Raw genomic sequence first — 72,089 nt, 5'->3', positions numbered from 1 at the left:
TTAGATATTTATATAGTTTACAAAGTGGTGCCCTTGATAAGTCTAGTACCCACCTGACACTACACATAATTTTTACAATACTATTGACTATATTTTCCATAATGTTCTTTACATCCCCATGATTGTTTTATAATTACCAATTTATACTTCTTAATTCCTTCTACTTTCTCACCCTGTCCCCCCAACCCCCTTCACATCTGGTAACCATCAGTTTGTGTATCTATGGGACTATTTCTGTTTTGCATGTTCATTTATTTTGTTCTTTAGAATCCACATATAAGTGAGATCATATAGAATTTGACTTATTTCATTTCGTATAATACCCTCCAGGTCCATCCATGTTGTCGCAAATGGTAGGATTTCACTCTTTTTTATGGTAGAGTAATATTCTGTTGTGTATATGTACCACTTCTTTATCCAATCCTCTATTGATGAGCATTTCAGTTGCTTCCATATCTGGGTTATTATAAATAGTGCTGCAGTGAACATAAGGGTGCATGCATATACCTTTTTGAATTATTGTTTGGGATTTCTTTGGATAAATACCCAGAAGTGGAATTGCTGGGTTGTTCTAGTTTTAATTTTTTGAGGAACCTCCATTGTAGCTGCACCAAGTTGCAATTTCGCCAACAGTGCATAAGGGTTCCCTTTTCTCCACATCGTCACCAATATTTGTTGTTTGTTGATTTATTGATGATGGCCATTCTGACAGAAATACGGTGATGTCTCATTGCGGTTTTTATTTGCATTTCTCTGATGATTAGTGACATTGAACATCTTTTCATATGTCTATTGGCCATCTGTACAACCTCTTTGGAAAAATGTCTATTCAGTTCCTCTGCCCATTTGTTAATTGGATTTATTTTGGTGTTGAGTTATATGAGTTTTTATGAATTTTGAATATTAACCCTTTATCAGATGTATCATTGGCAAATATCTTCTCCCATTCAGTAGGTTGTCTTTTCGTTTTGTTGATGGTTTCCTTTGCTGTGAAAAAAAACTTTTTAGTTTGATGGAGTCCCATTTGTTTATTTTTTTCTATTGTTTCCCTTGACTGAGGAGATTTATCAGTAAAAATATTACTAGGGGTAATGTCTGAGAGTTTACTGCTTATGTTTTATTCTAGAAGTTTTATGGTTTTGGATCTTACATTTAAGTCTTTGTTCCTTTTTTTGAGTTTATTTTTGTTTATGGCATAAGAAGGTAGTCCAGTTTCATTGTTTTGCATGTTATCTGTTCAGTTTTCCCAACACAATTTATTGAATAGACTGTGTTTACCCCAATGTATATTCTTGCTTCCTTTGTCATAGATTAAATGACCATATAGATGTCGGTTTATTTCTGGGCCCTCTACTCTGTTCCATTGATCTATATGTCTGTTTTTATGCCAATACCATGCTGGTTTGATTGCTATGGCCTTGTAGTATAATTTGATATCGGGTAGTATGATAGCTCCAGCTTTGTTCTTTCTCAGGGTTGCCATAGTTATTTGGGGTCTTTTGTGGTTCCATGTAAATTTTAGGATTATGTGTTCTAATTCTGTGGAAAAAAATGCCATTGATATTTTGATAGCAATTGCATTGAATCTGTAGTTTGCTTTGGGTAGTATGGACATTTTAACAACATTAATTCTTCTTATCCATGAGCATGGTATATGCTTCCATTTATTTGTGTCTTCTTCCAGTTTCTCTCTTCAGTGTCTTATAATTTTCTGGGTAAAGGACTTTTACTTCCTTGGTTAAATTTATTCCTAGGTATGAGTTGTCTTTTTATATTGAGTTGTAGGAGTTCTTTATCTGTGATAACAAACTCCTTATTAGATACATGATTTGCAAAATGTATGTAGCATTTTATTTGGCATGTTTTGGTAACCATCTACATGATCACAGTCTCTTATCAGACAAATTTTCTGTATTCAAGTTAAATCAAAGTATGCTTTGTAATCAAATCCTTCAAATTAAATGCATTGGATACATATTCAGTATTACATTTTCCCTCATTAATGTTTCAGTTAGGTCTGTACATACTGTGCACACCAATACATGAAGGTGTTACATGGTGGTGGTTATATGAGGTGGACAGGGGGAGCTCTGGAACTAGACAGCCTGGTTTCTAACACTGACTCCACTACTTACGAGTTGTGTTACTTAGGATCTTACTTCACATCAGTAAGGCCTAATTTCCCTCATCTGTAAAATGAGGCTAATGGTAATATCTACTACATAGTGATGTAACAGTAATTAAACTAGCTTAGTGCAGTAATGACTAGGGTAGTAATTTCAGAGAAAAATAGTAATAGCTACTACATTTACTGTTATTATTAGGTCGGTGCAAAAGTAATTGCGGTTTTTGCAATTATTTTCAACCTTTTAAACATCAATTACTTTTGCACCAATCTAATATTATGTTTACTCTGTTCCAAGTAATCTAAAGATTTTTATTCATAGTGTTTAGTTTAATCTTCAGAACAATTATATAAAGTTGATGTGATCGGATATTTTCCTTCTCTTAAAATGCAGACAAAATTTTTAAATATTATTGTTATATAACCGTTAAAAAAAAACTCATTCAATAACTATTGCCTACCTAAATATAATTACTGGATTAGAGTATTTGTAAGATATATTTAAATTTTATTTCTCAAAATCCTGGTTTGTTTACTTAGTCTTATAGCTTCATTATTTAAACATAGGATGACTTAAAGTACTACTTCATTTGTTTAATAAAGCATATTGACAATGTTTGCTTTGGCTTCCTATTAAATTCTTTAGCAAACATTCACATTTTTTATTTGAATAGATTTTCAGTCTTTCCTCTAACACGTTTTAGTGATTTATAGTCATTCATCACATTAATGAAATAAATGTTAAGTGATTAGCTAAAATGTTTATTTTAAAAAGTGTCCAGAGGAAAATGTTTCAGGAAACAGAAATTTTGGAACAGCACATATTCAAAGAGTAAAAAGGGGAAAGCTTTGTGATATGTAGTATTAAATTCCACTGTCCTGAAAATAGTCATCAAGGTTTTTATATTTGCTTAATTTATAATTTATAGATAGCAGTGGAGTGTCAATTATAAAAAGATATTTTGAAGGGCTGCTGGAAGTTTGTATAGGCAGTTTTTGTTATTACCAGTACATTAATTTATGTACAGACTATTTTGCCTTTAGATAAATAATGTATATGGTCTGATTCAAGTATTTGTTTGAGCATAAAACACTAAGATGAATGTCATCACAGTAGTGGTATGCTATTTCATTTACTTCTAAGAACAGTGCACAGAGGTTGGTTTTATTATTACTCCTATTTATACAATACAGGAAATAGAAATTCAAAGAAGTTGCATGTCTTGACAAAATTTCTTCAGCTTCAAAGATTTAAGAAAAATCTATTCTGTTGCTTCTCCACCAGGAGGTGATAAAATCTTAATTAGTGAGTAGAGTGGGCCCCCTGGTGTGTGTGTGTGTGTGTGTGTGTGTGTGTGTGTGTGTGTGTGTGTGTGTTTCCAGCAATTCTTCCTTTAGGAAACTGTCTCTCTTTCATCCCCAAATAATCCAATTGTTTTCTCTCTCTGATATTATATAACAACACTGGTTCTCCAAGCATGGTCCTGGAGCAGCAAGAATAGAATTACCTGGGAACTTGTTAAAATGAAATATCCTAAACCTACTGAAGCTTGAGAATCACCCCTCTATAGAAATCACTCTCTAAATGATCACTGTCGTTCTTAATTCCAAATCCATTGAGCTTAGTCATTGTGAAACTTCCCTCCTTGGTGGCATTTAGTAGAATTCACCACTCTGTCAATCTTGAAACAGTCTTATATTGTTTTCTGGAACACATTTTTATCTGATCACCCCCAACTGAGACATCCTCACTAGCTCTTCACTTTATTTCTAAATAAGATTTCCTAACGTTCCTGAATTCTCTTTTTGTCTTTGTTCATGTTTTTGATTGTTCATCAACTCCTACAGCCTCAAGGATCACAAAAATACTACTGACTTCCAAATCCCTCTCTCTTCCCTAGGCCTTTCTATTAGCTGAATTAGTCATTAACTCACCATATTTGTTACTGTGCAGCAGGCACCATTGAGCATTACTTGTTGGGAATACTACTAGAAAAAGGATAAATATGGTCCCTGCCCTCAGGGGCAGGTAACTGAAAATTATAAATGCCTGCAGAATGTGAAACCTTGATGCTCTGTAGGCATTATCTTCTCATGCCCTTATTTGCTAAAGTCATGTTTCTCCCTAACATTGATATTCCTTTTGAGTCTGATATCTGCTAAAAGTATCATTACCCACATTGAAACTATCTGACTTTCCTTCATCCCACATATATAACCAATACTGCTAAGACTTTCTGCTTCTTTCAAAACATATCTTACAAGCATCTCCCTCCCTCCTGGCTGATGTCTTGGTTCCTGTTCTCATTTATAACGGAGCTGATTGTAGTATATACTATTCTGCAGTAAATTCCTACTTTTTTTTCTATTCTTTTTCTCATTCAATATATATTTCAGTGTTGTCTGATTTATTTCCCTAAGATTAGAGATCTTGTCATATCTTTGTTCTGCTTAGAAACACACAAGTAAACAAACAACACACTTCAATCGCTCCCAATTGCCAACAGAGACCAAATTCTTAAAGGAAACATTTAAGGTACTTCTAAATGTGGATTCAATTTCCCTTTCTAGCCACATGTCCCGAATTCCTTGAGCTACTTCCCCAATATGTCATGCACTCTCATTCCACTATGGCCCTCCTGGGTTAAGTCCCTATGTGGAGTGACTCTATCAACCTTTCTCTGGAGGCATCCCACATCAGGGCATAGTTCTGATGGCATCTTTTCTGTGAAGACTTTCCCACCTCTCCTAACCACTCTGCCCCCAAAACAGACAAAATAATAGCTTCCTCTTTTACACTCCAAGAATATTTTGTTGATGTCAACAACTATGGTATTTAAACAACTTGAGAGTAAGGATTATATTGGTTCATCTGTGTACATCTGGCATCTAGCTCAGTGCTTGGCACATTAGTAGGTGTTTAATAAATAGAGGTGGAATTGATCTAACCAGTTTTAATATGCTTGGTTTCTTTGTTGTAGCCATCTGGAAGCAGAACAATTTAAAGGGAAATTGTTCTACCTTCTAGACAGGCACACTAAAAGTAGGAAGACAGGAGCTGACAGGGAAAACAATCTTATAATCAGTACTCGTAAGCAGTAGTTGTGGTCTCCTGGATGACAGCACATGTAATTTTAGCTCTTTGTGGTGATGCTTGTTAATCATAAAAAGGTTAAATCATTTTTTAGATTCTCTGTTTAAGGATTAGGAAAATAAGCTATGTTTTGTTAAATATTTTAATAAAAATATCAGGATTTTTAAATTGTACTTATATTGCTTAGGATAGGGTTCAGCAGATAAACGAGCCACCCAAATAACATTGGCTTTAAAAATATGGAATTTTATTTCTTTCCCACACACCCGTTCTGGTATTGCATCCTGGTGTTGCACATTGAGTCCACCGTGAAAGGGACCAAGGCTGCATCTGTCCTATTATGGTGCTTTTCAGGACCTCCATTCCCAAGGCAGCAAAACGTGTCAGTGTTGGAGCCCCAGCAATTATGTCCACATTCCAGTTCTTTCCCTTTCCGGCTTCCCAGAAGTTGTCACACCACCTCTGCTTACATTTTATTGTCCAGAACTTAAGAAATGATCACACTTAGTTGCAAGGAGGTTGGAAAAATGTAGTTTCGATTCCAGGGGTTATAAGTCCAGCTAAAGATTGTGGGTTCTAATACTAAGACAGAAGGAGAAATGAAAGCTGCAAGACAACCAGTGTCTTCTTAACCAGTATTTTAAGCTTCTTTTTTCTGACGCAATATGCAGTTTCACAGTCTCACTCTCCAACAATGACCCACAAAGGCGGCAGCACCATATTTGAAAGATTCGTGTCGCTCTCACATCAGCATTTATAAAGTGTCAAAATAGAAAACAGCTTTGAGAACATCTACTCCAGTGATAGTCCGTAAGCTGCTTATTAGTCCATACAGAGATAAGATCAAAAATTGAGAATAAACACTTAAAAACTTACAGTAATTTGATTTTTCTGTGACATGTAAGCCCATGATCAATATACTCATCCCATTGAACTGAGTGTAGTAGACCAGCTTAGCTGTTATCTAATACACTTGGTAAGTTACATGTGGCACAGTACCAGCATCATGTGTGAGTCCAAAATAGATTGGAAATTTTTAAAAATAGTATTTTGCAGAGTGTTTGAGAAGTTACCAGTCTACATCAATTTAAGGGACGCACTGGGGCCAAAACTTGGGGTTCCTGACTTCTGGTCTAGCACTGACTGCCTTGGTCCTTCACTACTCTCAGATGCTGGCACTAATGCCATCAATCCACATCTCTGACCACCTGAGGGGGGCTCCAGAACCATTCCTAACCAGAGCTCTAAACCCACTGTGGGTACTTCTGAAATCTGATTGGCCTCTCTGTGCATGGACTCCAATGTTCATGAGACGGGTCCTGTATGCCTGGGTTCTGTGGCCCATTTCACCCCCAGCATTTGCTGCCACTCCTATCTTATCCTCAACACCATTCTGGATCCTGATCCAACATGCATAAACTGTAGAAAACTCTCACTCGGCTTTGAAAACCTCCATCACCTAAATGGCACCAAAGCAATGTTCCCCCTTCCTCCACACACAGACACACACAGACATACACATACACACGGGAAAAGAAGTTTAGACCCACCCACTCTCATTTGAATCAATAGTCACCCTTTACTGGTCTGACCAAGTTCTTGGAAGCTCAATTCAGTTATTGTTGAATTTTTGTCAAAAGTTTTGTTTTAGTAGTTGTTCATACCAGTAATTTTCCGTCAATTTCCTATGTGATTCACATTTCAGAGGCTGAAGTAATTATGCGGGATTCAAAAGTTAAGATGTGAATGGATGAGCTTTCCTTTAAACACACTTTACAGACTTTTCTATTTCGGCAAGTGTCTGCCCTGCCCCTCCCTCTACTTCTGCTGGTGAAAGGCTCTTCACAAACTCTTCTTCACGTGGTAAAAGATAGATGCCTGATGGTTTGCTGCAATTGGTGATTTGGCAAGTGATTTTCCAAAGAGAACTAATGTGGAGACATCACCAAATGCCACATCCTACTGTAGTTAAATTATGTTTCCAATCACATAGTCAATGATTTTAGCAGCCAGAAGCAGATGATTTTTTGGGGAAAAAAAAAAAAAAAACGAAAAAAACAGTCTCCACCAAAATTACCGTTTTTACATATAGTGTCAAACTGCATACAAAAAAACAATTACTTTCGTAACATCTCCACCCAAAAGTGTTTCCTGTTGGATTCTTTCCTTGTGCTGCAATGAAGAATTACAGCAGTGTGTGTGTGTGTAGATGCCCAGGTGGGAAACAGATAAAAGCAGAGAGCAGAGAGGAGACACTGCAAAATTAAGGCCTCTCTGCCTTTACCTCATGTAGCACTTGCCCATTTTAAAGCACTTGCAAATATACTTTCTCATCTGATCCACATATGAAATTAGTGTATTTGCCAGGATCCACATTACTCTATTTTTCAGTTGAGGAAATGGAGGCTCATAAAAGTTAAAGAACATCCCCCAAAGTCACAAAATCACGAAGACAGTAAGTACACCAGAAACAAACTCTCAGTTCTGACTCCTTCATTTGTCCCTGACTCCTACTTGGATGTTTGTTTATTTTTTGTATTTCTGCCTAAAAGACTATTGGCCAAATAATTTTACCTAAGTTTCCTTTAGATATTATCACTGGTTTGCCTCTGACCATGCTTTCCCTGCCCTATTAATACAATTAATTTTGAATTTTTCACACAGTTTGTTCAGCTATAAGCTATTAAAAGTGAAGGCCAGGTCTTCTCCATGATGAGTATAGTTTACAACATATGTTTCCTAGCACTCAATGGATCCACATTTAGTTTCTCTCTGGCTAGAGCCTTACTTGGGTGCTTTGAATGTGGCCAGTGAACATTAACCAATCATGCAGTTTCTAAGACTCTGGAAGGACTTCTAAGACCTATTCACACACAAGTTCAGGAATGAGAAAAATATGTCAGACTACTTTAAACAATATACGAAACTGTTCTAAGGACAGACAACAGAAAGGTTTTCCTAGTCTCTTTGAAGACTAAAAATACAGATCCATGAGCAATGTCCATCATCTCTCCTAGAAACTTAAGATTTTGAGTTTTCTTCTCTTAACTATACTTCTCATCTGGAAAATCTGACTGTACTGGTGTTGAAACAACTATCCTAAATGGTATTACAATATACTGTTCAGTGAGAAGGTAAAATGCAAGCGAGTGTTGGGGAAGGAACTTAACAAGAAGACTGCAACCACTTTAGAAGTGTAAAACCTCTTCCACAGGGGAGTTGGGACACTAAAACTTCCATCAAAGCACATGAAAATGACATCAGTGGTCTGTTATCCCCTCATAAACGTACCAGACCTGGGCAAAGATATTCAAGCAATGTCAGCCTCTGTCAAACCCATAACAAAGGTTGACATCTGTTAAATCATTAAAGATACAAATAAAGTGCTAACAAAGATGGAGAAGGAAGGGAGAGTGCTGAGAGCATGTATTAAGACTAAAAGTAAAAGGCCAGAAAAGACATGATTAATTCCTGGATTTTGGAATATCACTATAGCTTGTTGGCTAAAGCTTCCCAAGTTTCAAGTCACTGGAAATGACTCTGGTAATAAAAACACTATGGAAATCCGTAATAGATGGATTTTGAGATTTTAACACCGGTATAGCTGTTTCCACAATAAGTGGATATCCTTTGGCTCTTCACTTCCTCATCTCTTCCAAACACCTTGTTTCAATTCCACGGAATGTAATTCTCCGTGACCTCGAAGAAAACTTTGTCCTTGACCCAGCTCCATAAGAGCAAAAACCAAATATCAGCCTATAGTACTCATCTTAGTTTTTATACCTGATTAAACAGTGGGTTCTGTTTTTTTTCTTTCCTTTGAGTCTGGGGTATGCTAGCTTTGGACGTTCCCTTGTACAAAAACGAGAGGCGTTTCCTTTCAAAACTTGTGACAGAGGGCTAGGTTATTATCAAATATTTTTATTTCCGTTTTCCTAGGACAAAAAGAAATATTACATTTTCCAGATTCCTCTGCAAGTATGTGGGGCTTTTTTGGGATTGATTTCTGGTCAATAGAATGTGAACAGAAATCACAAGTGTCACATCCAGGCTGAGGTACTTAAGAACCAATGTGCTCTCCCCATACATTCTCTCTTCCCTTTCCACAGCAAACTTGGAAGCAGGGTCTCCAACATGCAAGACCCAAGCATGTGTGCAGGCCCAGCAGCGGGAAGTTTAAGTGACCATGGAGATAGTATCAGTAACCAAAGCAACATGCCAGTCAAGTAATTTGGTGGCAGCCAGCAATAGTAGCAGAAGCTCTAGAAGCACCAGTCTTGCAGGGAGGAAGTACAGGGATGATACATCAGCTGGTCCAGGCTGAGGTTCTGGGTGGGCCATAGTGAAGAGCTGCTTGGAGGAGCTCCAGTTTAAGGTGAGCATAGAGGACTGAGGGAGGGCAGGGCTGCAGCCCAATGACTCAACTGGTAGAGGAAGCAAAGAGATGCCTTTTTGTGAGATTCCTGTATCCTTCTTTCACCATAATGGTTCTAGAAAATAGCCTACGGATTCTGCCTGCAGCCTTATTCTGAAAGCCATTAAAGCTGGGAGACGAATTCAGATGCATACATTTTAAAAAAATATAGCTGTCTTCTTATTCCTTCTTTTCACCTCCATTTTCCTTGAAAAGCTTCAGGCAGTTTGCAAACATATCCAAGAAAACCATGCCATGGGAATTAGCAGGCCTCTCTGAACTCCTTTCCCAGGATCAGGTCGACCCCATTGCTGGCTGCACACCACATTGCTCAATACCCAGTATTGCCCCTCCTTAGGTGGGGAAAATTCCACCACAAAAGCCATCATAAAGCCTGCTTCCCTTCTGCTGTATTCTGTGAATTGCTAAGCAAGGAAAGGAGCTGGATATTTGTTCTGGCCTGTACCCCAAAAATCACAAGCCAAGCATGCATGGGTGCATCCTGGCTGGCATGGAGACAAGACAGCAGGACTTGACAGAGAAGGAGGCTGAGGTGCATCCATCCCCTAAAAGCTCAGCGGCCTCTGCCACACAATGGCAGAGTGTTAGCCTGTCCTCTTTTTACACCAAATTAATAGATATTATGAATAGAGGGTCAGATTTCATTCACTCAAAACTATTTATTGAGCACAATGGTGCCGAACCCTAAGCTCGGTCTTTTGGTCACACTGATATAGACATTATTCCTGCATTCATGGGGCCTGTGATCTAATACAGACGATAAAAAATAATTTCCAATAGTATGACTGTAACGTAGGATGTGTTACTTGCCTAAAAGAGGGAGAAACAGAATGCTATGAGGGCCAATTTGGAAGAGGATGAGATTACCCTCAACTGGAAAGTGGATTTAGGATAAGATCATAAAATGTTGGCACCATTGGGATCATCTCATCTAAATACTTCAGGTAGAAGGTAATGATGCTAGGTGATTACACAGGGTCACGGAGCCAGCGGCAGAGCCAGCAAAGCCTTGTGCCCCTGTCTTCTGATTCCAAGTCTTTGCCCATACTGCTATGTCACGCTGCTTCTTGGCAGTCATGGGACTGCCTCAAACTGAAACAAATTATCTGCTATTCTAAATTCTGTCAATCAATGTATACATCATGAAGTTTATGACTTTGGAAAGCTTACAATCTGGTAGAACAGCTCAAACATGCACGTATACATTTCCGTACTTTTCCAAGATACAAATAACCTTGGAAAATATAACATAGAGACATAGATACACTTGACTGATATTTAATTCATTATTAACCCACATGATCGGTCAGGAAGAAAAGGGTGAGAGTTTAGTGGGAACTGAGCAGGTGAAAGAGAGAAGAAGGAAGAGGGACAAAAAGAGAAGACTCCTAGGAGGCCAATTGTCTAGATAGTATTAGGTGGTAGAGCCAAGATAGACAACTTGTCTCTATAAAACCTAGAACAATTGCTGTGTTCTTAGCAAGTACTCAGTTTAAAAGCTCTAGACAACGAGAGGCAGGGCGAGAGAAGTGTCACTTTGTATTTAGCTCCTGCCCCAAATCTTCAAAATGTATGAGAAAGTTCTGTAGTGACCTCCAAAACCATAGCACTCCTGAACCCTTCCAAAATAATACTCAGATACACACACACACACACACACACACACACACACACACATGGAATTCATTCACGCCTTGACTCATTTCAATATCAAGTGATCCAGATAGCTGCCACCGTCATTGGTGGCTAGCGGTGGAGCTGCTGTACAGAAACCACCTAGAGACCTGCAGTTTCAGGCACTGACCCATTGTTTCACAGCAAAGCTCATCTTACCAACATCCTCTTCTGTCTCCAGAAATTTAACCACTTCAGGCAAGTAAGAAGGGTAAGTGAGCTCAGAGACATTGCTCATCTAACTATACTGGCAAATCTTCAAGTCCAAACGTTGGCATTTTCATTTGCTCTGAGGCCCAAAAGTACGAGTGCCCTTGAATCCTGTGTAGCTATGGGACAGGAGAAAGAAAACTGACAGTTATGTTCTGTTAAAAACAATATAAACAGCAGTAGTCTAACATGTAGAAAAAGTTTCTTAGTGCCAGGGTCTGGAATATCCTCTCTATAAGCCTATGGGATAGATTGTCTCCATTTTATAAGGAAAATTGGGTCTCAGAGAGAGAGATTAAGTGCCTTGCCAACAGTTACAGCATAACCCTAAGTGCAGAAGCCAGCGATGAATTCAGGTTTCTCTGATTCCAAAGTTCTTTCCAGACATGAAACTGCCTCTGTAAGAGAAGCAGCTTTAGTCTAACTGTAACAAAGTAAATCTATCCCAAGGAGAATATTTGAGTGTATTGGGGTTTGGGGGGAAACCGGGCTGTTGGTCTCCCAAATAGAGCAGCATGTAAAACTTACTGTTTCTGCTATTGCCTATATCATCATCATCATCAGTACCACCATCATCATCATCACCATCGTCTTCATCACTTTATGGAATATATTGCTTACTATAAGGAACTAATATGATTTCTCCTTGTGCTTGATGAGGGTCATGTTTTGCTTTTTACTCTTGCTGCTAGGAAGCTCAGAGACAAATTTAAAGTTATTTAATAACTACCTAGTACTCTACATGCATATCAGAGTTCTTTTTTTCTGCCCATCTTGGCTGTGGATAGGGATTTCTTTTTTACCTCATTCTAATCTTTTATTCACTATTTTCATATTTATTTATTATATGTATGCTCATGAAACTCCTCAAAACTTTAGTGGAATAAGGTATGCATGATATTAATTTAAAAATAACTTACCTAGGTAGAGCTTTCATCTGTAGCATCACACAGATTTTTTTTAGCCCTTTGAATTCTATTGCTAAGAAATCTGAAGAAAAATCAAGACACCATCTGGCTGTCTTTGGAAAGACAGAGGTAATTCAGGTCTTTGATCTGCTGCACATGGACTAGGAGAGGGAGAGAGGACCAAATCTCCCTGACACAGACAATCATTTGCTTTATTAAATGAGTGTCTTGTATTACACACAGGGAGTAGTGCATTATGTGGATGCACAAGAAAAAAATTATGATGAAAAGTAGATACTGAGCATACTGAATACTTCAGGTTTTGAAATATTAACATCACAGCTGTTTCTAATAATTTTTCTCTAACTGCAAGCTTATTTCCACAACATGTACTAATGTAAATGTAACTGCCCCAAAATGTTTTTCATTTTTTAAAATAAAGTCTTCTTAGAAATAACTATGCAACGGAGAGCCCATAACCATCTTAGATCACTACCACATATACAGGTTATTTTGCATTCATTTTTTTTTTTTTTTTTTTTTTTGGTTTAGTCTGATTCAAGATGGGAGCAGACTGAAACAGTTAACACACTTATAAATTTGTGAAATGTGCCTTTCTAAACAACAACGAAACCAACAGAAAACAAAGGCAACCTCACTAATGAGAGAAGTCAAGAAAGTTTTTAGGTGAAGTGTCCTGAGATTTTAAATGGAGCAAATGGGGTGAAGCTCATTCCTTACCTACTATCTAGGGCGATGATAATCTTCAGCGGTCATGGGAACTTGACTGGGAAGTATCCGCAAATTAGCCAAAGGCTTGGGGAAATTTAAGTCTTTTTCATTTGAGAGTTAGTTGATTTGTATTAAAACTCTGGGGTTAACCTGCACTTGGGCACAAAGAAAACGCATATCACTATTCCTTTCAGGTTTCTCCTTTTAATTACCTTTTATTTTCAATTGTCTCTCTATCCATGTGGATGCTTCTTCTTCCAGATGGTTTTATAGTTTTATAAGGGATTGGAAGACTTGTCCCTTTAGAGACTCTTTCTGCGGACTCTTCTCTGGGGGTGGTTCTCCTGTGCGACTCAGACTTATCTCCAGCGCGTCCGCATATCTGGACAACCTACAGGGGCATCCCTTTCAGCCTGGGTTCCGTGGGCGCTTAGCTCCTGCTCTCGCCCTGGGTTGTGGAGTCTCCCAGAGTTGCTGCCTGATGCGAAATGGAGGGATAGGCGCAGAACCGAGCACAGAGCCGCGGGCCGCAGCGGAGCCTGCCCGAGGTACCTGGAGAGGCTGCTTCGCCTTAGGCCGGACTGGGGCAGTGCCACCAACGATCCCCCAAAACGTCATGTGTACTCGGCCGGCGTCCCTGCGGTTCCCACCCGTCCGAAGCATGGCGGGCTCCGCGGATCCTAACCGTCCATGAGCACCCTTGACCGAGGCCTTAATTATTCCCAACTTCCACCCCCAAATCTGGACGGTCTCTGCTAACTGTCCTCTTCCCCCCCAACCGGAATATATTATGCCACTACCACCCAGCGGGCGAGCTCGGCAAGGATTATTATCCCCGATGTAATGCTGAGGAGGTTAAGGCCGGGACGTGGTCAGGGTCACAAAACAAACCCATGCGGAATGGTGTCCTGAGCTAGCTCCGTCCTCCTCCCTCCGTCCCTGAATCCTTTAGAGCGGAGTGGGCCGCGGGCCAGGACGCAGGCCGGAGTGGATTCGGGTTTACGCACAAGCAGGAGGAAACGGTGGACTCCGCTGCTGCGGAGGTGAGCTAGGGCCCAGGACCGCCGAGCCAGCGCTGGAGGGGGCGTGCGCCGAGGAGCCTAGGAGCCACAAAGAGGCCCAAGCTCCTGGGACGCGGCCGCGGGACCTCAGCTGCGGTCGCCCAACTCCCCCCGGCTGCCAGCAGTAAAACGGCGCCTGCGCTCCTGTCCCCCCTGGGAACTAGAGCTCCCCGCCTGGGGCCTTAGGTTTTCATTCACTTTGCTCTTTAACCTATTTTAAAAAGAAATTCTTAATTCAAATATGTAGAAGACAATAATAGCCTTCTCTCCCGCATTCCATTCCCTCCAGGCTCTCAGGCGGTAACCGAGATTGACAACCTAAGGCGCATCCACACAACTACGCGCTCACACACACACAAGCACGCAAACACATGCACACACGTCTCGCACGCTGTATCTGAGGTCACGATTGCCTCCAGGGCTGTCACAGCCGGATGGGGCGATGCCGGGGACACGGTTTGCTCTGCGGTTGCAGTCTATGGGTCTGAGATGTTTCTGAGGGTTTTGATGATTCTTTTATTATTACTTCCCCTCCCAGGAGCCAGACACCCTACTGTGCGAGTGGCGCTGGGTGGCCCGACTTCGTGCCTTTCGAGGGTGAGGGAAGGCACAGTTGCAGCTCGGGCGCGTACACTGATCAATAACTCTCAGCGAGCTCTGAACCACAGGGGGCTGAGAGGCCTTTTCAAGACAGCCGCCCCGGGAGGTGATGTATTTATTCTTCGCACTTACTGTGCACTTAGCACCGAGACGGCTGTTCTTTGCACTTATCAACAAAAACCCGCGACTCCTCGGCCCCTATTCCGGGTGGCCGCTGAGCGCGAGTCCGATCGCCGGTTGTCGTGCGCCACCGCCGCTGCTGCCCGCGGTGCAGGTTCTTTGATTTCGTCTTTCTAACAAGTGACAAAGCCGCCCGCCTGGTTGGGACGCCCACCCCCCCTTTTCCCTGCCCTGCCTGACCCACACATCCCGGGGGCGCCGTGCAAGCCAGTCGCTCCCTGGTAGGGAGTGCGGGCTCGGCAGGAGCCAGGTTCCAATTTGGGGCGTGCGCACTGGGAAGTGAACATGCAGGCAGGCTCCAACTCCGAGCAGCAACAGCGCCGCCTCAGAGAGCTTCCCAGGGCGCCTTCCTTGATTTCCCGTAAAAACGGTTTAATTGTTAATGGCGGGGACGAATCTCCCTTTCAAGTGACCTGAGCAATTTGAGAAATTCCTCTTGTATTCAGAGAGAGTCGGGGGTTGTTACTCCATGCTCAACACCCTCCACCCCAAGTTTGCCTCCCCGGTTCTCTTTGATTTCCCTTGCACACCCCACAGGAGAATTTTCGATGATTAATTAGGGGGTCTCTTAGGCGTGGCCATGACTTTTCCCCCCTACAGGACCCTTCCTGGATGACTCTGAACCCGGGGACCTAGTCCGATCGCCGCTCGGATCCCCACGGCCGAGCCCCACTCACTCGGGCCAGGCGAGCCCAGGGGCTGCTGAAAGTCGCGGCTGCCGCGGGCGCGGGGCTCCAAGCGCTCTGCTTCCCGAAGCCGCCGCAACCTTGATTTATGCTCCAGCCGCTCGCGAGAACCCCAGCGCTTTGGCTAGGTTAATTTCTGTCAATTGTTCCTCATCACACTAAGATAGTTTGCAGCTTGAGGCGGGTTTTATTTATCACCCTGCACATTTGAAATACAGTCAGACGTAAAAATAACTGACTCTGGGATTCTGGCGCAATATTGGAGCCGTCGGGGAATAATTTGGCTAACTGACTTGGACGTTTCACCTTCTAAACAGAAATGCAACTCTCAGTCAAACTGTAAATCAGATTGTCTTCGGCAATGAAAAAAAGAAAAGGCACCAAACCCAGAAGGGAACGGAGACAAAATGAAAGAAAACACAGATATTGACCAAAGCAAAACGAGCTTCAGAGATCCAGACTCAATTTTAATTTTAGGCGTGGAATGGAACCACATCAAGACCTAGAATTCCTGAATGTTTTACCAGCCGGAACCGCCCCAAGGATTCTAGGGCGCCTCTGGAAACTGGACTGACTTATTTATATATTTTTACTGTTATTGCTCTTTTTGTTATTAAACAATAATGAATAATAAATGCTATTTTGGAGGTCACCCTTGAAAAGCTAGAATTATAAATGTTAGCGAGGAAGGGGGGGCGCAGAACGGCTTGGGCAGGTCGGGGTGGGAGATCAGGAAACGACCTAAAACACGGAGAAGAAGGAAGTCGGAAATTTCCCTGGCACTTTTCCTGTTTACAAATTTATGTGACTAGATAGAAAACAATCTGATAGTCTTTTCTTGCCTCAGGGATTCCTCTCCAGCACCCATTTGGAATCCCCCAGTAATGAAAGCTCGATTTCCTGCAGCACCACAGAGACCCAGCGGTCAAAAGCTTGGCCAGGACTACTAAGGCAGGAACTGGATAGGAGAAAACCCACACTGGCGACTACTCACCAAGTGATCACAAAGTGGGACTCCAAACACAACCAAATAAAACTTCTGCCTGGAAAGACGCATCTGCTATTATTTTGCATTACCATTCCTCCCCCCTCCCCCCAAGTAAATTTTATTGTGGCGCAACAAAGCTGAGATCAGCCTCTCGAGTTTCCCTAGGCTTCTATAATGGAAATCTGAGGATGGTTTTCTTGCCGTGAACCCACAGCGACCTTACCTGTAGGCACCTGCCCCAAGCTTAGGGTATTTAAACAATTATATATTTGCTTAAACTCCTTTTTGACCAAGACCATTCACATAACTTGATTCTAACATTTCTCCAAATAAACTGGAACAAGACAGCTGTGACTCTTAAAGTCCACAAATTAAAATTAAACTTAAAGATACCATAGGGGGCTTCAGGTAGAGAATTGGAGGGATTATTTTTAAATAATCTTGAAGGTTTTAAGGGAAGATACCCTGATATTTGATAGTACTTAGTATCCATTGATAATACTCAATATATAATATTAAATCATGATTGCAATCAAGCATGTGATTTCAAGGATGTTAAATGAAATACAATTAAATCGAATTTAATGGGGAAAAGATCAAAAAGTAGTGGGAAATTTTTCTCAAGAGCAAACTGAATTGTTGAAATTTTGACAGTTGCGTGGTCCAATTCTTAGTGTGGTGATTTTTATATCAGCCCCTAGCTCGCTCCGCTCAAGTTGACATCTCTCTACTTCTTCTGAGCAGGAACTCAATAAATGCAGCACTCTCTGCTGACGGGCAACTCCTGTGTTGTGAGTAATATTTTGCCAATAGATGGTCTGATGTCCTTTTCAGTACAACCAGATGGGAAATTAAAAGAAAAATGTTTGCCTCTCCACATATTTATTTTTATTTGTTGTTGTGTTTGTCTTTATTTGTAACACATAAAGATGAGTTCTTTCTCTTAGAATCCCAAACCACAAATATCTCCAAAAAATGTATATTTCAAAAATTAAATCTACAGATGTAATACATACTGTGAACCCTATAAAATGCGTTTACAGTGCTGACTTAAATAAAGAAATTTATAACTTTCATATGTACCTTCCTTGTGCAATAGGCAACTGCCATATGTTTCCGACTTCCATAATTCAGTTTTTCTTGGACATCTGTAGCAGGTAGTGAGTGCTTCTTAAAGTACATTTTATGTAATTTGAGAAGGAACCTGCACCAAAGATTAAAGGTTAACATGAAAAAAAGCACAAGTCTTTCTAGAAATGCTAGTTATTCTAAATTTACATCACCAATTATGCATAGACTGAGATAACTTTTTTCCTTCCCCTTTCTTCGTGAGACTGAATTTGGAAATGCAGTAATTCAGAAATGCAGTATTGTGTATGCTGAGGATTCTTTACAAGCAAAATGTCTAAATGTTTTGGTAAAGTTCCTCTTGTTATCACTGTACTTTATTCTTTTGCTCAAAGATTCTTGTTTGGTTCTTCCTGAAAACGCAGGTTGGAAGTATAGTCCAGTAAGATTCTTATTTGAGACAAAGTTTTATTTTATATAAAAAGGGGGGGAACCCCAAGCCCTTCCATTTTTCATCTATCTTAATTGTTTATGATACACTTAGTAAAGGATGGGAGAGTTTTCACAATTAAAAGTGAAAACAAAACAAAACCAAAAGTCATATAGAAAAGTCATAGTTTGTTGTCAACTTTTTTTTCTCACATGTTTAAATTCAGGGTTCATTCCCAATGCTAATACTATTTTTCAATAGCTCACTTCTTTTTGTGCAGTTCCAGTGCTAGCTTTAAATTAATCTGTTAAAAGTTCTTTCATTCAGTTGAAACTGAAATGCCTCATCTGTCAGTACAAAAATATGAATAAATTCCAGCCACATTCTTCATTGTTTATACTTTCAGCAGATTTTATAAATGTGCACAGAATTTCCACTGTTTAAGAACTGTTGGTATCTACAGATGTGAAATACGAGAACAGGTCCCAATTTACAGCCAATTAGAGGGTGTAATGATTTTCATAAAAAGCTAAACATCATACCTAGTGATTCTTAAACGGAGTCTAAACAGGGCACTTAGTTCCATTTTCAATTCATTTTATTAAACCTGTAGACTCAAGATAATATTTGTTTATAAGGGAAAATAGCATTAAATATTTAATTCAAAGAATATGAAGCCACATATTTTACATATCAATTTAAACATCACATTATGTAGCATAAACTATTGGAATGCTTATTAACTGTTTGGAGAATATTATTTAATTTCCCCATTCGTTGTCTCAGTTTGATTTACGTCCAAATCTATCTGTTGCAATATTAGTATCAGCAATGTCTACCTACCCATCTTTGGGTATTCTTTTACATCTGGTGTTAATTTCATTATGTCCTTTAAGACATCTTATGGTTGGATCAGGTATTAGTGATTGAGACAAGTGTTGCCTTCTTGGACATTTCTGTTACTAACTCCTAACTGTAGGGGTGTGGGGGGAGTCTGGGTCAATGCATGAGGAAGTGAAGGCTGTGGATTTTCACGCACAGGGTGAAAAATAATGGCAGTAGTGTCTGGAGGCAGAGCAAATACTGCTGGAAATTGGACGAGTGGGGAAGCTCATTCGCTCAGCCGAGCGAGTTTTCTTCTGGACACATCACTGGTTCTTTACTTCACCGCCCCTCCACCAGATCAGAGATCCCTTCTCTCCCTTCCTTTCTCTTCCCCGCTGGAGAACTTGAAGGTGGGAGGAAAAGAGATATGAAAGGAAGTTTACCCTCAGAGTACACTCTCCTTTGGCTTTCCCCAAACCTCGCACCTCCCCTAAGCCCCAGTAAAAAAATGAACAGTAATTGAAAAACAACACTAGAACATAATCTCTCCCGACCGGAACTGAGTTGGGGCTCTTGGGAGCCGCGAAGGGCTCTTCCGTGGGTCGCGAGAGTTCTTTTGTAGCAGGACTTGGTCGTAGCTGACAGGAATCAGGAAGAGTCTGGTCGTTGGAAGAGAAGGATAGTAAACAGTCACCAGCACGTGGGGAGGTGCTGTCTGTGCGCACAAACGCGCAGCAAAAGCGAGCAGCGAGGAACTGCGATTCGGGTTAGCTTTCTCCACGGGGCCTATGTTTGCAGCTGCAGCCTGAAATCTGGCAGGGAGGAGGCCAGCGAAAGCGCAGCCGTCCATCCGTTGGCTGCCCTATTTACTCCCGTAGCCTTTGTACATTTACATAGCTTATAACTTATTGTTTTTTATTAACCCAGATCAGAGGGAGAGGCGAGAAGAGTATGTGGAAAGAAAAGAGTGGGAAAGGGTAGGGAAGGGAGGAGAGAAGCAGCCCCAGCCCCGTGTGGGACTCTGCCCAGTGATTCAGGGCAGCTTCGGAAATCTTCTACACGAATTAGGATAGGGCTCCTTCCCAGATTAAATTACAGAGTAACGGTGCCAAACAAGTACCCCTCGTAGTGCTTGAATTGGGTACTTGCTCACCCCCACTCTCCCTTCTATTTCCGTATTTCTCACCGCGGTCATTTTTTAGCTAACAATAAGCATCTTTTTTTTTATGAGTGAGAAGGAAGTCCGGATCGTGCCTGTGTGGAAATTTTGGGATAACCTGATGTGCCTCGAGTTTCAGGGTCCAAGAACAGAAAAACCCCGCTGTGTGCTAGGGCTTACATCCTTGTGTCAGGTCCTCAGTTTGGGAAATCAAACGTAAGGGTTAGAAACTCTTACAGAGATTGTCAAATATAAAAGAGAAAAAAGTCTCTCTAGAGAATGCAATCCTGACGCATATGATTTTTAAATTTAGAAATAAACAATGTTTCTAAATAAAATGCAAGTAGCTTATCTCAAGTAAGATGAAATATGTCAAGTAAGATGAAATAGCAAGTCCTCCCTAAATATATGTATGTATATAGTGTAAATAGTCTGTAGGCTAGAAAGCACAGCGGGAGCTGACAGAATGCACTTTAAAACAGAATCCTTCACGACTGCCCAATTTTAAACTGCACCAAGAAAAATAAGGAAGAGGAACCGGATACGCTTTTTAAAAACTCGCCGCCCCCCCCCCCACACACACACCCTCCGCCTCAGTTAGTTTTGCTATCTGGCTGGACACGAATTCCACTCGGTACCATTATCCCAGAGCAGGACACGAAACCCCCCCCCCCCCCCCGCAACCCTCAGTCCCTGAGACAGACCCACTTTGATAATGTTCTTCCCTGGGTGACTTTTATTTGCAACGGAGTTCGGCTAGTCTTGCCAGGGGCCTGACAGTTTAATTCAATTTTAATCGTTTCCTTAACATAGCTCATACTGGGGAAAGACCTTTTCTCTTCTAAAGTGATGGGAGGCACACGCTCTTCGGTACATACACACCCACCCATGTTTACATGCGCGCAGGTGCACACACACGCGCGTCCACAGCCAGGTGCACATACGGACACGTGCACACGCGCGCACGCGCCGAGCTTTTCTCCTGCCAATTCGCGCCCTGTCCCTGTTTCCTTTGCTCTCTTGACTGGCAAAGTGCAAGGCCCTGGCTCAGCCCCTGCATGCACGTGCCACGTTTTTGAGAAAACTTGTTTGCCACCCCTCCAAAGGCCAAGACTCCGCCTGCCTGCCAACTCCGGCCTTCCTTCCCTCACGCGCTAGGGAGAGGTTCGGCTCCCCTCTCTTCAGGACCGAAGGTCAGGGTGCGGTGAGGTCTGTGACCCGCTGCTTCGCGGGGTCGAGGGCAGCTGGTCCTGCTGGCCCCGGAGCCTAAACCCGATTCAACGCCAGCCTGAGGCGGTGAGCGGCGTTGCGACTCCATCACTCTGGTTCCCAAAGTCCAGCCTGGACCTTGACTAAGGGGAACAGCGCCTTCGCCCCGCCCCTCAGCACCCAGTGTACACCCGGATTATTTCTAAGAGACATGTTCCATATGACATCGCGAATGTCTGTGAGGCCCAGGTTTCCAACTTGTAGTCTATCTGGACGCAAGTCCTCGGACGTCCGCGCCTTCCCGGGTCTGAGCCCCTCGCTGTCCCGGGTAAAGGCGAAAGAAGTGGTGGAGGCACAGAGGAGGCTTTGGGGCTGTGTGAGCCTGGGAGCGCCCGGCAGTCTCGTGTAGTCCCTTCTAAATCAGTTGAGTCACAGGGAGGACAAATGGACAAGAACCCGTCCACAAAGCAGGCTTCGCTTCTGGAAACCGCGTTAGTCCCTGGCGGACTCCGGTTTCTGCCAACGAGCCGCTCTTCCTTCCCCTGCCGCGGGGTCCGAGTAGGCCTAAGGGCCGGGGCGACTCAACCCGTGGGCCTCAGCGCCTCAAAGTTTCCGAGGTCTCAAGGCCGGCCCAGAGGAGCCATGGGTCTCTCCAACTTTGGGTCACCGAGAGCTTGGACCTAGAGGAGGGCCCTGCGTCCTCGGAGGCTGCTGATGTGGGCTTCAGGCGCCTTAGCCTCGCAGCGCTCCCGGCGCAGCCTCCTGCATCGTCTGCGCCGGCCCCCGCCCGCCTTATCGCACTCCAATTGCCGGCCCAAGCCCTCCAGTCCTTTTCGCTCTCTTAGGCGGGTGCTGGTCCTCGGCTAGGTTTCAGAAACCTGGTTTGCGCTTACTTTTTAGGCTGCACTACCGGCCTGGGGCTCCGCGGAGCTTGGAGGCCCGCGGAGTCCCAACAGTTTGCAAAGCCTTTTTATTTTTTTGTTAAACAAATGCAAAACAACTCCTCCTGGTTGAATTGGTTTCTCAAGCTTTTAAAAGGGCCTCTTCCCCAAGGGTGTTAGGGAGTTATTTTTGACCCTGAGGCTGTCGGACCCCACCCGGCGGCGAGTGCGTGACCGCTGTGGGCACTGCCGGCTCAGGTTCCCACTCTTACGGTCGCCTTGGAGGAACCACCCGTTCCCCGAGCTTTGGAAAAATGTTTGCAGTGGCGAAGCTACTCGCTGAATCGCTCTACTGAAAGCTTAGAGAGAAGTTAGAGATTATAGGGCAGCCAACAATTGTGGAGGTTGAATTGAGCGAGGGAGAAGAAAAATAATCCTTTGTCGTCTATTTTATACCAAAGATTTAAGAGTAATATGCATCATGAATTTTATTCCACAAGAGATTTGCTCATGTACAACAACCCGTTTTTTGTTAATCCTGACCAAAAGTAGAGTTGAGATTACAAACAACTGTATGGATATACGTTCATCATTATTTTTAAAAGCGTTGTTCTTTTTAAAAAATTGCTTTAAATAAACAAGTTGTCCCTTTTAAAAGCCCGAGGGGAAAAAAAGATGTGACAAACTGTCCAAAGCAGGACAAATATGAAATTAGGTTAAATTACAGAGATATTTAAAAACACAGCAATGGGAAGTTTTATTGCATCTTAAAACTTATTTCACTTTGCGAAGTTTTTAGGGGTTTTAAAATTAAGTCCTTATTATTAAAGACATACAGAATTAAAATCCCACGACCTACGTTTTTAATTAACTTAATGCTTCTAAAGAAAAGGGAGGCTCCAAGAAAGGGCATACTTTTACTAACCAGTTCATATGAGGGTCTGAGCTTATTTTGTTCTCCTAAATATAAAGGATTTAAGTATATCGTGAATTCTCACTCCCTCCCCAAGAAAAATCCACCAAGTAAAACATAAACAAATAAGTAAGCCTAGTGTCATGCCGGGCACAGAGTGAGCACAGAAATGTTTGAATGAGAAAAGATGGGCCCAGTGGCTGTGAATTCTCCTCACACCTCAAAATGTTCCGATTTGTAGCAATATAAAGTGATAGGGAGTGGGACGGGACTTAAAGGTTTTTAAAAGATTCTTGATATTCTAACTTGGTGATCATCTCGATTTAAAGTCAGGAGCCTTAGCGGTTCCAAGTCCTGGTGAGGAAAGCTGGAGATCGGGCTGGACAGGGCTATTGGAAGCAAGACAGATGCGGTTCTGCGCCCAGGGTTGGCACATCCAAGCCAGACGGCGGCGCTTTTCGCTCTAGGTTTTTTGCGACCTTGTAAGGAAGTGGGCGCGGGCTGCACGGCGTCGGCGCTTCCTGATTGGTCAGCCTTCTCGGTGATTGACAGGGACACGGACTCCACCCCCTCCGCTTTATTGACACTAATGAGCAAGTTCTTCCCACCGCTCTCCTGACTGGAAGTGCTGACAGATCAAGGCAACAAATTTCAATTACAATCCCTAATTTGTGTCCGCAGAGTGTTTTTTACCCATGTTAGTCCTTTCTGGCGCATCAGTCGAGTCAGATCTTGGAACAGCAGGAAGAGGTGGAAGGGGTGGGAGCGAAGGAGTGCATCATTGAGCGCGCGAGAGACCGAGGAAAGGAAACTTGGCGGGCGCGTCGCTGGTTCCTCGGATCCCAACACAAGCGAGAAAGAGGAAACACCAAATTTGTTTTCGCCCGTGGCGGGGAAGGGGGCAGATCTCGGCCTGCGGGAAGCCCCAAGAGTCGTTCAAATTTTGGTGGGGGAAGGAGAGCGAGTGTGCGCGTGTGCCGCGTGAGTGTATATGAGCGAGGGGCGGGTGGGCGCCGGGCGGCGGGGATGGCCGAGAAGCGGAGGGGCTCTCCGTGCAGCATGCTAAGCCTTAAGGCGCACGCCTTCTCGGTGGAGGCGCTGATCGGCGCGGAAAAGCAGCAACAGCTTCAGAAAAAGCGGCGGAAACTGGACGCCGAAGAGGCGTCCGGGGCTGTAGATGACGGAGGCTGCAGCCGCAGCGGCGAAAAGAGCTCCCCTGAGGGAGACGAAGGCGCTGCGCTCCCACCGCCGGCTGGGGCGTCATCCGGGCCCGCCCGAGGCTGTGCAGACCTGGAGCTGAGCTGCGGCTCCCGCGGAGCTGCGGGTGAGTCGGCCCCTTTCCGCCCAACTTCTCTGCGACGGGTCCCCTCCCAGCCAGCCAGGTCCTGCCATCCAGCACCGCCGCGGAGAACCTGAACTTCCACGAGTTGTCGGCGTGCGCGAGCGCGGGGTCCCTACGCGCCCGAGGCAACTCAACCACTAGCGCATTGGCCGTGGGTGTCAGGGCTCAAAGCTCGCTGCTGCCCTAGTCGCTCTCGCCGCGCAACTCGTGTCACCCTCCAGACGGTTAAAACGCAGCTCCCAGCCTCGCTTCTCATGCTGCCGCCGCCCAGTCGGCGATCCGCACTCTCAGCCGCTGCCGTTTGTTGCGTTCGGCCGTGCAGAGCTGTGCTTTGCGCATCGGCCTCCCTTGGGGGGTCCAGCCTTTGGGTGCTCTTTTTTTCTTTCCTAGCTTTTAAAAGCGTGGAGGTGGAGGGAGCGATGGTATAACCCGCCCCCGCCCCAACCGGAACGAATGCCCTAAACCGTTTGGGCAAACCAGGAAGAGGGCGGCGTGTTTGCAAACGTGGTTTCCCGAAGGGTAACTGAACCGTTCCCTTTCCATCCGCTATTGATTCCCGCTGCCAAGACAGACAGCGACCGTGGGCTTGCCTTTTGCGCTTTTTTTTTTTTGGCCCTTCACTGCTTGGCCAGGGCGGCCGGGGAGTTCGGCGGGAGCGGAGTCTGAAAGCTTTCTAGAGGGTGTCTCCGGCCAAGCCCAAAGCCAGGCGCTTCGGTCGCCTATTACGAACGGAGGCCCTAGCGCTTGGGCCCAGGGGCCGGGTACTAAAGCACTTTTGCTGTGCTCTGGGGGGCGCGGGTTGTGTCAGGGTCTGCCCTGGGGCATACATCCGGGACACCGGCGGCTGCGCGAAACATATTTTGGGACCTTGATCTGGCGGAGGCGGGGAGTCCCATACGCGGCCCGCACGCCTCTCCAGGATTCGGGACCTGAGGGTTGAGCTTCCCATAGACTGGCAGTGCGGGTGTTTAACCGTAGACCTGTTTGTTAGAAGGACCCGATGGCAGAGAAGCTTCCCCTTTTCTCCTGGTCCTTTTCTCTCCTGAGCCACCCTCCCGCGTGGTCCATCTCCCCATCAGGATTCGCCTCTTGAACTCTCACCGGTTACCCCTTTCTACCCTTTGCTGCCCAGGCGGCTGTGAGGACGGCTTCCTGCAGGGCGCTTCCCCACTGGCGTCCCCGGGAGGCTCACCGAAGGGTTCCCCAGCGCCCGCCCTGGCCAGGCCCGGGACCCCGCTGCCCTCGCCGCAGGCCCCGCGGGTAGATCTACAGGGAGCTGAACTCTGGAAGCGCTTTCATGAGATCGGCACAGAGATGATCATCACCAAGGCGGGCAGGTAAAGGGCGATCTGGCAAGAATGGCCCCCTTCCCTGGCCTCAGCGCACCCCTTGGGTGGGTTACGAAGAAGAAGGGCCTGCAGCGCGGTGGGGTCTCTGGTTAGCATTTTCACACAGACAGGACAAGGTCCCGGGTAGTGGGTCACTTTTGAAAGTGGCTTTGCCTACCAATCCGGCAGTGCAGTCAGTGAGGGGCACAGCCCCGCCGCTCTCTTGTAGGGTGCTCGGAAGAAAAGCACTGTCGCCGCCAATGCGGTAGCCATTGCGATTGATACTCTGCGTGCAGGGTAGTTACAGATTCGTGGTCATATTTACGTCTGTGCAGGCATTTATTTAGGCTGTAGTTATTGTTTCTGGTTTATGGAACAAATCTACCCCCATTTGAAAACGAAGTTTACTTTTTAGAAAACCATGATTTGCTTTTTCACGTTCGAGACATCTAAGTTGGTTCTTTATCTAAAGTTATCCTTGCAATGTGAGAAACAATGTGAGAACGTGATGTGTTGTGCTATTTTGATATTAGACTAAGATGAAAAGTTACTGGGCTTCTCGGTAATACATGCTTAATCCCTGCAAAAATGGTTACCCTGATTTTTGAAAGCCATTCTGTTTGTAGATCCACAGTTACGTAGTTAACGTTTTTCCTACATGAAATACAACATATTAACCTAAATTTGCTGAGGAATACTAACAAAAGTTTGTAAGAAGTTATAACCGTTTTTTGAAAGTGTGAAATTTGCACATCCATCAGTTAGTAAAATAAATGGATTTTTGGGCCAGATCATATTAATTTGAGGGAGGCACAGAAATATTTGCGTTTTAATGTTTTCAGTTCATTTAGTGCAGTGAAATCTATGAATGATATCTTCCTTAAAAGGAACTTTAAAAGCACACACAACTCTTTCAGGGAGTACACATGGCAAAAACCTGGATAGCATAAAAGTATCCAAACTTATTAGAAATTACAAAAACATATTTTATTGAATCCATATGCTGCCTTCTGCATTTTCACAGAGCTATTATTAATGATCCAAATTCAGTCTTCAACAACACAAAGCAACAGTTGTCTTATAAAGGATGTAGTTAAAGACCTTTACTCTTTATCTTACAGGTGCACTGAAATAACACTAAAACAGCCAGCGTATTAAACTGTTCTCATGCCTAGTTAGGAATAATGGACTTTCTTTTTTGTGCATGAGGTCTTTAATGGCATTATTGCTGTAGAAAAAAATTTGGTAAATAACAGTACTAAAATTTGTGTTATAAGGTTAAATTAGCAAAAATTAGATTAACTGGAATGGTCCTAGACATAAATCATTAGATAGAAGTTTTAAAAAAAAGAGAAAGAACTGCTCTATTTGTTTTTTTATATACAATAATTTGCTGTTGTATTCCTTGCTATGTGCTCTTTTAAAAAGATAGGTGCATTTAGTTTACATCTCCTTTGATATGCATTTGTGGGGAGCCAAGAGAAATTCGGATTTTCATTTGTCTTAATTGCAGTGTTTTGAGTAAGCGTGGTTAAATAGAAAGTATTTTTCAGGTTATAGTGGGGGAAGGAATGATTTGGTAAATATACATTGTGTTTAGTTTCTGCTTTCAATAAAGAAGTTTTACTATACCTTTCAAATTTAGAGCAACTTTTGCACTTCACCTTTACCATGCTGCAGACAGGAAGTCCTGTCTCAATAAAGAACATATTGTTTGGTTATAGCATGGCACATTGGCTCCTTGTGGTTTTTTATAACCCTTTTAAAATTTCACATTATAATATATTTTATCACTTTTAGAAATTCAAATTTTCTATTTCTACTATTTGGAACATTTTATTGTTTCTATTATTAAAGTGAATATACTTATTGATTTTTGTTTAAAAAATACTTTCTTAGTGCCTTTACTCCTTCCGTGTACAAAATTTTTATGCTCTTAGTTATACTGACATTTCAGTAAACACAGAACGCAAGTACAAGGTACAACAAATTACATTTAACAGCCTCAGTTTTGATATGTCCTGTGCTCTGATTCTTTGAATTAAACTACCAAAGTGAATGCTATAAATTTGTCCGTGTGAAAAATACAGATTCCATGGGTTTCTTTGCTTATTCGTTCTCCATATGTAATCACAAACGAAAACAAAACCCAAACCCTCTTTCCTGCCCTCCTTTATACATAGGCGCATGTTTCCAGCAATGAGAGTGAAGATCTCAGGATTAGATCCTCACCAGCAATATTACATTGCCATGGATATTGTGCCAGTGGACAACAAAAGATACAGGTACAGTGATCGGATGGGTACAGGAGGATAAGAAAACACTAGGATTTTGTAGGCTATGCCTATTTGATCCGTGATGACTATGATAATGTTTCCAAAAGCATATAGAATCCCCAAATCCATAATCCAGCACCCATCATATCCAATAGCCCAGAGGATGCCTTCTCTTCCAGTAAATGTGGAAACTTAATTTTTGTTTTGCTTTTAATAGATCCAGCAATGTCTTTAAGTACTGAGAACTTTTAATACTTCATTGTTGCCAAACTAAAAGTGTCTTTTATATTGATTTATATTTCAATTAGAATTTTGAGAGGAAATGTAAGTAAAGCTTGTACATAGACATCCTATTTAATGAAATGTTTTATATTCTTTGTGATTGTTTTATCTTTAAATAAATCCCCTTTATCTGGTTACATCCAAAGTTGTCATTGTTTGCAGGCTTTTCCCCTTTACTTTGAGAAAATTATTGATGGATTTTTACAATTTAGAAAAATAAAATATCATAATTCATTATGATATTGACATCTTTAAAGTGGTAATGAATTTGTTACCTTACTGTTGTTTTTTGATAGTTAACACAGTAATTTTTTTAAACTGTGATATTTGGGTTTTGAAAGAGACTGTATTTATGTAGACATCAAGTAAAGTTGGAAGAGATATACATTCTTCATTATCAAAACAGCCTTTCTTTGCTATTTTTCTTATGCAAGTAAGCAAATCAACAATTTTTAATGATGAGGCTTTTTATTTTCCTGCAGAGTTAAAAATGCAAACATTTAAAAAAAGAAGATTTTAAGTAGAAGCCCAGAAAATGCTGCTCTAAATTTTGGTCTTCTTTGTTTCTTTTTTGGTTTGTTTGTTTGTTTTTATAAACACCTAGAACATTTAGTAAGTTTTTAAATGAAATCAGATTTGATTTTTATCGCTTTTTAAAATTTAGGGAGTTGCTTTTTGGAAACAAGTTTATGGTGTCAAAGTATACAGAGTTAATTAGTACAGGCACATATGGAACACTAAAAAATTGGTAATAAAAAGGACAGTTTTATTATGTGTGTTTTGTGTATAAATTGTATTACTCATTTTAATTCAATAACTCATTAGGGAGTTTTGCTAAAATTATCTACTGCATAACAGAAGCTAGAAGACGTTGAAGTTTTTTCTTTAGATATACTTGGTTTAAAATCCATAGTCTAATGTGGGTTTTGTGCTGAGGTCTATAATTTAATTCTTAATGAACTTAGAAAGTATTCCTTTATCTTCTAAGTTTGTCTCCTATTTCTTTCTCCAAATCTCTTTCGTATATTTTGGGTGGTTTGTTTTACTTAACCGATTCTCATTACTTTCACATAAAGCAAGAGCGATTTCAATTATTAATATTAAAATACCAGATTTTAAATCATCAAATTGTAAAACACAAGTTTGCTATCGCTTATATTGCTTCCCAAGAAATTTGCTTTTAGCATTTGTATTTAGAGTGCTTCACAAAGAATATGTAATAGGTAGCATTTATTCTCTTAGTGGGTGTAGATTTTTGAATTATTCAATTTGCACACTTTTCCAAGGTTTTGATAGAGCTTGTTACTCTATTTATTTTGATAATAACACTATATCCATAGGGCAGTTGTTTTTCTTCATTTCTACGATTTACATTTGATTTTGCAACTTTTTCAGCAGTAGTAGAAAAAGTTTTTTTGGCTTAATGTCTGTTATCAAAGTGTTATTTGGTCAAGTTAAAATGGTTGTAATTTGTTAAAATGTAAAATTAATATTCACAAAAGCCTTTGAACTTAGGAACTTATTTATTGAAGTTACACTATACCAATTAAGGAAGTTTTTTAAAATTATTCTTAATTTTGTGATGATGTATTTTTCCCAATGAAAGGAATTAAAGAATAGAAGGCATATTGAACTCAAATAGAGTAAAGTATCTAAACATATTTGAAATAACATCTCTGAAACACCAGATATGTTATGAAAATGTTTCATGCTATTTTAAAAAGAAATTTGCATGCTGTACAGGTAGAATTCTCTGAGATTATTTGTAAATTGTAGCTTTAAATTCTATACCATATTTGAAACTACAAATGTAAGAAAAACACCTAAGTATATACAGTAATTTCATTTTCTAAGTCAGTCATTGCTATACTAGTTTCTAGTTTTTGAATTGGTGTATTTTAACACTAAAATTATAATCTGAATGTAGGATTAAATATGACTTTATTACTTGAAACTGTTATATAAATTTATTATTCTTAGAGTCAACATATTTGACCTATATAAACAGAAAGTTTTATCTCTTAATTAGAAGAGTAATATTAATTAGATATGCCATAATTTTTAAAGTTTGATGTATATTTGAATTAGTGGTATTTGAAAGCTATTTACAGAATTTTTTTTACAACTGTTAAGAAAGATAAATATAGGAGATAAAAGCCTACACAAACTTTAAAAATTGAACTGAATACTTTATCCTCAATTTGTGTGTAATAGAATAAGAAAAAATAACTCTAAATGATAATAGATGAAATTTTTTTCGTATGAAAATAAAAGTTACTGAAACTTTTGGAAATTTCCCCTTGACTTTCTCCTATCTATTCCATCAGCCTATACATCAGTCTAAAATGGGAAGTGTTAAAGGAAGTGGGGCACTTTAAGATAGTATGACTCCCAAGTAATTTTGAAATTTACTTAAAGGTGAGCTTGACCATTTAATAGTTTCTTCATGTCCATTGACTATCCAGATGAAAAATGGAAACTGTCAGAATATAGACAGAATGAGGAACGTGAATAAGTGTGATTTATAAGAATTTGGATACTTGCATTTATGGTGGCGATAGCATGCGTATTTTCACTAAACCCTTAACACACCACTTACTTTGAGTGGTCAATAGGTCACTGCTGCCTCAGAGAACTGTGAAAAGTTGTTGAAATCTTATTTTATATGCATTGGATGAAGGAGCAAATCACTGTATTTTAGACTTAAAAAAAAAAAAAAGAAAGAAAAGGTTCACGCTTTGTCTGAATCTACTGAATTGGAAATTCCAAGAAAGCAATAGTGCAGGTACTGAGCCTTGTCTTGCCTTTTAGGTATGTTTACCACAGCTCTAAATGGATGGTGGCAGGAAATGCTGACTCCCCTGTGCCACCCCGGGTGTACATTCATCCAGACTCGCCTGCCTCTGGGGAGACTTGGATGAGGCAAGTGATCAGCTTCGACAAGTTAAAGCTCACCAACAATGAACTGGATGACCAAGGCCATGTGAGTAGATGACCTTCCTAATTCGCCACCATTGGATGGCGTATCCATTTCTATATTGTGCCAGACTAAAGGAAATGAACTTGACTAAGATCATATATTTCTTTCTGTCTTGATTGGTCAACATGTGCATAAACTGTATCAGATCAAGGTGATACTTGCATCAGAGACTATGCTTGTGGCCAGAGTATCCTATGAAGCACTTAATAGATTAAAACTAGATACTGCATTTGTGTTGGAATGGAAGAAGCCCAGGCAGATGTTTTAGCCAAAACATTTGTTTGAAATACCACAAGGTGCTAATTATTATACTTTGACTATGAATACTTGGGAGTTGGGTTAAATGGAATAATGATTTATTGTGTCCTGCCTGCATCCAGCTCTTTTTCCAGCTGAGGCTCATTGTTTATCAATAATATTCCATCAGCAAGCTCCCAATTGTTTTATAATGACACCTAATGTGTCAAAATATGTTATAATAATAACTTGTTTTAGTCTAAAAACTGCTGAAACATGATATGTAAGTCAAAGTCAGCCATTCAGATAATATAGTCATTTTTAACACCTTATTAATTTTTATACAGTATTGTTCCTAGGCAAGATTTCTACATTATAAATAAGTAACTCTGGATACATGGTGATTTTCATTCAGAGCTAGCATTTCTATTAGGTTTCTGTTATTTGAGAGAGTTTTGATTGATGCAGGATTAAAATGCCTTTTCACTAGTACATCATACATATAATGAATACCAACTAGTTCATTTCTCAAAAGGGTGACAGAAAGATAGCATATTTATGAGCAAAACTTTTAAAGCAAAATGCAAACTGTCACAAACTGGTAATACTGTGATGACAGGATATGATTTGCAAGTTACTAGACAATAACTTAAGCAACTGACCTTAATGAAAACATTCAAGTACAAATTTTACTGTGATTCAAATGCAGTATCTAGATTTTAAGACACATCTATCTCACTTTGCCAGTGCTTTTGTTTATTTGTTGCCTTTTATGATTTAAAACAGAATCAGAAAGGTAGCATAGTTGATTTCACTTCTGAATCCAACTTCATGCCCTATATTTTAGTGCATGACTTCATTTCTCTTCTTTTTATTCTTTATTTAAACAGTCAAGTTGTTCTGATTATTTTTCACTTGACTTCAATGAAAGAACACTAGCTACTTCTGTCTCATTGAAGGAGCTGACTGTGAAATATCGCCAGCATGCCCATTGAGGGATCTTTTATTTTTTTGGAATAGAAAAATTAAAAATGTCATCAAGTGTTACTTGTTTTAAAAAGCTTAAATATACTCTACTTTTCTGAGTTCTACAGTTTGAGAATATATCTTTTAAAGAGATAATTGGATCTCAAACCTATATACTGTCATATATGAGGTACAAACTTCTTTTTAATAATTTAATATAGTCATTTTATAATTCTCATTCTTTCAGATAAAGTTTCTGGATGTATGTCTAATATCTAACATCTATAATACTAGGTATAAATCTAGTAATTTATCTACTCATATGATTTTAACTTTGTAATTTCACCAGACTTTATTTAAAATAGTATTCTCTAGAGAAACAGAAACAATAGGATGTGTGTGTTTGTGTGTGCATACACACACATAGATAGATTGAGAGCTAGAGATAGAGAATAAGAGAGAGAGAGAGAGAGAGAGAGAGAGAGAATTAACTCATGCAATTTTGGGTGCTGGTAGGTACAAAATCTACCAGGCAGATTGGCAGACTGGAGACCCAGGAAAGAGCTGATGTTGTAGCTCAAGTCTGAAGACAGTTTGGAGGCAGAATTTCCTCTTCCTCAGGGACCTTAGTCTTATTTTCTTAAGACTTTCAACTGAGTGGATAAGACCTACCCACATTATGGAGGGTAATCTGCTTTGCTCAAAGTCTGTTGATTTAAATGTTAATTTTATCTAAAAAGTATTTTTCATAGTAACATCCAGACTGGTGTTTGACCAAATATATAGATACCATGGCCTAGCAAAGTTGACACATAAAGTTAATTATCACACAACATTTGTTTAAAACACAAAAGAATAGAATACAAATTGAAACTCCAGTGTTTATAACTAAATAACATTATATTTCACTATTAGGAAAAACAAAAAGCATGTCAGAAAATAGGCAAAATCCAGAGAAGTGTGTCATCTGCCCGTGAAATCTTTCTTTTAAGGTTGTGGCAGGATGTAATACTTTAGTAAAGGGAGGTAATTAATGTGTATGGGGAACAAGGAGAGAATGATACATATCTGTGTACTTTGGAAGCAAGGAAATTGCCTTTGCAAATGGTAAAAATGTATCTGTCAGGTAATACTAGAGGAGAATGTAGGTGGAAAAAATTCTCTTATTTATTTAAAAAACATATTTTTACAAACATCTTTGTAAAATGTATTAAAAGATAAAAAGCCATAGTCTCTGCCTTCGGTGATCTTCTAGCTTAGATGGAGAGAGAAGACACGCACACAGAGAATCACACTGTCTACCCAGAGAAGTACAGATGCCACATTATTCCAACCAGGCGAGATTGGGAAGGCTTCATAAAGAAACTGTTGTCTTCATTTACTCAGTTTGATGACTCCAAATGAGGTTAGATTGGAGACTAGGAATCTGTTTCTTATTCTGTTGTTGATGTGATTCAGAGCCGAGGAACACCCTTATGGGATGCTTCCAGTGAGCTTTCTAATTCAGTTGTCCCATTCCTCACGCAGAGACCCCACAGGGACTCACCTCTTTGCCCTTTTATGTTGTGCCCTCCCCCCCCACCACAGTTGTAAAGGAAGTGATGCTAATCTCCAGTTTATCAAATTGTAGGCTCAAATGAGAAGTAATTTCCTAACTTGCATTCTAAATTGCTTTCTTACGTTTTTTGTGCTCTCAGTTCACAGTTTTACTTTGATAAAGATGTGTAAGTGTTCAACATAATGACTTGAGAACTCCATGTAGACCTGAGACTTTTATTAAACACAGAGTGATTGCAGGAATCAGATTCTCACAGGGCTGTGACTGGACCTAGAACTGCATGAGATATGAGATTATGTGTCATTGTGGTTGCCCCAAAGTGACTTTTCATCTTTTCAAATGCCACGGATTGTTTAGAGAGGAATATTGGTAAGGATCTAGTGTGGAAATGTCCCACCACTCCACAGTCAATCTGAATGCTATCAAGACTTAATAATCCATCCCTACTTGCTCCTTGGGGAATCCTTAGCCAGCTCTGTGTTGGATCCTATACAAACCAGGACTGGTCCTTGGGCTACCCATGTGCAGCTGGATAGCATGCTTAGGGGGTGGGGGTATTTCCTTCTCATCACGTTCACCTGGGATTTGCTGTATGGAGGGAAACATTTAGATGAGCATTTATTTCCCTGAAGAATTAGAAGACATTTAACAGGTGCTCCGTAAACCTCAGCAAGACTTGTACCTACAATGTTGGGGTGCTTTGGAAGGAAGCAGGGCCAGGCAGCCACAGCCAGGGGACCTGTGAAAGAGTCTGTTTTCCCATCTGCTGCGGAATCATTGAGATGGAGGCACCCTAGCTCTAAGTTTGTACTCATCGTCTTCTCATGTCTCATGGAGAATCTGGTGGGGAAGCAAGATACTACAGGGGAAATTGCCACACTCTCCCTGATGGAAGGAGCATGCAACAGCTTAGAGGTTCAGCACTTCATGTTCATGGGCACGTTGCTTTGGCTCTCTGAGGCTTGGCTTTCTCGTAGGTTATATTGGAACCAGAGACTTTTGAGTGAATCAAATGAGCTGATGAACTTGAAAGTACATATTTGTAAGGAGTGCTTTATATACAGCATCACGCCTGCAACAAAACCAAGGCGGCCTTGCTGTAGAGCTTGTGACCTGCTGTGACTGCCTTGATTCCTACCATGTGTGTCAGTACTTGGTATCAACGGAAATGCTGGCAGCCAAGTTTTTGTTCTCTGCTCCTCCTTGGTCCTTTGCTTGACTTGTTCCAACACTACCACATAGGTCATCTAGAAAATTTCCAGTCAGCAGGTAGTGTTTCCCTATTGATCTGTTTTATAAGGCACAGCTGGTATGTCTGTCACACTACAGGCATTTTTAGGCCCATCGGGTTGGAAATAAGTAATATCATGCTTTTTTTGACTTGAGCCTAGTGTCTCGAAAAAACATGTATTTATCTGCAAACCTATACTCTGTAGTTAGGGACATAGGCCCATGTGATATCAGTGCTACTAGGTAAGGTCAAAAACAAAACAATCCTCCATCTAAACAGAATAGAAAGCATACAATATGCAGATCATAGGATTATTTGAGTTTCAGTGATGGGTATTATCATTGTGGTCTCCTTGTTTATAAGTCCAGTGGTTCTCCTTGTTCTAATTGTTCTATTAATTAAGCAAAATATTATTGACCACTTGTCATTATAAGTTTGATAATTCATTAAAAAGCAAATAATGCTATGTTACAAAGATGACTTGTTTAGCGTTTCCTAACAATTTCCAGAAATATACTAAATTCCTACAGATGGTACTGAAATATTATTTTACTTGAATAATCTTCAGATTACTACTGGCAGTTATCCTTTAATGTGCAAACATAGGCATATATCAGCTATTTCTGTACCCTACCACAATAGACCTCACCTTAAGTCATTTTGGAAATTCGGTGAGGATAGAAACAAATAAATAAAATAAAAATGTACATAGCTGTATGGAGAAATTTACTTGAGAGCACAAAAGAAACTCCTTTTCATTGGCTAGTAAACAGAAACCCAAATCAGTTTTTGTTTCCTTCATTCCAAGTCAGTTCATTCTAGTCTTCTAAAATTGCCTATGCACTTTCTATTTATGTAACGTGAAGTAGCTTTCTCCAATTTTTCTTCTGCTCTGGAATTTGCTGATCATTAGAATCATTAGAATTAGATCTTCCTTCAGTGTTTTTCACACTTTTTACTGACTCTCACAGCCAGACATATTTTGTGTTATGACCTAGTGTGTGTGCATATGCACACACACACAGAAAACAATGTTTTGCAAGATAATACTTATTGTTACTACAAGCAGCACACTATTCTGTACTTTATTTTATAATTTTATTTATTTAAAATATTTCTGGTAGCAACCCTGTAAATTAGTTTTGTGAGCCACTAATGGGTTACTGAAATTCTGTCCTTTTTTAGATCTGGAACGAGACTTTTCCAGAGGTTGCAGATTTGTGTGTGTGTCCCCAGCTGATGATGAGGGCTATCGACCCCTCTTCTCCTTGCCTCATACTTATGCTACCTCCTTTTCAAGCATGTTTGGTGGGCACCATCACTAGACCTGCTATCCAGGCATTTTCTCTACTGATAGGAAATTTTAGGGTAAAAATACAAAACAAAACTAACCACTGTGCTGGTTATTACCAGAGAGTAAAGACATCCTCTTGTGGCAGCAATACAGTCTCCAGATAGAGGGTTATTTGTGTTTGGGCTGACCAAGATTCTGAGTTTGACTTATTAAACTGCCCGCATCCTGAAAAACATGAGGCAGGTCAACCACTGTTTTTTTCCAAGACTTTTCTTTAAGCATTTTCCCTCCAAACTGATAACACTCCAAAACCTGCATTCAAATCATATAGCTTAGGAAAGAGTGAGGCTTGCTAACTAAACTCATTAATGAATACTTGAATACAGACTCCTAGCAGCAAATAGAAAATCCCATTGGATGAGGTTATTTCTTTACCCTAGCTCCTCAACCTTGAAAGCATAAAACATGAAGAAGAAAAAGTTCACCTATAATCCCATCATCTAGAGATGATCACTGTTCATATCTTTGTACGGGTCCTTTTTACTATTTTTATGTAGTTGTGATAAGTTTACAAACAACTTGGATCCTTTTTTATCATGTAAGATATATAAAAAAAAGCATTCCATCATGTGGTTAAAAGTGTTCTAAACAGCATTAGTAATGGATGAATAATACTGTATCCCATTGTGTGGACTTTCATTTACCTAACCAGTCTACTCATGTAAGTGGTTTGTAGTTTTTCCAGTTAGGAATGGTATGCTACACATCTTTGTACATGAAATGCTTTTCTGGATTTGGACTATTTCCTTTGAACAAATTCTCAGAAGTGCAATCATTGGGTAGGAGATAATTCAACCCTATTGTCAGATTTCCCCTAGCAGAGTCTGAGAGTGCCAGCTTTTCCATCCCAGGCGTCTGAGTTTTGGAAGCCTTGTTGTGGTGGAGGCATGGACTCTACACTCTCCAGACAAATCAGAGACTTCATGAGCCACAAACAAGGCAGATCCTGGGGTAGCCTTAAAATTCCCTTTGACCTTGATTAGACATGTTGCAGTTATAAACAGAGGAAGAATGTTGTGTGAAGAAAACCTTGATGTGCAAGTACTTATTTTTTAAGGTATGGGTGTAGTGGAATTTAAATAATCATTTCAATCTCACTTTCAGTTTTAACACCCTGTATTCCATTCGGCTCATTATAAATAAAATGCTTATGAATTTATTTTTGTATTTTCAGAATCAGAAAATTTGATGTTAAGTTCACATGGTTGTGCACAGGGTTCCACCAAAATAATGATTTTCTTTTTCCTTTTGTATTTTTATGTGTATCTTACAAGTAACTTTCTAGCCTTCCCTCTCCAATTTTGATATACTTTGTTAAACTGGCATTTCTGCATCTTTGGAGTTTTTCATTTTCAACTGGGATTCATTTTACTATTAAATATTTAGTCATGGTGTTGAGATTGAGCAGACGTTCCTGATAAGTTTCACTGTTCTTTCCTTGACATAGATCATTCTTCATTCTATGCACAAATACCAACCGCGCGTCCATGTCATCCGAAAAGATTGTGGAGATGATCTTTCTCCCATCAAGCCTGTGCCATCTGGGGAAGGAGTGAAGGCATTCTCTTTTCCAGAAACTGTTTTCACGACTGTCACCGCCTATCAGAACCAGCAGGTATTCTTCTCAGAATTGGTATCTTTCTAGACTTTTCAGATGTAAATAGAAAGCTAGCTATCCTTTCCATTGTATCTAAACATTATGACTTGTCATAATGCATTTGCCATGTATGATGTCCAAGAACTGTAAGAACAGGTCTTTATCCACGATTCCCCAAGTAACGCTATTCTAGGGAGGATTTCGTTAGACAAGAATGTGTCTTATGGCTCGCAGTGTAGGTTTACTTTCTATTTTGAGATACTGAATCGTGATGTCATAATTAAAATTAGAAAGCATGTGTATTGCCCAGGAAATATACCTTTAGAATATGAAAAGTGAATTTTATCAGAGAGCATGGGCTTTGGTAGCTCACTTTATTTTAAAACTGTAGTTTATGTGTTATGAGAAATATTTCAGAAGCATTTATCCTTTATAGTCATTTGGGGATATATACAAAAAGGGCTGTTTCTATCTTGAGAGGGTTTAATTGTGATAGAGGGTAATGTATAGGCTTATAGTTTGAGAGATCAGCAATTGTGGAGTAACCCTCTCATAAAATTAGAAATAATTTGATAAGTGAACTATTTTTTTTTCTGTGTAGGAAAGCATATGTATTTCTCTAAGGTTGTGTCAAGTAGGTGGATAAACGAAATTAGACAATTACTTAATCCATGCAAATCTGGCCAGTTTTCATAAGAAATAGGGAAGTAGTTGAGGCTGATGTGGTCTGTGGTACATTTTTTTAAAAAGTTCAGTGGTCAGCAGAATTATTTTAGGTCTCCACTTATCTTTAAATTTATATACATCTCAGTTAAAACTTTAAGGCTCTATAATCTCTCAGTTGTGGTTTCTGTTGTTTTCAAGCTTCTTCGGAGACGTGGATCCCGTCCCGTGTGTCCCCCCTTAGGGTGGAGCGGCTCGCTCACTCTCCTCTGTGTGGAGATGCCAGGCCCACAGCTGAAGCTGTCTTGTTCTCTCACACTCACTTGTCACGCTTTTATGCCGGCTTTTAGAAAGCAACAGGAAATTAATCTTTCGAAGGGCTGGATGTAATTAGGAAGATATTCTTAAAATATGTTTGGGGCAGAAAATAAATTTTTTTGTTTTTTAGGAAAAATATAATGCATGAGTAGAAAAGAGTAGTCATTTAGTACCTTTTAAACAAACCCAATTTATCCTCTCTCTCTCTCTCTCTCTCTCAACATACAAAAATTAACTGTGCAAATATGTATTTTCTCCCAGCATCTGTGATGTAATACATGAGATGCAGTGGGTTTTCAATACATGTCGGTGACTAACACCAATTAACAAATGTTGACAAATTGATTAAGAGTGTGGAAAAATTAGAAGAAGGGAAACTGGTAATGATAAAATGCAGTCATGTTCATTTTTTGACTTCCCAGCTACTATTTTGAGGAACTTGGTGGTTAACAAACAGCATGGGCTCTAAAACCTGGGGTCCCAGCCTAGTTCTACCACTAAGTAACTTCATGATCATAGGAAACTTAAGTCTCGGTTTAAAAGAAAACATAAAATTGGGACAATAATTACGTATAAGTTGCTATGAGAATTAAATGCAATAATATACATCAAGCTCTTAGTATAGCATACATGGTATACATTCAATAGGTGTGATGTCAGTAATAAAAATAATGATAATAGTGATGTGCTATAGCTATTTATACAAGGCACCATTGTATAAATCTGTACTCTTTTTAAACATACTATTTTAAACAAACATTTAAATTATTTAACATTATTTAAACATTACTTAAATGAACAGAGCATTGAGCTATAATGAATAATAAAGAATTCCTTCAATGAGAGAGTGACAGACATGGTGAATCAATTAGCAAACCTTTACATTATGTCATTTATGATGTAGTTTTATTCACATATTAGGACCATATCATATAGAACATATGTATCTCAGGTGTTACCTGGCTGATTGGAGGATGGCTGAGAGCACACATAAGACAATATAGAGGGATTGCAGATGACTTTCCAAAGAGGCCTTTCTTTTTAGTTTATTGTTTTAAATTTTATTGGGGAATATTGGGGAACAGTGTGCCTCTCCAGGGCCCACCAGCTCCAAGTCATTGTCCTTCAATCTAGTTGTGGAGGGTGCAGCTCAGCTCCAAGTCCAGTCACTGTTTTCAATCTTTAGTTGCAGGGGGTGCAGCCCACCATCCTATGCGGGAATTGAACCGGCAACCTTGTTGTTGAGAGCTCGCACTCTAATCAACTGAGCCATCTGGTTGCCCCCCAGAGATGCCTTTCTTTGCCTTCGTGTTATCCAACAGTGTTTGTTTGTCCTTAGCCAAAATGGTGTAGTCAGAAGTATGTTAATTAACTTTCTAGATTCCACTAAGCTAACGAACGTAGGAAACAAAGCATGATATACTTCTTAGAAAATAGCCGGTAGAACCATACGATTGCACTCATATGGGCATATAAAACAGAAAGAAACAGACGAGCAAACAAACAAACAAAAACTGATAGACACAGATAGCAGTATGGTGGTTACCAGAGGAGAAATAGCGATAGAGGGAGGATGAAGAGGGTAAAGGGAGTCAAATGTATGGTGATGGAAGGAGAACTGACTCTGGGTGATGAAAACATAATGTAATATACAGATGGTGTATTATAGAATTGTACACTTAAAACTTATATAATCTTATTAACCAATGTCACCTGTATTAATTTAATAAAAAAAGAAAAGAAAATAGGCTTGTAAATTCCTCTGGGCAAAGTAGAGATCTCGTAAGAAATAGATAGAATATTGTTTATTAGTGTTAATTTCAAGATGATATAACTAAAAAAAATTGTTTTTAATGCAGACAACTAGACCATTTATAAAAATTTTCCCCCAAAATCTTAGGGTCTTAGTAAGCCAAAAGCTAGTGGATCAAATATATGGTGATGGAAGGAGAACTGACTCTGGATGATGAACACACAATGTGATTTATAGAGGATGTAATACAAAATTATATACCTGAAATTTAGGTAACTTTACTAAAAATTGTCACCCTAATAAACTTTAATTAAAAAACAAACAAATTAGAACTGTAATTAAAATTAAAACATCATTTATTTCTATTACATGTATAATATTTAATCCCATTAGCACTTTCGAGTAGTGGTTACCTCTGGTTAGACATTACTATATTGCTCTGATGAGGTCAGGACTCCGCAGATAAAAGAGGAAAGAGTAAAACTTTTGGCTGACTGCCATAAAGATGATTCAAGGAGAAATAAAGAAAAATAGAGGCAGAAAAGTGAAGGAGTGTATGTGACCTGATTCTGAAGAAGGGAAGGATATATAGGAGCTTAACAACGTTCAAGGATATAAATGACTGTTAAGTAGAAGTTGGATATTAGCTGTTTCCCATCACCACTATTGCAAGAGAGACAGTATTAAACCATGTGACAGAGTTAAGGAGAACTTTAGTACAGAGATATTGTCAAACAAAGGGCAAGTATTCAACAGACTATTCAGAATCTTTTCTAGGGATATTAAGAGCAAAACTAAATTTATTTATTTACAGAGCTTAAGTAGGGGTGGGGGAATGTCTTTTTTATAGCATATGAATGCCTCGATGATATTTGAAATTTTCTTCTAGCTTTGCTGCTGAGATAATAAATTATCTGGGCAATGAGAGAAGAACACAATAGAATCCTTTGACACTTAATTTTGGAATTAGTTGTAGTTCTTCCAGTTTTTAATAACCTTATTAGAATAAAATTTGATACGATTTTTTTTTCCTACTCTGCAGATTACTCGTCTGAAGATAGATAGGAATCCATTTGCCAAAGGCTTCCGAGACTCTGGGCGTAACAGGTAAGTCTTAGTGAAGAACATTCTGGCTGTGATAAACATATTTGATTTTTTTATTGTGAATTTTCCATTACAAAGTAAACAGTTGAATTTACTGACGTGGTTTTGAAATCACTTTTGATGAGGATTTAAATTTGCTAAAACTGTTGAGCCTTGGCTGTAACTCATTTTTAGATGTAGTGTTGTGACCTGCCCATTCTTCAGGTGAACTTCGATGTGTAATGCTGGGGTGAAAATGGAAGTTCTCGGGGTGTACAGTGCAGCAGCCACCTTTGAAGGAGCCTTGAAGAAGCCTGCCATTACGGGTGCTGGGGCTTCAGTATTCTCTCTGCATCTGCTCTTGGTTTAGAATTTGCTTAGTGATGTCCAACTATCTACTGATTCTATCTTCGGAATATGACAGGGTCTCTGGTTCCCTCAGATTTCCAACGAGAATATGAAACTACTCCCCATTGCCAAGAGAGCTGATGTTCTTTAGTTTCCAGATTTGTCTTGGCTCTGCTGACAGCCATACACTTGTTTATTTTTTCTGTGTGTCGTGTTTTATGGTTGTACTAAGTGGGAGAGCTACAATAATGAATTCTACTCTATTACTTTTATCAAAAAGCAGATCACCCTAGCCTGTGTGCCAAGAGCTTTTGAATTTATTGATATGATTCTATTCCAATATAGTTTGGTGCAACGTTTTCTAAAATAACTGTTGATAGTAGCAGAGAGTAATAACAGACTAACGTTCTCCAGATGCTTTTTCAGGGTAAGGCTTTGACTTAAATGTTTTTAAAAGCATTTTATTTTTAAAAAGAAATATTTGAGAAAGTTTTTATTACTCTACTCCAGAAATGATTCTGATACTCCTTGAAAACTTGGTATCGATAGGCCTTGTCTATAAGAAGTTGAAATCCCCAATTATCTTATTTTAGGGACAATTTCATTTAAAATTGTAGAAAGAAACAGTCAAGTAGATTTTCAGTTCTTTCTGCTGATTAATTGGGCCAGACAGGTGTAAGCAGAGATCTTTTCTCAGAATACACTCAAGTGCTTGCAGAGACTTGATTTCATCTTCCTATGCAATGATATTGTTTAAACACTATGCAATGTGAGGACTAAAATGCAACTAAAGTACTTTGAGAGTAGCCTGTAACTTAGTGCAGGTAGATCAATAACAGGGCTCCCCTCTGAAAGTCTTCCCTCTATAGGAAGATTTGTACGTATTCCTACCCTGTTGGCTGCTGTATTGAAATTATTCTGTCATTTTAGATGTCTGTTTCAGTGTGGAGAAAAACTTTGCTTGGCTATTGTTACGTTACATTAGCTCCTGGGTAACTTTGCTTTTCAGAGGAGTTTCTGAAAGTTGAATAATTTAGTAACTGAGATGGTCCCTGGTGAGGTGACTGAAGGGAGCCTTTGGAAGGACTCTTTTTCTACCTTGACAAATATTTTGGTGGAATCTTCTTGTGTTTTTGGTTTTAACAGAATAGTATTTATCCATTTAAGAGTTTTGCATTAATTTCACAGTTTGTTGTGTTTTTGTTTTGTTTTGTTTTGTTTTGTTTTTTTCTCAGCAGAGAGTACATTTATTAAAACTCACTGAAACTCTGGGAGGATAGCACTGAGGCTTGGAGAGTATACAGCCAGGAACTATGTTTAAGCTCTCCCATAGGATCCCTCTAGCAAAGACCTCACTGCTGTTGACAGATCACACTGCCTGTACAGCGTTCTTTTATTTTTGAAGCAATAAATTTAAAAATATTTTAAAGGCATATTTTGGGTAGATAATAATAGTGAATAAACCTACAAATGGTAGTGAGATGGTAAGACCCATATGACAGGTTTTCAGAAAGCATTCTAGATATGTCAGCATAATGAAAAGGCATTTGGTTTTTTAAAATTTGGTCAGTGAAAAAAAAATCAGTGGTATTGGTGATAGTGAACTACTAAGTTTCTTGTTTGGTATCATGAGGTCAAAATGTTGGGTTTAATGTGAATATTGTCCTTCCCTTTGACTGTTTCAAGAGTATATAGGCATGGCATCCATAGTGCTTTACTACTGTTTTTTTCCTGACTCTAAAACTTTTAGTTTCTATTGGATATATAGAAAATATTGAATTACGTTTTAACACTTTTTAAATTTTTCTAAAACTTAAAGTTTTAATTTTGCTTCAAATGTATAAATGGTATCTTAGTACAGGAAAAACACGTTAAGCCTATATGTAGCTTTCTTGTTGGTGAAATGAAATAGTTTCACTTTTTTCTTATTGAAATTATTTTTTCTACTTCTCATGTATAAGCTTTCCAGTGCTCATTTGGAATGCTAAATGTCTGTAAATCAATATTCCCAATTTAAAAACATCTGATTTTAACATTTTCCATTGATAAATACAAAAGACACTTATCTGGAGAAGAAAGAATTTAGTCAGCTTTAAAGATTTCTAATTTATGTACTATTTTCCATAAAAAAGAGCCTAAATTATATATAAGACTTGGAGGGTACATTGGTGTTTTGGGCTTGGGGGAGGCCTGATATTTTTTATATATTAGTTGAGAAGAAAGCCCATGAGAAAAAATTCAGTATATTTTTTTTCTACCCCTGGTTCTGTTGTGTGGTTGTCATTGCTTTTTAATACAAATGCTATTTTTATTTTTCCTCACACATGAAATAAACAAATCAAACAGGACAAGAAATGAACATGGACTTGTGATTTTTTAAACTTTATAAAACAATTTGCTTTAATTAAAAATTATCCCTTCCTAGCTATTTATGGTTCTACAGCCTATTTTATAGAAATCAGTAGCTTTAGCCCTTAAAAGCTCTCCTGCAAGACATTTGCTACGTGAAAGAGTATTTATGTGCTGAGAATAGTTTCATTCTTCAGTTAGGCCTTAGGTTTGACCCTATAAAATTTTTTACTCAGGAAGGTACAAAAATTTCTTCTCTTTAAATACTTCAGGAAAAACATAACCATTTTACTAAATAAACTTGGCCATTTGATAGCATAAATTAGGGTGGTGATAAAATGTGGAAATTGTTCAAAGGCATCTTGTATAAATTATCGCCTTGGCTACACTCCTGCAGGAGGTGCCTTTTATCTTTTCTTTAACTAGACGGGAAAAGTCTCCATTACTGGAGAAAATGAAGGCTTTTAAAAAAAAGTCCAGATTCAGCTAATAAATATTTTATAACTGTTTCCTGCAAAATATCTGAAATCCTTTTTGGAACTTGCAGTGTGAAACAGCAGCCTGAAGAAAAATGTCGATCACTCCAAATCAGATCACTTGTAGATATGCCACCCTCAGCGCATCTCTTTAGAGCTTAGGGTTCTGTGTTTGGCGTGATCAATGACTTCTCCCCAAGAGTTTAGCCTATGGATTTGCATTGGAAGCGTACTAAATTTTACACTGCTAAAGCAAGTAATGCTTATCTCTGCAGTTAATACATTTTTAAATCCAGTGGCTGCTCATTAATTACCTCTTAGTAAGTTTCCCTTGAGACCACTTCTTTACCACTTTGGTGTCTTTAATATTTAAAGCTGTGATTACTAAAACTCATCTATGTGATAATAAAGAAGCAGTTTTATATTAAACTGTGTCCTGACATTCTTTAGCATTTAAAAAAGCTTGTTTCTAGAGAGTCATACAGATTTAGTATTAGTATAAGCTAAATATAGCATAATCAACGAAACAGCACCCAGTATTCATTAGTCGCATATTAAATGCAACCTGCAGGCTATGTGGAGTTTGGGGACAGACTGGGCTACCAAACTCCGCCCCGCCCCACACACACAAATTAATTCTTAAATATACATAAAATATTACTGAGTAGAGTGATCTTGGATTTGGCTTGTGGTCAGCCACAGATATGATGTCTGGTTTGGGAAAAATTAATCGCAAACAACTTTAGAGCTAGGAGAGGATTCCGAGCTTTTGGCTTTTGTATTCTAATCCTCACTTTGTGGAAAACTGAAGTCCAGGGAGGTTAAAACATCACATAGTGAGTTTTAGTGAGTTGCAGTCACAGTTCAGTTCTCCTGACCCTCAATTCAGTTTCCTTACCACTAAATCGTCCTCTCTCTGTGGCACACTGGTTACATCTGAAGCCAGATTCTGTCCTTCAGTCTCAGTAAGGCCCAGGTAAGGCACGTGCAGTTCCACTCTGTGTCCTGCCCTCCCCTTTGGCAGCCCCCTACTAGCACCTGTGTGGGGCTGGTGATGGCTCTTTGAATTGCTTCCAGAGCAGCACCCCTCTCAACCGGTGACTTCAGAAATGAGTCAGGTCCAAGTGTGGACTCAGGAGGATGCTTTGCATGCATCACATCATCCATCCGCAAACAGCTGTCTCTTCTTATCACGGAGACGGGGTGGTTATGCTCCTTATGGATTCATGACAGAAGCCCACAAAAAATGGAGTCTGTACTCTGAACACTCTAAGGAAGGAAATTCAGTGTATAAAACCTTAGGACGGAACAACAGGTCATGTGAGATGGTTTTATCCACACACATCACTTACCACTGGTGTTTAGAGAGCCTTCAGCATGTTGTATAGGTGGTGTGACTCAATCAGGGGAGGGGGGTTTTGTTCCCTCTATTCTTAGTTCATAGTTCATGACTTAGGGATGCAGGGAATCCAGAGGAGGTAGCACTTTTGAGTCTAAGCTATTGAGGATAGACCCTATCTTTAATACCTGCATTAAATACAGATTATCTATGTTAAATAAAACAGTATCTGACAATCACAAGAGATACCTGAATATTGTTTGACTCTCAGGAAGCAGCCATTTCCTACAATGGAGCTATATGTTTCAGGTTGTTTATGGCTGAAGTGGTAGTGGGAAGTATGGTGAGGTCTTGAGAATGGATTAGTTGAGTGAAGGGCCTCATTTCCAGAACAGACAGCCCTTAGTTACCTGATGTGAGGAGTGGATGACTTTGAATCACTTATGGTAGAGGATACATATGTTTATATATGTATTTAGAATAGGTGACCTTGTTTAAAATATGCATGTATCATGTAAATAGTCCATAAGCAATTTATCCTGCCTCTTTAAACATCAATCCATTAAGTGTATGCAGGGACTTTAAAACAATGTTTGATGCTAATGTTAGCTCCATATAGCTTACTGCCCTCATGTTCCTGCCATCGTCCTGCACACTGGACTGAGAGACCAGTGCTGCCTCTGAGATCCCCTGTTGCTGGAGGGAGCCCACCTTGGTCACCCTGGAGATCATGTCCCCAAGAGAGAAATCAGTTTTCTTTGGATGAGTGCTCTTCTAAGATGGTTGCCAAGGCACCGAATGATGGGCAGAAAAGAGGTGGCATGCTTTTGTGGCAGAAGCTTCCTCACCAGAGGGAGAAGTAACGTAAGAGGGAGAGAGGATGGGTTCCAGATCACAGCAGAGCCTTGGACTCACATCAGCTAAGATGGCCGGCTCTTCATTTCAGCTTCTTAGCCCGAGGGGACAGATTTTTATCCTCCAAGTTCGGCTTAATTTTCTGAGAATGTTAAGAGGACTTCTTGGGTGGTTTCCATCCTCCTGTGCTCCTGGTTACAGAATGGTAGCCCATCTCTGAAGCATTTCTTTCTGCCAGTGCCAAACTCCTAACTGGCCAATGCGGGGGGCACTGTCAACACCACCAGTGTTTTCTGAGCTGCTTATTACTGAGGAAAGCTCCAATGCTCCTAACGAAGCTTCTTTTGTCCACCCCCCCCCCCTCCTGATCCTTCCATTTAGAATGGGCTTGGAAGCCCTTGTGGAGTCATATGCATTCTGGAGACCTTCACTACGGACTCTCACCTTTGAAGATATTCCTGGAATTCCCAAGCAAGGTAAATCACAGAGTCTTTGGGTCATATACACAGCCAGTTCCTGCCTGGAAGCTCAGTCACTGAAATATGTGCAAGTCACTCTTTACATCTACAATGGCAACCTCATCATCGACCTCCTCCTATACCAGGATCCGTCTCTTTTCTGTGTGGTATGGAACTGGACTAGGAAAAATGTCTGTCACGGCCTTAGGTTAAGTCTGCAATGTTTTAGGCTGTTTATGTATTTCATGACCATTACCTCACCTGGAAATCTCTTATTAAAATTAGAGGTAGACTAGTGGGCTCTGGTGTCAGGTGCACCTCAGAGAAATTGCCAATGCCCGTTCTAGTTCCCTCTTTCTTGCCAGCTTCTTTCTTCTCTTCCTTTAGCAAAATTGCCTCTAGTCAGGGTTCTCCTGTTGGATTTATGATGAGAAGGTCAGGCACACTTGGGCAAATTTCCCTGGGTTTACCCACCTCTGAGCATTTACCCCAAGCCCATGGCTGGCGTTTCCTCAGACGGAGCTTCATGGAAAGGGATGACGCTTCCTTCTCTGCTTGGTGTAGCCAGGACTCTCAGCCCACTCCCGCTCTCAGGCTATTTACACCTGATCCTGCCCAGCTCCCCAGTGAGAATTTAGCGTGCTGGGTTTTAGATAATTATCATTGGTTGGATTAGGCTTTTAGATTATTTTGAGAAGCTATATAAAACACTGTCGCTAGAGCAATGAAGGTTTTACAACCTGTCCAGCCCATTGGAATTCTCCTCTCCTCCTCAGTTCTGTCAAGTTTGCAGACATTAATCTGCCAGCAAATCCAGAGAGGGGAGTCAGGCACCATCGCAGTTATTGATTGGACACAGGGTTAACCAGCCTTTCTGTTTCACAGGACTGTTTGTTTGCTGGTCATCTGCTCTTGTGTTAGCATGTGATTCACCAACCTGGTTTCTGGTTGGAAATGAAATTTCTGAAGTGCTAGAATATTGCCTATTGTAATAGCCAAGCCCTGCATAGTAGTCATTGACACACACAAGCTTTCAGTGGGCAGCTGCAGACACGTGTGAGGTGGGATGTGCCTTTGACCAGTTCAGGTCTTACCTTTGAGTTCCTTCTGTTATCTTGCAAGAAAACATATTGATTCAGAGCAAGCTCTGCTGAAAGCAAAGGTGAAAGGTGGGTAGAAGAGAGGTGATGGTTATACTTATGGAACAAGATACAGAGTAAGATGAAATTTATATTTTATAAAGTTGCAGGGAAAGTCAGTATGTAAAATATTTATTATAGTAAGTGAGAAAACTTTGACAAAGCTAACAGAGAAAAATGTGAAAAGTTTGTGTAGTTGTATCCTAATATTTCTGCACTTAAAAAAATACATCATTCCCTGGGGACATAATTTGCCTTGAAAATATTGAGATGATCGCTGTTTGGAATATTCATCTGAATTCAATTAAATTATAATTGTTTGAGAGCTGAAACCATCTCCTTTTCATCTTTGTAGCAACCCTTGTAACAAGCAGTGTCTAGCTCCTGTTTACAAAATTGAAAGGGAATGATGGCTGTGGAGTCGTTGCTCTTTACATTTCGCCTTCTTTTGTAGGAAATACAAGTTCCTCCAGCTTACTCCAAGGTTCTGGGAATGGCGTTCCAGCCACCCACCCTCATCTCCTGTCTGGTTCCCCTTGCTCCTCTCCTGCCTTTCATCTGGGGCCCAACACCAGCCAGCTGTGTAGTCTGGCCCCGGCTGACTACTCCGCCTGTGCCCGGTCCGGCCTCACCCTCAACCGATACAGCACATCTTTGGCCGAGACCTACAATAGGCTCACCAACCAGACCAGCGAGACGTTCGCCCCACCAAGGACTCCCTCCTATGTGGGCGTGAGCAGCAGTGCCTCGGTGAACATGTCCATGGGCAGCGCTGACGGGGACACCTTCAGCTGCCCACAGACCAGCCTGTCCATGCAGATTTCGGGGATGTCTCCCCAGCTCCAGTACATCATGCCTTCACCCTCCAGCAACGCTTTTGCTGCTAACCAGACCCATCAGGGTTCCTATAATACGTTCAGGTTACACAGCCCCTGTGCCTTGTATGGATATAACTTCTCCACATCCCCCAAACTGGCTGCCAGTCCTGAGAAAATTGTTTCTTCCCAAGGAAGTTTCTTGGGGTCCTCACCGAGTGGGACCATGACCGATCGGCAGATGTTGCCCCCTGTGGAAGGAGTGCACCTGCTTAGCAGTGGGGGTCAGCAGAGTTTCTTTGACTCTAGGACCCTAGGAAGCTTAACTCTGTCATCATCTCAAGTGTCTGCACATATGGTCTGATGAAGCCTTTAAGTTAAACGACATTCAAATCGAGCTAATGTATTTTCTTTCTTCGTTTTTCTTTTGAAAGCAATATGAAAAGAAACTCTCAGTAACTTGTAAAATGTACAAATAATAGAAAATGAAGGCTCACTGAGTTTTTTGCCTTTCTCATGGTGAGATTGTAATTATCTATGGTACATATGTATACTGTATATAGCATGTGGAGTTTTGAAGCCTACAAAGCCACATCCTCCCTGTTTTTTTTGCCCCTAGTTCATCCAGTTGCACAGAGTATTGCCATAAATATAATACGTTTAACTAAAGTTCTCAGACTCTTTTAAACACCAAACAGCAAACTTAAAACTGGGCAGTAATACTAACCAGACTAAGACTTACAACAAATTATCAGAAAAATGCTCTATACGGTTTCATACTTGAGTGTTGATAACCAGCAGTAACCAGCACAGAGTCTTGTGATTTCTGTTATTCTTGGGCACAGTGTGAGAACCTAAAATGCAAAAGCCAGTTGAAGTCTTAGTATTAGTTGTGAGGTATTTATAATCATAAAGGATTAGCTTTTGTTTTCCTGCTTGCTCTCATTTATCACAGCTATTAGATGACCTTGGTTCTGTAAAAATCCATAATAATTACTTTCTTAAGAAAGGTGGAGGAGAGGCTTGTGATTTTTTTTTTTTAATTTTTTCACTTTCCATTGGGCATATAAGAGGTTTTTTTCATCTGCAGAAAATAAATTTCCAGTATTTTGGATTTTTTGTTCATTTTATTTAGTTCATTTATTTTGTTTGTGAAGTAGACCATTAGAGAATGTTCTATAAACATTTTTAAATTCCAATTTACACTAGGGAAGGAATATATAATATGAATCGAATGGCAAAAAGAAAATAAATCCACCTCAAATTCTTTGATTCCAGTGAGAAATGTTTATCTTTTGAATCAAGAGGAATAATATTGTCAGCTATCCCTTAGGTTTTTATAGTGTGGTTTTTCATTCAGGGTATTTTTTTCCATCTTGCTTTGAGATTCTGGACCCAAGGTCTATAAGTAAGGAAAAAGGCATTTATGATACTTATTTATGTCTCATAACCCCTACAAATTGAAACCTCTTCCCTCCTTAACCTTGTCCCTCTGAGTCTTTCCCAAAACAGATAGATTCTAGGCCTTTATGGTGTTAAATAACGCTGTGAGGAATTTCAGGGGGTTATCTCTAGCAATCTGTCTTTTGGGGGTGGTAGTGCAAAGGCCAAAGCCTATTATTATAAAGGCAGGCCCTCTTGGAGGACTCAGGAGGAAGATACTAATTATGATAAAGGAGCAATAAAACTTTTAACCTCAACAGCATTTTTAACCTCAAAACTGGAACAATGAAAACAGCATTAATTTTTTTTTTAAAGTCCCTAAAATCATGAATACATGCTTTAAGATTGCAAAACAAGTAGCCTTGCTGGCACGTTATGAGATGACTAGGAAAGGCTAAGAATGCATGGTGAAGAGTGTTACCAATGTGTGTGCTGAAAAACTACAACCTGTCTGCCCACTGACTCAGTACATTGCATATATTTGCCAAACTAAAGCAGTGTGTGATTGCCTTTCAGAGCTACACAGAGTTGCTCTAACTCATCCCTAGTTTAGGTGGGGAAAGGGTGTAGTTCTTGATTTACTTCTTTACTTTAAAACATCACAGCTGTTAAGATATTTCTGGGGATTACTATTTGAACAGTGTTTGCACAGGATGTGATTCTGTTATAGATATTGGTAAGTTTCCTCATGCATTCTGTAACAGCTCATCAAATTAGTTTTGAGTTTTAAATTTAAGATTAGCATGAAGGGACATGATATATTTCCAATAGATAGACCTATATAAGATATTTGTGTGTGGTATCAATAGCTTGACAGTGATTTGGGAAAAGTCCTCAGAGTACATCCCAACCTTAGTGCTTGGTATAATTCAAGGAGAACAAGAGAGTTTCCCATCTTCAGAAAACATGGAAGTAATCATCTATACCCATATGTTTTAATAAGGAGAGCATTTTCCTTTTTGCTATTGGTGATTTGAGATAACACCACAATACGAGTAGAATTTTTATTAATCTTTTTTTTTTTACTTAGCAATATTGTGCAAATGCTGTTTCCTTTAGGTTTTACTGTAAATATTAATCACCATGTCACTACAAAGACTAGGCTTTTATCATTATATTAAATGACATACATGCATTGATAATAATAATTATATATCTGTATTTTATTAAAAAAGTGCTTAAGATATTATATATTAAAGTGTGTTACTAAACCTTTTATGACATTGGAGGGTAATCATTTAAAGTGTCTATAAATGTTGTTCCAAGAATAAACACACATATGCATAGCCCAAACACAAATTTTACAGCTTTTGATTATAAGGCATGGAGAAATAGGCCTGGTATTCATTTTTCATGTGTTAAATATAATTTCTTGGTGCCTTGACCATGTCATTGAAGGTGAAGCCCTGACAAATGTTCAACACATGAAAATTCAACTGTGAGAAGAGGAGGGCAGAGTGGTATGTTTTGTTTCAGGTCCAGGGGAGAAGGGCGAGGATACAAGAATGAGCTGCTTGTACCACACCAGTGATGACAGATCACTTCTAGACCCCTTGATGAGAAAACATTCCAAGGGACATTGCGATGAGATGAGGTTGCTGCTATCACAACCAGTCACATTTTGAAAATTAACACTTGCTTCCATACAAGCTCCCTCCCAGAGGTCAACAGCTTTTCACAAGCAGGGCACCCAGTTGCTGACCCCTATTTCTGGAATGTAGGGGGTCAGGAGACTTTGGTGGCCCCCAGGGGAGGTTGGGGCACAGTGTTGCTGATGTAGCAAAGGATCATACTCTTTACATTAATTAGTGAAATTTTGAGTGCAAAAGGAACCTTACTTTTAAAATGTGAATTCTCCAGACATCACTCACCAGATTTAAACCTTTCAGCAACTCACACCTTAGTATGAAATAGATAAATAGATGGAGACAGCTGGAGTTTTTATTAGGAGAAAAGAGTAATTTTTGGAATAGAGCAATTCTGGGAAGATTTGAATAGAGAGGGTGAAGAAGGTGCAAGAAGAGGACTCTAAACCTGGCCATTAAAAATAATCATTTCATGAGCTTTTTCAGGAGTCATGGTAGAGTTGGTAGATGCTACGCCAATGCTTTTTCTAATTAGACAAGTTTGAAAGAATCCTTTATTTTGAAGTGTAACTATGCTGGGTTTCCTCAATGGGGGAATTTATTGACTTATCTACCTGGAGGTTTTCTTAAGCCTGTCATTGGAAATTAAATAATTATATTAAATTATTACTACATTGTGCTTTAATCTTGTTGACCATCATTCTTTATAAGAGGTTCTCAGATACTTTGAGACTAAGATTGAATATGTGAACAGTTAAGTAAACATACGTGATTATAGCCCTCTAGGAGATCAAAGTCTAAAAACATTATCAGTGGTGGAAATGAACAAATAATATATATCCAGGTATAAAAACATCTAACAGACATATAAACTTAGTGTTCATCTACATGCTGTTAGATTTTCAAATAATGAATTTTCTTTTTGGAATTTTGGTATGGTGAGATAATTTTCTTGGGAATTAGAGAACTTGGTTTCAAACTATGGATTTCCCAATCATGATTTTGGACAAAACCTTAGCCACTTTAGGTAGGTCTTGGGTTTTTTTGTTTGTTTTGTTTTTTGTTTTTTTTAATATGTGAAAAGAGTGGCTTGGATGAGAATCTTTACTATTCCTTTCTGTTTCAACTTCACCTGATCTTAGTATATAAATAGTATTCAGCTTAATAGTAGGAAAATAATTTTATAAAAATATATATTTTGGAAAAAAAATATATGTCTTTACAAATAACATGATACCTCCAGTATTATTTTAAATTTATTGGACTACATAGAATTTAGCTTTTAAATGGAATTGTGCTTTCCTTAGTTATAACATGTAGGACATACTTCAGTATTTAAAGGAAGCTGAATTTAATAACCTATTTTGAAGAAAAAAAAGATGTTAATAAAATTTCCTTTCTATGGTGCTCCTAATTGCATGGCAGAAAATTATTTTACTCTGGAATAAGTATGGCATCTGGTAAATTCTCTAGAGATCATTCCAAGTCCATTGTAAATACATTTAAATCCTCACTGAGAAAACACTTGATTTTGTCATTTTGAAGGGTTTTATTCATGGTAAGACTCAGAAACAATAATATGAAACAGTTAATTACCATGCAATTCATTAAGTTTATATAAAACTGGATCAACACATCCCATGTCCATGTTATACGTTCTATTAATCAGATTAGTAGAATAATGTAATAATAAGGCAAAGAAATTTTTCTAAATAATAGCTTTATTGAGATGTAATGCACAAACCATACAATTCACCTAATGGTATTTATAGTGAACAATTCGATGGTTTTCAGTATATTCAGAGTTGTGCAACTATTCCATAATCAATTCTTGAACATTTTTATCTCCCTGCAAAAATCTCCATTAACAGTCACCTCACATTTTTTTCTCCAGCCCTTCTTTACCCCAAAATCCTAGGCAATCACTAATCTACTTTCTGTCTATAGATTTGCCTGCTCTGGACATATCACGTAAATGGAATCATATAATATGTGGTCCTTTGTGCCTGGCTTCTTTCACTTCCCATAATTTTTTTTTTTTTTAATTAGTTTCAGGTATACAAAGCAACATAATGATGAGACATTTACACCCTCACAAAGTTATAACTCCAACAAATCTACTACCCATCTGACACCATATGTAGCTATTCCAATACCAGTGACTATATTCCCTAAGCTGTACTTTACATACCATGACCATATAGCATATATATATATATATATATATATATATATATATATATATATATATATATGTATGTATTTCACATCCTCGTGACTACCAATTTGTACTTCCTAATCCCTTCACCATTCTCACCCATCCCCACTCCCATCTAGCAACCACCATGTTTTCTATATCTAAGTCTATTTCTGCTCTGTTTGTTAGTTTATTCTGTTCTTTAGATTCCACATATAAGTGAGATCATATGGTGTTTGTCTTTCTCAGTCTGACTTATTTCACTTAGCATAATTTTCTCTAGGTCCATCAATGTTGTTGTAAATGGTAAGATTTCTTTTTTATGGCAGAGTACTACTCCATTGTATAAATGTAAAACAGTTTATTTATCCAATCGTCTGTTTTTTTGGTGTTGAGTTGTATGACTTTTTTATAAATTTTGGATATTAAGCCCTAATCAGATATGTCATTGGCAAATACATTCTCCCTTCCAGTAGTAGGCTCTGTTTTCGCTTTGTTGATGGTTTCCTTTGCTGTGGAAAAACTTTTTAATTTGATATAGTCCCATTTGTTTATTTTTTTCTTTTGATTCCCTTGCCTGAGGAGATAAATCAGTAAAAATACTAAGAGTAATGTCTGAGAGCTTACTTCCTATATTTTCTTCTAGTAGTTTTTGGGTCTTACATTTAAGTCTTTAATCCATTTTGAGTTTATTCTTGTATGTGGCCTGAGAAGGTGGTCTCTTGTAGGCAGCAATATGCATGGGTCTTGTTTTCTTATCCATTTAGCAACCCTATGTCTTTTGACTGTAGCATTTAATTCATTTACATTTAAAATGATTATTGATAGGAACACATAGTTATTGCCATATTATTATTCATATTTTTTATCTTTATTTTCTCTTTTCTTTTGTTTAAAGAAGTCCTTTTAACATTTCTTATAATACTTACTGGCTTGGTGGTAATGAATTCCTTTAGCTTTTTCTTGTCTGGAAAACTCTTTATCTCACCTTCAATTTTAAATGATAGCCTTGCTGGGTAGAATAGTCTTGGTTGAAGGCCCTTGATTTTTCATTTCTTTAAATATTTCCTGCCACCATTATGGACTGCAAAACTTCTGTTGAGAAATCCACTCATAGTCTTATGGAAGCTCCCTTGTAAGTTACTAGTTGCCTTTCTCTTGCTGCTTTCAGGATTCTCTCTTGGATTCTCTCTCTGTCTTTAACTTTTACCATGGTATTTATGATGTGTCGTGGTGTGGGCCTGTTTGGGTTCATCTTGTTTGGAACTCTCTCCTCTTTCTGGGCTTGTATGTCTATTTCCTTCAACAGGTTAGGAAATTTTTCAGTCATTATTTCTTCATATAGGTTCTCTATCCCTTGCTCCTTCTCTTCTTCTTCTGGTACTCCTATGAGGAAAATTTTGTTACACTTGATGTTGTCCTGCAAGTCCCTTAAACTATCTTTTCTTTTGTTGTTCCAGTTGGGTGTTTTCTGCTACGTTGTCTTCTAAATTGCTGATTTGATTCTCTACTTCATCAAGTCTGCTATTGATTCCTTCTAGTGTATTCTTCATTTCAGTTATGTCTTCTTTATTTCTGATTGATTCTTTTTATGGTTTCTATGTCCTTCTTTATGCTTACTATCTCTTTGTTGAAGTGCTCACTAAGTTCCTTAAACATTCTTATAATCAGTGTTTTAAACTCTGTCTTTGGTGGGTTGGTTGCCTCCATTTCATTTAGTTTGTTTTCTGGAGGTTTCTCCTGTTCTTTTATTTGAGACATGTTTCATTGTTTTCTCATTCTGGCTGCCTCTCTGTGTTTTCTTCTATGTATTAGGTAAATCACGTATGTCTCTCAGTCTTTGCTGGCTGGCCTTTAGGGTTTTGTAGTATGTGTCCTGTGTGGTCCAATGGTAGAGTCTCCCTGATCCTGTGTGTGTGCTCCAGGAGTGTCCCTTGAGTGTGTTGTGTGTGTTCTTCTGTTGTAGTTGAGCCTTGATTGTTTTTGGCACATCAGCAGTGGGATTGTCTCCAGGCTGACTGTGAGGACTGGCTATGACCACAGTGTATGAGGTGCTGTGTGTGGGTTGACCCCTCAGAGTAGGATTCACCCCCTCGGGCTCTTGTACCTGTTGAGACACCCATTTTGGGTGTTCCACTTTGGGGGCTCACCAAGTAGTGCTCTGGTCTGACATGGTCTGAAGCTGGCCTCTTGGTGTATTGTTTCTAGTGTCTCTTGGGAGGGCCTCCTGTGAAGGCCAATTTCAGCCTTGCCTGTGACTGGCCCACAGCTACCCGGTAGGAGCGACAAAGCTATATGTGGTTGGCTGCTGCCTGTGTTGGACCTGGAGGCATGTGGGGTGGCCTTGCTGTGAACTGAGGCTGGGTGCCACCAGTATTGGGCCTCAGGCAGCTTAGCAAAATGCCCAGGGTCCCTCTAGGCCTATTGTCACCTGCTGGCTGCCCATAAGGGACTCAGCTCTTGAAAGAGCCTCCTTAGGTGTGCGAATTGGGCTGGTTGACCCTGTGTTGAGAGTGTCCTTGGTGATGATGCAGCACTAGCTGGGTAGTGTGGGGTTCCAGGAAGTCATGAAACATGGCTGGTGGTTTTTAAACAGTTAATGCAGATTCAGTTCTTGTGCCAGTGCCTGGCCTATAACCACTTCACAAAAACTCCCTGAGAACATTGCAGGCAGCCATCACTTACGTCAGATTGATAAGTCCCCTGAGCCTCCCAGGAGAGACTGCAGTGCAGGTTTTAGGCTATTGACCAACACCAAAATTTTCCTGGACTGCTGCAGCCTTTCCGCTGCTGCTGTAAAGGGTTTTTGCAGCTTGTGGGTGGGGCTGGTGCTCAGTAGTCAAGAGTGTTCAGGGCGATGCACTACTAGCTGTGTGGGCAGGGACCCAGGACATCACTAAGGTGGTAAGCCTGCGCAGATTTTACCAGACCAATGCAATCTCAGATTTGGCCCCTCGTGGGAGCGTTCAACATAGAAAAGATGGTGCTCTCCAGTAGGCTACACATGAGTCAGGTTCCACACAGGGATAATGGCAGCTGTCCCCCCCACCTTGCCCTGAAGCTACACAACTTAGTCTTTCCCTATGTCTCTGGCTCCTTTCGAGTTGCTGCTCCTCCACCAGAGCCCAGGTGAGTGTTTGCAAGTGAGCGAGTTTGTGTTTGGGCTCTTTAAGAGGACACTTGGGTTTCTTGTTGCCCTCCATCTTGCTGGGATGGGGAGACAGAGTCCTTGCTGATTTTCACTGCTAGATGTTGTGGGAACACCCCTCCCCGGCACTGGATCCCCGGGCTGTGGAGCCCAACATGGGGCTGGGACTGGGACTCCTCCATTCCCTGGGTGACCTCTGCCATTGAGGTGTCCTTCCTAGTGTTCAACTACTACCTATGGGTTTGAGGTCAGCCTGTCCTGCATCTCCACCCCTCCCCCCAGTCTCGATGTGGCCTCCTTGTTATATCCTTAATTATAGGGGTTCTAGTCAGATGATTCCTGAGGTTGATTATTCTACAGTTTATTTGTAGTTTTGGTGTCATCCTGGGATGCAGCAGGCACAGCATTTACCTAATCTACCATCTTCCCCTATAATGTTTTTAATTCACATTGTCACGTGTATCAGTATTTAGTTTCTTTTTATTGCTGAGTAATATTCCATTGTAGGTATATTACACATTTTATTGATCCATTCATCAGTTGATGAACATTTGGGTTGTTTCGAATTTTTGGCTGTTTTGAATAATGCTGCTAAAATCATTGGTGTACAAGTTTTTCTGTGGACAAATGTTTTCATTTCTCTCGGGTATATAGGAATGAAATTGCTGGGTCCTGTTGTAAAGTTTTGTGGAAATTCCAGACTGTTTTTCAAAGTGGTTGCACCATTCTACCTTCTTACCAGCAATGTGTGAGGGTTCTGATTTCTCCATATCCTTACTAACGGTTGTTATTGTCAGTCTTTTTGATTATAGCTCTCCTCATGGGTGTGAAGTGCTATTTCATTGTGATTTTGATTTGCATCTCACTGACGATATTATTTTCCTGATGATGTAGAGCATCTTTTCCTGTGTTTTATTGGCCACTTGTATGTCTCCTTTAGAGAAATATCTATTCAGATCCTTCACCCATTTTTAAGTGGGTTGTCTTTTAATTATTGTGGTGTAAGAGTTCTTTATATATTGTAGATACAAATCTCATCAGATAAATGAATTGCAAATCATTTCCCCCATTTAATGGGCTGTCTTAATTTATTGATGATGTCTTTTTCGTGACAAGTTTATAATTTTGAAGAGATCCAGTTTATTTCTTTTATTGCTTGTGCTTTTGGTGTGAGGGCAAGACATTTTGATGGACTTTTTGAATTTACCTTTTCAGATTCTTAGTAGAAGTAGTGCATTTTAAATGTGATTTTCAGGTGTATACGTTTAATAGTACTTGATAAATTACCTTCTCCCAACACACCTGAAATGTTGTTTGTGGGTAAATAATTGTACATTTTTTCAGTGTCTTAAAAGGAAGGTAAAAAGATCTTAAAACATTATGAAATTTTTATTACCATAGAAAAAGATTGGCACTTTCAATATTTATTCAATCAGTAAATATTTATTGAGCATCTACTACTTGCTTGGCATTATTTTGGAGATTTGGGGTATAGCAATGAAAAAAACTTTTGGTGTCTTCAAATGCCTTGTAAAAGTTGAAATCCTGGTTTCCTGGGGGGAAAAAAAACCTTCATACTATAATATATCACAGTTGGCAGGGAAAAAAAGTGTTGGCTCTTGGTTTCTCTGTGAGTTGGTGCCCTCGCCCTTATTACAATGTTACACATCCCAGATGGTCACTGCAAAATGCTTGCTCCTGTGCCAAGGTACAACAGGGATGCATTATCGCCTTAACTCGGAGTTTGTTTTGTGGTTTTCTTTGGAAACCTTAACATCACTTAAATGCAATTTTTTCAATTTGGCTCTGTTTATAGAACTGTAATAAGATATTTCTCTATTAATAGCAGGAAGGGAAAACCTTGCTTGTTTAGGGTTTTGGAAAACTCATGCACATTTTTTTTTTTAAGGTATTTGGTGAAATGGATTGCAGAGATTTGCTGATTCCTTTTTCTTAATTTGCCTAAATGCATTTCAAGGGAAAATTAGTTGAACCATATGTTTTCCAAACAAAATAACAGCTCTCACTCAGCAATAATAAAGAGAGGCACTTCTGTCAGGGAATGTTACAAAGTTCCAGTAGTCCCTTGCCTCAGGGAAGCTTGGCTCAGCATGAATGAACATCATGGCAGTTCCTTGTAGCTTCTGCTCGTTTTGTTTTTCTGAATTTGATGACCTTGGTGTGTGGAGAAGAGACGAGCTAGAAATTGTATATGTTTAAATGTCTGTTGTCTATTCAGTTTTACATTGAGGATACTAGGAAGATGGGGAGACAGAGATATAAAAATTTAGAGCTAGAAGATCCTGAGAGATCAAGTAGGAGAGTTGTGTGTGGAGAAGCAAATGACCTTCAGAGGTAACAATTTTGACCCACCTACAAGCTCCAGACAAGATATTTAGCAAAATCAGTGATAGGATCAACCAACGACATCAAACATTTTCAGGCTTTCGTGTGCTTCTTCATGTTTTTCCCTCAGGCCTGAATGTCCTTCAAACTTACATTCTTAGTTTTTTCAAGGATCTCTCTCTCTCTTTCTCCTCTCTCTCTCTCTCTCTCTTTTCTCTCTCTCTCCCTCCCTCCCTCCTGCCTTCTCTCCTGCCTTCCCTCTACCCACCCTGCCCCCGAGCTGAGTCTTATGAACAGAAGATTGCGATAGACACCCAAACAAGATGTTTCTCCCCAAACTGTAGGTATTTTATTTTGAATATATTCTGAAGTTATTAGGATGTTATGTGAATTCAAAGGGGAAGTACTCCTAAGGGAAGAATGTATTACGTGCAACTTGGAGATCATTCAATCTAGGGAGCTTCAGCAGGCCATGCTGTAATTTCAGGAATTGACTCTGTTGCAGGCACACCCTAGAGTCTAATCTAGAAATCACAAGAGGAAAGTGAGGCCTTCTACATCCTTGGACATCCTGCTAGTCCCAGATATTTTGTTGATTTCAGTAAGGCAGGGTGATAGAGAATTGCAGGCTTCTCAGGAATTGGGCATACTATATCCCGGGAGTTATGGCTCTAAACAGATTGCTGTATTAGGTACTAACATGGTTGCTTCTAGGTTATTAGGTGTACATCTGTATAAGAAAGATGATATTGCAATTAATATTTTACCTATAAAAGTGATTATTTCATAATATTTTTAAAAAATGACAGGAGAGGACTTAGAGATCTCTCCACCTCCCATGAATTAGGGGTACACTGTTAGGAAAAAAAATGTTTTTCCTTTTGGTGGAGACCCATGACAATTTGGAGAAAACCTTCTTTGCTATGAGAAAAAACAGAAGGTTGGCTATTGACCTAGTAGCTGGTGCCATCTTAGGGGTGAGCAGCCTAAATGAGTGAGGTACCGCATATTAGGGCGCACAGGCTCTTTCTCTCTACCTGTTCATTCCTTTTTCTCTGGAATACAGGAAAGTACTTTCACTTGGTTATTCTTCAGATTCTAGTGGTAAGATCCACCTAGGAGGTTAGGGATGAAATAGGCATAGATGGGGGGAAAGGAGCATGTATAAAGCAGGAGGCCCCACGGAGTTCATAGAGCATTTTATTTATTTATTTATTTATTTATTTATTTATTTATTTATTTATTTATTTTACCATAGCTCTGCTTTAGGGGTACCAGATATCTGCCCAGGTTGATAAAATGGTATTTTATTCCTGTTTTTTTCTTTTCTTTTTTCTTTTTCTGTTTTCTGTGTGTGTTTGTGTGTGTGTGTGTGTGTGTGTATCTGTCAGAACCCCAGGGGGAAGGGTGTTAATGACACCCTAAGCTCCTAGCACATGTGTTTGCTTATTTACATGAAGTGCAATCATTCATACATCCTTGCATTTAGCCTTTGTTAAGCACTTCCCACATGGCACATGTTGCTGGAGATGTGGTGACAAGCAAGAAAAAAATTCTTCTTTTGGGGACACTCAGAGTCTCATCAGAGGGTCACATGTGCAAACACATAGTCATGACACAATGTAGAAAATGTTAAAATAGAGATAATACCATGAGCTGTGGGAAATTGGAGGATGTGATGAAAGTTATATGGGGAGAGGAAAAGGATCAAAGAAAGCCCTGAATTGAGACTATTTGATAAAGGCCAGGTAGGGCTGGTGAAAGTGAGGGATGAGTATTCTAGAAGAGAATTCTCCAATAGTCCAATAGATTTTTCTGCAACAATGTAAATATTCTCTGTCTACACTAATATATAGCAGCCACATGTGGCTATTGAGCATTTCAAATGAGGTTAGTGTGATTGTGGGACTGAATTTTTAATTTTAGTTAATATTATTTCAAGTTTAAATTTAAAAGCCATATGTGGCGACCATGTTGAACAGTGAAGCTCTGCAAAGAGCTGAAAGCTCTGCAAAGCAGAAAGTAGTGTGTGTCCTTAGAGAACTATGGATAACAGGTAATGGGGACAATGGCTTCTTCAATGTGCAGTTCACCCATGGTGTGGATGATGCTTCTGGAGGGTTATTATTAGTAGGTGGTGACTCTGTGGTCACTGAACACTGACTAATGCTGTGTGACTCTTCCAAGCAACTCACTTACGATGTATACATTTATTGAACACCTATGCAATTTTTCTGTCCTCCAGAAGGTTGGTCTTGTCACACAATCATCCAGTGATGACCCAGGCCTCAGGTGATTTCCCTTCTATCAAGCAGAGGCCAAAAGAGTCCTTTTTAGGGAGCTTACACATTGCAATTCCCTTTGACAAGGTTTGTTTTGGGAAGCCCAGTTATTAATTCTGAAGCAGGGAAGACTGTTTACAGTATCAGGGCTACCTTCCTGGCTGAGGTGACTCTGGCATCCTGACCCCTTTCTCTTTAACCTACTCATCACTCTCTGCAGTACCCGCTGTTGAACTACAGGATAAATGATTGTCTGGTGTCACCTCATCCTATTTCCTTGTCAAACTAGACTAAAGCTTAGATAATCACTTATTGGTGAATGTGATCCTTTCTCTTGCCTTACCCTCATTAAATGAATTAAGAAGATAATTCTTCCCAGGGAAAGATGGGGAAAAATTAATGCAGAATTTTCCTCATATGAGGTATTAAAACAAAAAAAAAACGAGTTTGTGCAACATTTTGTAGTACATACCACATATTCAAATATATTATTTTATTTAGTCTTTACCACAATCCTGCAAGATGCCTTGGTACTCAGTTTATAAATGAGGAAACCAGAGCTCACAGAAGTTAAGGACTTGCCCACAATCACCCAGCCATCGTTTGATAAGCTGGGGCTCAGCCTAGGCCTTCTGATGCCTAAATGGTGTCAACAGCATGGAAGGAAAGAGATTGGGGCAATAGTAATGACTGGGAAAAAATCTTGACTAGGAGAGGAGGGTGAGAGAAGGGAAGGAAGAGGAAAGGAGAAAGAAGGTGCTCCTTGCTGATTTTGTATAACTAAAACACAAAGCTCCTATCCGGGAAAGCAATTGGTTGGCAGGACCAAGCGCCAAAACATATCCTTCAACACAACTTCCCTTCTTGCCACCTGTTTCCCATGAACAGTTCCCTACCATGAATGGGTAGCTGAAGGATTCAGAGCTCTGGCAAAACCAGTGGCAAAGTCTTGGTTATATTAAGAGTTGTTAAAAGGTAAACTGAGGCATATTAAGTATTTTTGTTGTTGTTGTTATTTATTTTTTTAATTTATTGGGGTGACAATTGTTAGTAAAATTACATAGGTTTCAGGTGCACAATTCTGTATTACATCATCTATAAATCCCAATGTGTGTTCACCACCCAGAGTCAGTTCTCCTTCTATCACCATATATTTGATCCCCTTTACCCTCATCTCCCACCCTCCACACCCCTTACCCTCTGGTAACCACTAAACTATTGTCTGTGTCTATGAGTTTCTGTTTCTCATTTGTTTGTCTTGTTCTTTTGTTGTTTATGGTTTATATACCGCATATCAGTGCATTTGAGCCAAAAATGATTCTAATCAGGCAGCACCAAACCAGAAGTGGTTAGAAGCACTTTTAAGAACAGGAGCTTGGGGACAGGCTTTTTTAGAGAAAAGGCAGAAGCAAAGTAAGGAAATTATTAATCGGCTAATAGCTTAAAGCCTAGCTGGCTGTTTATAATTGGTTGTCCTTAGCATTTTGATTTCATAACCTTGAAACATTTATAGGCGTAGATTTTGGTTTGCTTATGTAAACCACTGCGGCATTACCGCCATGTCAGTCTGATGGTCTCCTTGTTTAATTGATTTAACAGAGTTACCATTAGGCATTAGAAGGGGAGAAATGAAACTGTCAGCTTTCCCTCTTATGATCCCACCTGGAGACATGTGTACAAAATGTCAAAATGCTATGGGAAATTATTTCTAATAGTCAGGTCTTCTTTTGAGAGAATTATTTTTCCTATGCCTCTTAAAACGGGGAGCAACTGTGCTGAGATATTGCAGATCAAGAGGAGAAGAATGATATCATTCTTTCTTAAAGGAAAAGTTTACCTCATGCCAAAGTTCACTGATCTAGTAGCTGTGTTGGCTCAAGGAAAATCCTACCAGCCTGAAATTTAAATCTCATGATTGTTGATGTCATTGTTGAATATTCTTTTAACATGAGGTGTGATCCCAAAGTTCACTTACATGTTTTAATTTCCAAAATACAAACAAGGATTATTTAGTACAACTTTATAAATCAGTAAATTGAAGCAAAAGGACTGACCTACCCAGGACCACCCCACTGGACAAGAGCAAAATCAAGATTTGAACTCAAGTCCATCTGATCCCAGAATTGCTGTTACAGTAATTGCTGTGTTACAAAACATAATGCTAGGCAACAAAAGGAAAAATAAATTGGACTTCATCAAAATTAAAAACTGCATTAAAGGACACTATCAACAGAGTGAAAAGGAAACACATAGAATGGGAGAAAATATTTGCAAATCATATATCTGATAAGGATTACTATCCAGAATATATAAAAAACTCCCACACCTCAACAGCAACAACAAAAAAATTAAAAAACAACTCAATTAAAAACTGGGAAAAGGTCATGAAGAGATATTTCTCCAAAGAAGATGTACAAATGACCAATAACTACATGAAAAGATGCTCAACATTAATAGTCATTAGGGAAATGCAAATCAGCATCAGAATGAGATGCCACTTCAGACCCAGTAGGGTGGATATCATTTAAAAACAAGTCAGAAAAGGATGTGGAAAGATTGCAACCCTTGTGCTTGCAGGTGGCAATGGTGCAGCCACTGTGGAAAAAATATATATATATTGCTGGACCATGTGGTAATCTATTTTTAATTTTTTAAGGAACCACCATACCATTTTATGTATATAAATATTTATATGTATATAAATATTTGTTCAAGTCCCTACTTTCAATACTTTTGGATATATATATATATTTGTGTGCATATATATATATATATATATATATATATATATATATATGTCTCCAAAAGAATTGAAAGCAGGGACTTGAGCAAATATTTGTATACCCATGTTCACAGAAGCATTTTTCACAGTAGCTAAAAGGTAAAAGTAAGCCCAGTGTCCATCTATGAATGAGTAGATAAAGAAAATGTGGTCTATACATACAATGGGATATTATTCAACCTTAAACAGGAATAAAATTATGGTACATGCTACAATATGGATGAGCCTTGAAAAAAAAATGTGCTAAATAAAACAAGCCAGTTATAAAAGGACAAATCTTGTATGATTCCACTTATATGAGGTACCTAGGGTAGTCAAATTCAGAGAGACAGAGTGGTGGTTGCCAGGGGCTGGAGGATGAAGGAATGGGGAATTAGTGTTTAATGGGAACAGAGTTTCAGTTTGGGAAGATGAAATTGTTCTGGAGATGTATGGTGATGCTAGTTGTACAACAACGTGAATATATTTAGTCCTATAAAACTGTACTCTTTAAAAATGGTTAAACTGGTAAATGTTATGTTATGTACATTTTACCAAAATAAGAAAAATGTAAAAAGCATAATGCTAGTATGTTCATAGCACTGTACTAATTCTAGAAAGACTAAAAATAATCTTCATAGCTTTCAGAAAATAAATTTCATAATCATTTGTCCATTTATTCTTTCAATCTTTAACAAATATTTATTGAAGATCATTTATGAATCAGGCATCATTCAAGACATTGGAAATACTGTGAATAAAACATAGAACTGCCTTGTACACATAGAGTGGATGATCTGGCAGAGGAAACAGACATTGACCAAATAACTCAAATGTCAAATCACCACAGTGTAAGTGTTCTTCATGAGAAGGGCATCAGTAGTGCCATGAGAGCATGCGCGTATACTAGGAAGAATGTGATTGAAGGAAGGGTGTTCCTTGGTCTCAAGGTTAAGTTTTATGTTTAAAACGTAAGCACTTACACTTGTGTACTGGACACACTGTACTTCTGCCCCTCACTTAACATGAGTTGCACTGGTTTCTCAAGTTCCTCATTTCTGCAAGCCAAGTGTATCTGTGATACTGCTCTACTAAGAAAGGCTTGGGGATGTTTCTTGTGCAACGGCCAGAGAATGGCATTAAAAACATCAGCTTGAGGGGATGGCCGGATGGCTCAGTTGGTTAGAGTGCGAGTTCTCAACAACAAGGTTGCCGGTTCAATTCCCGTGTGGGATGGTGGGCTGCACCGCTGACAACTAAAGATTGAAAACAGCGACTGGACGTGGAGCTGAGCGGTGCCCTCCACAACTAGATTGAAGGACAATGACTTAATTTGGAGCTGATAGGCCCTGGAAAAACACACTGTTCCCCAACATTCCCCAATTAAAAAAACAAAAAAACAAAAACAAAAACAAAAACCCATAAGCATGATATACAAATAAGCCTAATACACAAATGCAACTGGTATGTATGTATTTGAGTCTCATCTGTCATCTAATTAGCAAGCACTCAATTCTCCTGGCAATCTCTTGTCAACATTATTTAGTAAATCTCTATGGTCATTTCTATTAGACCTTAAGTAAGCAAAAAGGGAAGACTGTTTTACTTTATTTATAGGCAATAGAGCACAAGGAAATTTCATTGTTTTTGTAATTCAGTGTTGCTCACCTATAAAAACCCAAGTGATTCATATTTTAAAATAATAATTTAAAAAAGGAAGTACATAAATTTTATCCAACCAGCCCCTACATTAGAAGAGAGAGCAGGGGGCAATTTATTATTTATCAGTGACAAGGAAGTCTCTTAGGAGTGTATCACTGGGGCCCAAAAATAAACTGAGGGCACAAGCTCTTTAATACTCTTTGTTGTTATATTCACTTACATATTGAATTTTTTGGAATCGAAGATTTCTTGAACCACTGAGGAAGAAACCATGATGCTAATTAAACTTGATACAAGGCCTTATCCATAATCCTGTGCAAGACATGAGTCAGTCACACCAGGCTCTCCCTTAGCAGTTTCTTCTGCCTCCCATTGCGTTGTTTGGCACGCAATAGGCTATCCTTTCACATGTGTCTCCAACAAACTCTAAGGCGGCTCCTTTTACTTGTTTGGTCCCATAAAGCACTTGGTCGTTCCTTTGTAAGAAAAGGTGGACTGGATATCATTCTTCCAATGATGACTTCACTCATGTCAGATTTATGTTCCACCTTTCTCTCTCTGAGCCTTTTTATGTGCACAATAGCCTTTCAGTGTTGTAGCCTGATGTAATCTTCCTAAAGGCATCTTATTTTGCGGTTAAACTCAACCTTGTTGTACCGACAGTGCAAAGCACTAAGTGATTAAAATAGAACTGGCATGACTGAATGAGCACACAGCATGCATGCAACAATGACCTCACCATTGAGGCTGCCTGGCCTGCAGCGACTGCAAGGTGTCATCCACTGTAAGATACATTTCTGTTTGGAAGATGTTAAAAATGTGGCAAAAAAGTCACACAGCCTCAGATCTTTGAACTATGATAGATTATCAATTACTTAAAATATGTTATAGAATGTTTATGGAAAGTCATATCTGGTTGAAAGTTAAATGGAAATGAAATGATATGTGTTATCTGATCTTAATTTACTTGTCCCCCTAGCCTCTGCCTCTACTTTGCCTCTCAATCTCTCCAAGATTTTTCTCCCCTCCTAAGAAAGCAGAGGATTTGCCGGTACCTTTGAGGGGTTGTCACGAACATAAACTTCTTGCCCAGATTTTTGACTACACTCAGTGAGACGGGCCACCTACAGTAAAAGCTGAACAGCTTTTCTTTCTGCTCCGTGAGCACTTGGCAGCAGCGTTGATGACAGTTGCAAGAATGTGATGCACAGCAGTATCCTTTACAGCAGTTCAATCTGTGTCATCAAATCTCCAGAAACCATGATTAATAGCAGCACTTGAGTTTGTTCTCAAGTTGTGTATTTGGTAGTGATGAACTTTGATCTACGTTTCACTTTAAAGAATAGTTGTGACACAAACTTTGCCTATAATCCTTCCATCTGATTTAAGCTCCACACAGATACCATGTAGGGGAGCATTTAATGCCATTACTGTGTTTATTACACCATTTAAAGCACTTTGATAAAGGGAGAAGGGTGTGTCATGTCCAGGCATTGAGTAGTCAGCTGTCACACAGAGCAATGTCATCACCCAGAAGTGGCCAGTGTGAGGTTTTGATTAGGACCATGGAATGGAAAATCAACCCTACAATGAGCCAGTGACTTAGTCTCAGATAAAATTGTTTTCTTTCATATAGTTAGATGGGATAACTTGGTATTTTCTAATTCGCCTCCCTCTATCTTTCCCCGCTTCCATTACAGTGTAGAAACTGCTCTTTCTGCTCTCTTTATAATTCCTATGCTAGAGTATTGCTACCCAATAGAAGTATAAAATGAGCCACATATGTACTTTTAATTCTCTAGTGGCCACATTCAAAAAAGAAACAGGTGAAATTAATTTTAATAAAATATTCTATTTAAACCCAATATATCCTAAATATTATCATTTCAACATGTAATTAATATAAAAATAATTAGTGGGAGATTTTATGGTTTTGGGGGAACTAAATCTCTGAACTCTAGTGTTTATTTTACACTAATAGCACATCTCAATTTGGATGCTAGATTTTCAAAATTTCAGTGTACTCTTTCCAAAACAATAAAGTTGTGTTTAATGAAAACATATTTTACATTGCTTGTTTTAAAATTTAAACTTCAATGAATTAAGATTGTGTAAAATTAAGAATCTAGTCCTATAGTTACATTAGCCACATTTAAAAGGCTCAATAGCCACCAGTGTCTAGTGGATACCATTCCAAAGCGGAATTGCTTTCATGTTCCGTGAAAATGTTTATTGGTTTACAATAAGCATTAGGTATACCTGGCACACTAGAGTTGTATGTATTTTGGAAAGAAGACATAGTTAAAATTGGATTTTGGATTTATTAGTCACTATAATAGAAGCGGAGTGGACAGGGTGGGACAAGTGTTGTGGAAACAAGTGAAAGTGCTCAGACAAATGTGGAAACTTGTGGGCTGGCCAGCAGGGTTGTTCCATGTGGCTGGTGCCCTATTGCTGGGACACTAGAACATTGTTTCTAGCCTGAGTCTTCCCAGGATGGCCCATCTTTGGCTTCTCTTTCTGCCACATGGTTTTAGATACAATCCAGGCTTTCCAAGAGAGTACCAAGCCAAGGTTTCTAGGCGTAAGGACAAGATAGCAACTTTTCATGGAAATGTGCCTGGCCTGTGTGATACAGCGAGTTAATTGGTGATGTACAAAGTACTAAACTACCACCAGCTGTAACACTTACAGGAACTGAGTCTCTACGAAGAACGTTGAGAGAATGGAAACCCAATAAAAAGTAAAGTTGAGTTGGCATGAGATAAGGGAGAAAAAGGAGCTATCAAAGTGGAAGCTGAACTTCTTGTTTGTTTAGCTGATCCATCATAAACTTCAAGAAGAGTCTTCTGGGCCCTGACACCATCTTTCCTTCTGAAGTGAAAATAGGTTGGATAAGGAGGATTATCACTATGGCTTCTAGAAACCGTGCTTTCTTTCTGCTGTTACTGAATTTATAGGAAGAAAAGAAAAATGTGCTGTTCCCAGAGTGACTCATTTATGGGCTTCCACATTGGGATTATTCTGTAAATTCTTGAAGCATGTGAACCTGAACTGCTCTACTGGGGTGAGTGTCACTTTTAGAGACTGGAACAAATGTGATAGCTCATGAAGATTATGCTCCTGTTAAAGTTATTCTTTAATTCCTCCTGCTGTGTTGGCGTATCTGGCTTGTTTTTTGGTTTTTTGTTTTGTTTTCAGTTACAAAGAACTGTTGTCATTGACCTTTTGGAAACAATCCTTTTTTTCTTCAGTCCTTTGAAATTTGGTCTTCATGTTGATTCTATTATAGGTAATGTAAGTCTCTGAGTAAACAGCCTGGGGTCTTTCCTTAGCCCACTTCCTTTCCATCAAGCAACGAGGAGTCTACTTTTTCAGGCACTGTTAAGCACCTGTGGCTTAAAATGAAGAAAGGCAGAGGCCTGGAAGGTTTCCCTTTCTCTTCCCTCTTCATGCAGTCCATTCCTTTCCTAGAACTCTTTCCTAACACTTATCTGAAGTTGTGAGGTGATCGCCTAAGGGCTGTCACACCTGTGCCAATGTGGGCTTTGGGGAGTATGAGGGGGAGAGAACTCCAGGGATGAGGGTTCTGTTAGGAAACAGGACAGTGAGTGGTAATCATCACAACTGCTCTTTATTATGCACTTATTATTTTTCAGATACTCTATTAAGCCTGTTACCTACTTGATATAATACAATCTATGTAACTGCTCTAGGAGGGAGGTAATAGTATTACCTTTATCTTACAGATGAGGAAACTGACGCTAAGCAAGATTAAATGATTTACCAAAGTCGCACAGCTAGCGAATGCTCGAGCCAGGACTCCTACCGGGTCTGATCCACCCACAGCCCACTTTATCAGGTTGCGAAATGTCTGGAGGCGTCTGTAAGTGAGAGTCTTAAACTTCAGCTTCCTCAGCCCAAGTGCCTTCCTCTGTCTACTGCTTCTCTCCGGGCTCCGGGCTTCCTTTTCCTTTTCTAATTTACACGTACACGTGCCCTTTGGGTTCTGCTCCTGCTTCTGTTTGGGGAGTGGAAACTTTCCAAACTTTGTAAAGGCATGAAAAGTTGGGAAAGGAAGCTTACATTGATTAAAAGATACACACAAAAGTTGGAAAAACAAGGGAATCAGGAAGTACAGGACAGAGTTTGGCCAAGTGAGGGCTAAAAAGAGAAGGATGCAGAAATGAGGGGGAAAGTTTGGTTTTCACACCTGACAACTTTAGTTCTGAAATAATGCCTTTCACATTTATGTGTGTGTGTGTGTGTGGGGGGGGGAGGAGGGTTGTGTTTTAAAGGAACACATATTTATAAAATGCTTTCTATGTGCCAAGTAAAATTGTGAATGCATCATATATATGAACACATTTGCTCCTAACAACAAAGCTCTGTAACAGGTTATGACTATTAGTATCATCCCCATCTTATAGATGTGGACACTGAGTCTCAAAGAGAGATTAAATAATGTGCCCAAGGTCACACAATCTGTAAGTGGCAAAGTCAGGATTGGCACCCAAGGGTTCTGGCTCCAGAAACCAGGCTCTTCATCACCCCTGTTGTCCCGCCACCTGCGCTGTGTTAGTGAACGTCAGGGTTTCTAAAGCACCTTGTCAGTGCTTTCCAAAGCATCTTAGCAGCAAGTGAAGCTCATGGAACTGGGGGGCTGCAAGGCTGCAAGTCAGTCCCACGTCTTCTCTTTGTTCAGGACTCTCTATGTCACACACATGGTAGTTTCATAA

At 39.6% G+C, this 72,089-nt stretch overlaps 1 protein-coding gene across 1 annotated transcript; it reads left to right on the top strand.

The window, feature by feature from the left end:
- The first annotated feature begins 23,781 nt into the window (after nucleotides 1–23,781).
- TBX18 (T-box transcription factor 18) lies at nucleotides 23,782–52,591 on the top strand. The gene is made up of 8 exons (XM_019716372.2): nucleotides 23,782–24,502; nucleotides 25,653–25,857; nucleotides 28,032–28,133; nucleotides 31,218–31,389; nucleotides 38,180–38,347; nucleotides 42,106–42,170; nucleotides 47,895–47,989; nucleotides 49,565–52,591. The coding sequence occupies exons 1-8, from the start codon at nucleotides 24,205–24,207 to the stop codon at nucleotides 50,287–50,289; spliced, it is 1,830 nt and encodes a 609-aa protein (XP_019571931.1). The 5' UTR covers nucleotides 23,782–24,204; the 3' UTR covers nucleotides 50,290–52,591.
- The last annotated feature ends 19,498 nt before the right edge of the window (nucleotides 52,592–72,089 follow it).

The sequence above is a fragment of the Rhinolophus sinicus genome, linkage group LG05, assembly GCF_036562045.2.
Source record: "Rhinolophus sinicus isolate RSC01 linkage group LG05, ASM3656204v1, whole genome shotgun sequence".
Lineage (NCBI taxonomy): Eukaryota > Metazoa > Chordata > Mammalia > Chiroptera > Rhinolophidae > Rhinolophus > Rhinolophus sinicus.
Note: the sequence above shows the minus strand (reverse complement) of the source record. Positions and strands in the feature narration are given on the sequence as shown.

Bases quoted from the DNA above. Each gene is read 5' to 3' on its own strand.
- TBX18 (XM_019716372.2), top strand. From the start codon at position 24,205: ATGGCCGAGAAGCGGAGGGGCTCTCCGTGCAGCATGCTAAGCCTTAAG. The intron at 31,390-38,179 runs GTGAGTAGATGA...TCCTTGACATAG, and splicing joins AACTGGATGACCAAGGCCAT to ATCATTCTTCATTCTATGCA. The intron at 42,171-47,894 runs GTAAGTCTTAGT...CCTTCCATTTAG, and splicing joins CGAGACTCTGGGCGTAACAG to AATGGGCTTGGAAGCCCTTG.